The 72,089-nt window shown below is 39.6% G+C and overlaps 1 protein-coding gene across 1 annotated transcript; it reads left to right on the top strand.

Annotated features, from left to right (window-relative positions):
• Positions 1-26,753: 26,753 nt before the first annotated feature.
• LOC133128806 (leucine-rich repeat and fibronectin type-III domain-containing protein 5-like) lies at positions 26,754-68,699 on the top strand. The gene is made up of 3 exons (XM_061242612.1): positions 26,754-27,368; positions 58,459-59,866; positions 67,200-68,699. Exons 2-3 carry the CDS (start codon positions 58,473-58,475, stop codon positions 68,173-68,175), a joined length of 2,370 nt encoding a protein of 789 aa, XP_061098596.1. The 5' UTR covers positions 26,754-27,368; positions 58,459-58,472; the 3' UTR covers positions 68,176-68,699.
• Positions 68,700-72,089: the final 3,390 nt, after the last annotated feature.

The raw sequence follows: 72,089 nt of genomic DNA, 5'->3' as shown, positions 1-72,089 counted from the left end.
TTTGTATTTCTTGGCATACTCTCACAATGCAGTAGTTTCATGTATTTCAAAACATACCTTTGGCAATATCTCCAGAAATATTTATTAATCTCCTGCTGGTCATTTGAGACAAAAAGACTGTTACAGTATAACCACGGGTTTCAAGCTTAGGTGAAAGCTCAAATGACATGCTAAGCCAGAAGTAACCTCATTAACCCAAAAAGGACCACAACACTAATTGAACAGGTGGCTAAAATAGCTTTGTTCATGTGAACATGGTGATTATTTACCTTTTACATTTTCTGAGGTTCTCCTCAGATACTCATCAATGCATCAGGAATTAATCCATTTTGGTGTATGTAGCTGAACAAATGAATTGATGTGCCATGACACATGCTATTTTTGATTATTAATCTAAAACAATTGAGAAAGTAAATAACTTCCTAAAAGGAATAAAAGGAAATGTAGATGGCTTCCCAACCCAAGATCTGTTATTACAATATGTGATTATGACAACTTCTGATCCAAAGAAAACAAAGAAAATGATTTCATTGTCACAGAAAATTGAGTAAATAAAGCAAATTCATGACCTTTAAGGGCTCCCGTAGGAAACAACATTCTAGAATAAAAAATAAATGAGGAAATGGCAAGTCTACGAAGAAAGTTGTGTACATGATGGTACTGGCATTTGGCCACATCAACACACATTGGTTCCAGAGTGTAGTGCAGCTTCCTCTAGACAATGATATGTGGAGGATGACATACAAGATTACCCTCAAACCACCGAGACCAGACTGCATTTCAATATCTACAGTGTACTGCTGTCGTCTCTTCTCTAATAGAACCAGTCAGACCAGTCCACCTCTGGGTATCCACAGTACATTACTGCATTTGCTCATTTAATACAGGTCATGGGATGAGCCTTCCTGTTCAATGTCCCCTATGATAGCATTGCATTTCACGTCTCATTAAACCTTAATTAAAACTTTGCATTAAACCTGTGTATCTAGTCAAGGACCCATTCTGTAATTAAACCGATGTCCTTTTTGTGGGAGCTTATAATTTGATATGGTCCCTGTTTCATACAAATGTAAATAAAATAAGGAGGATTTTTGACAGCTTTGGATCTATAATAGGCCAGAGAATATAGATAATTCAGTTTATGACTGTTTATAAAATATGTAATATTAATGAAGAATATATCAATACAAGATAACTGTTATAATGCAGACCTTTACCAATTGTGCCTATACTTGCAGAGGGAACATTTTTTTAGTACAGTGAGAAAAGCATATGGGCAAAGCCCAGAGCTCCTTGTTAAGCATCAGCATTTTGCACATGCACCAATACACAGATAGCAGAAGCTCTAACATCTGTCTCTCGGTGTGAGGAGAGAGGGCTTCTTAACTAATTTTCTGCTCAGTTACATCAGCCCTTCACTATCACTAAACTATTTCAAAAACATTGGGGCGACTTTCTATGTAGATTTGATTTCAGTTTTAGAATGAATTGAACAAATGAAAGCTGTGACTAAACAGAAGTCTAGTGACCGGTCATATGCTCTAATTTATTTCCCCAAACCCTCCCACTCCCCATGAATTACTTAAGATCTTAATTTTGTGATTTATACTTTTAACAGTCTTAGTTTTTATATGTTTTTGTTCCAAAAAATAAAAAAGTTATGTCCAAGTGGAGGTGTTTAGGTTTAGGGCTAAAGTATCTTTCTGTGGCAGGGAAAATGGCCAGATGGATTTAACATTTACAGTTCAGCTCCATTAGATGCACTTGGCAATTCTGTTTATCCTTCAAGATAAGAGGTTTTTTTTTGTCAGAACAGACAGTCCTTTCTTTTTATCTAAGTCAATTTGGCGGTGGAAGGATTGTTGGTGGCAGACCAGGTGGTTTGAGTATCTCAGAAACTGCTGATCTCCTGGGATTTTCATATACACTAGCCTCTAGAGTTTGCAGAGAATGGTGCAAAAAAATCCAGTGAGCAGTGGTTCTGCAGACAGAAATGCCTTGTTAATGAGAGACGTCAGAGGAGAAGGGCCAGACTGGTCAAAGCTGACAGGAAGGTGACAGTAATGCAAATAACCACACATGACAACAGGGTATACAGAAGGGCATCTCTGAACACACAACGCAGCATAACTCTAAGTGGATAGGCTACAGCAGTAGAAGTCTAAAAAATAAGTCTAATAAATACCTAGTGCTCGGTGAGGGTATATTCTGAATATGCTATTTCAGATTTCAGTTCATGCAGAACAATGTATTTATGCTATTCATAGTTGCTGTTAACTTGAAATTATTTTGAGCGTGTCATACTCTTCTGTTTTGCCGTTTTCTGTTTCCTGTTCTGTGCTTGTGTTTTTTGTCCATCAGCTCATTCTGTAGTCCTCCCATTCATTCATTCCTTTCACCTGTTTGTCATTTTAGTTAATTCACCTATGTATTTATGCCCCTCTGTTTCCTGTATTCCTTTGCCAGTGTAAAACCCCACGCTAACCCAACGACGGAATTTAGCGAGGGCTGAAGGTATCAGCGTGCTCTTCCTTCTGGTGTTGCTGAAAGAATACTAATAGGGTTAAAAATTAGTGGCCCCTATGCGGAGATTCTAGATCAGCCAATAAATAAACCATGATACAAAGGCAGTAGTACCACTCTGCCTTCCGCTCTTTACTGGTCCGGGCTGACCGAGAATCTCCACAATAGGGCCAATAGATTCACCTTTGTTTATCTGACTCCATTTTAGAATAATAATTTAGATTAGTTATCCACATTAGGTGGATTTCTTATTGATAATTTTCACTTGATCGCTACAGGAATCCTGTACTGAGATTTACTCTCCGAACAGTCCTCTGCTGGTACCGCCACATGTCACATCGCGCGTTATATGCACGTCTCACGAACTGAACTAGAACTAGATCACGAACTAGATATCTATAGTCATCACAGAGGTCGCAGGAATAGCTACTCTTGGGTATATCTGTTTACAGCCTAGGAACCCAAGCAGACCAACCTAGCTACGGCTATGCTCGACATGAATGAACTACCACACGGAGGCAAGGGATTTACCATCATAGGTCTATGGGTGCTATATGCCGTGATACATTAAGCGTAAATATTCATCCTCCCTAGACTAGTTCGAGGGGGCAAACCAAGCATTCCCTGTATAACTTTGAGTGTCAGTAAGCGAAACCACACAGATCAAGTTTTAACAATTTATTTTACCAGGCAGGTTACATACGTAATTACATACTAGTTCCAAATCAAAAAACATTACAACGGAAACCAAATTACGGAGTCTTAAAAGTCATACCTGGTAATAAAAGCTACATACGGGAGTCTGGCTACAGACACCCTGTACGTAGAAATTACGTGCACTGTGTGCACGGGAGGCTGATTGCATTCTCCCAGATTGCTTAGTTTACTGTCCTTAAATCCAAAATCTGACCTTTGAAGTTAACCCTAAAAATGGGTCACCCATCTGTAATTTGGAGCCACGCCTCCCCAGGAAACGCAGGGGGGTTGAGGCACATGGCTTTCACTGGGGCAGAGCTCCACACAGTTTCTCTCTGGCTCCTGGTTGGTTATGATGTCCAGGGTTTGCTGTTGCAGAAATAAAACCATTGCACCAGTCGCACTGAAACAATCAGAATAATACCAAACATGAATATTATCTAAACTGATTTTGTCATGAAACATCCAATGCTGTACACATCATTTAGTGACTGAGTAAAGAGGGAGAGAGCAATAAAGGGGGGTTCAGGAGAAGGTCAGAGCCTAGCAGGAAGTATTTCCTCCCAACCTCTCTGTGCCGTAAAGAATGTTGCTGTCATGGTGGGAGGTTATTCCCACCGTGACCACCAGAGGGCCTGAGATCATTGGCTCCACCTGTTCCTTGTTGAGCCAGGGGAATTACCTCCCTTAAGGGTATTTAAGACCGGCACTGACTATCCTTCAGTGCTTTGGTGTTCAACCGTTCGCGATTGCACTAAGCCGGTAACGCACAGGTAGACTCTGCCACTGAGAGTCAGGTATCGTGCTAGTGTGTGGTCTCTAGTGTCTATAACTAGAGAGTAATTTAGAGAAGGTAAGGAAGGTGTTCAGCTGTTGTTCTTTCGCTGACATCTTCCTCAAGGGTTTTGTTTCTTTTGGGCTCGTGTGAGCCGGTGGTTGGAGGACGTTGTCCTCCGGTATGTATTTTGGTTTGTGTTTTGGTCCCGAGCTGCGACTCGAGGTTTTATTTTCTTGCCTAGTTTATCGCTAGGTTGTATTTTTATTTTCTCTCCTCGGTCTGTGACCGTCGGTGCATAATTGTTTGGCACTGCTTTTGGTTGGGTCATTCGCCCTTTTTTTTAAAGGGTAGTTTTATTTTCGCTTAGCCGTTTTTGGCTTCTTTTCTGTTTCCTTAAAAAATAATCAACAAGGAGAAAATCCTTCTAGTGTCTGCGTATCCCTCATTTCCTGTTACCCCGTGACGAGCACGCCCGCGTGTTCGTTTAGGAGGGTTTCACCCTCGGTCGCTTCTGGCTCTCCGCCCAGCCCCTCCGTCAGTTGCCCCGTCGTAAGGAGTTTCACGGCTGGAGGCCTGAGTCTTCCCACACAGGCTCCTGCCCGTATGGGTGCGGAGATAGTGGGGGTTAATGGTGCATGCTCCTGTGTTAAATTACTTTACAGCCACATATTCCACAATACCAGAGGAAGTCAGCAAGCTGACCAGCCCTGAGTGATAATGCCAGATTTCCGCCTTACACCAGATTGTTATGTGCTTACCTCTGACTTTCCAGTGTTTTTTCTGATTGCCTCACCCATATTCCGACCTATTTTGTGTACCCCAACTTTTGTTTTCTGGTTTCTAATTCTGTCACTGTCTTGATCTGCTGGTACGATTTCAGACTAAACATTGTGATTACGAATCCAGCATTCTGCTTTGTACTGTTGCCTGGTTGGACTGCTTTGTGGTTAACCCCCTCCTACCCAGGGGAAGACAGGCCAATTCTCGCCTATCTAGGGGTGTCTCGGTGGCGCAGCCTGTACAGCACTGACCGCATGCTCATTGCGAGCCGCGACGTCAGCGGTGATCCGAACGTCTGACATTTGTCGCATGTCTTTCCCTCTCTCGCTCCCATTCTTCCTGTCTATACTATACTGTCCAATAAAGCTGAAAAAGGCTGAAAAAAAGTTCTTTAAAAAACTATACAGGCTACAAATATGGTTCACAGCTTTTATTTAAGCTACAACATGCACCCTTCTGACAAAATTCACATAAGTCAGAATTCACATAAATCAATGTCATGCTTAATTACAGGAAATTATGTACAGAAAATGTAAAATAAATAAATGAATAAAAATCTGGAAAAATGTTATAGAATTTTTCCTTGACGGAACAGCTGGAAAATGTCATTTGGATGTTGTACAGAAATGTTTCCTCGTTAACTCACTTGCCTTATAAAACCCAGCCAATTGCCTGGAGGCTCTATCCATATAATCAAGAAACACGCTGGATGTGTACTATAAACGTAAGTCTCCTTCATGATCAGTGCCTAAAATAGAACCAAATGGATATGTCAAACACTGGCGCATGTGAATGTCAGAGCTGGACTTTCTCACAGGGGGATCGGCAGGAAGCATACACTTTTTTCTCCACTGTTTCAGGATAATTCACTGTGTTTAAGTGAGAGCGGGATACATAGTCCGTTGTAGGAGGAGTAAACCTAAAAGGGAGGAAAGTGATGTCATCTTACCAATGCTGGGCACCCCAGAATTTAAGGGTGAACATCTCAGAGGAAAGCTCTCCTTCCAAGCTTTCCATTTAATCCCAGTTTTGAGGTTGTCACTGTGTTCGCTTGAACTTTGTATGCCAGTACAACAAAAAGCCTATTTGTGTCCTCAATTTTTACTCACTTTTTGGACTTTTCAAAAATACATACAAACAATTAGACAAATTAAAGGATTGTGGATAAGTAATACTGTTGTAGTGTATTTCTCATTTTAGTCAGTGATTGTACAATACAATTACATTATTTCAAAAGCAAATGGCATTGTTTACAGCACAGAAAGGTTTACAGTTCAGCATCTAGACCAATGTGTTCTAGTAAGTATCAATGGTACTTTCTCTTAAATGAAAATACTTTCGGTTCTTGGAAAATGCTAGATCATTTATCATTGTCCACATTTAAAAGGGCATCTATTTCCCCCCCTTGTGTGTGCTATATACCAGCCAACTAATTTAAAGTTTGATGCCACTGCAGTGGTCATTTGGTGCTCTACTTTATCAGGCATCCAGTTTCACATATTACAGGATTGTGTTCTTACATTTTTCCCTTAGTCATCCAATGCAGTAGTTCATCCACCTGCTTGTTATCCATTCTGAGAGCTTTGATGGCATTTATTTTACACCAGGTTCCACCAGCAAGAAAAAGCTAAAATAAGGCCAGGGGTAAATATAAGAAAATAGAAATACATACATACTTAGCTGATTGAGACTTATGGAGACATACTCTGCACACTGTAGCCACCCTGTCAGTTCGTTCACTTAATTCATTCGTTTCACCTGTGTTTCACTTCCTGATTGTTTCCCACACCTGATTGCCATTCCCTCTTGTTACCTGTCTTATTTAAACCACTCAGTTTGTATGTCTCGTCGCTAGTGTGTCAAATCCATGCTCTCCAGTGTTACCTGATTGGCTTCTGTTACGACCTGTTTCGTCCCTGACTTCCGCGTTTAGATTCTCCCGTCTGTTTGATTTTGACCTGCAGTGTATCGACCCATTTTTGTATATCGACTTTTGTAACTCGATTCCATTTTGTCAGTTTAGCTCGCTTGTTATTCTCCCTTTGCCTGTGACCACGATTACGTTTCGGATTATCCCTGTTTGCTGGAGTTTTGACCCATTGCTTGGACTTTGTACTACGAACTGCCTTATCCCTGCTGAATCTGTTTGCTGGCTATTGACCCTCGCCTGTCTGACCTGCATTTATTATAATAAAGACTTTGTTATAATATCTCCTCTTGGGCTCGCATCTGGGTCGCTTGTTCAACAGTCCTGATACTCGTTATCTAAATGGCAGCTTCCTGCTTCCTATGATTTCCATGGCAGTTTGTTTCCATTTCTGTATTGTTTCTGGTGCTCCACTTACATTGTGTAGATGTGGATGAAGACATGACTGCTGCCTAGTACTGACTCCAGACACTGAGAAATGAGTCATTTCTTGCTGCAGGGAATGAAAAAGCCTGGTGGGGCATGAGCCATTTTAAAGGTTACGTAATGTTGCTCGAACCTGTCAGTCTGGAGTAATATACCTTATGCAGTCGTCATTTTCACTATGAAGGGAATATAATTATCCCCTTGGGGTAATGGTGGCTCATGCACCTAAAACCCAGGGTGTCTGCATAATGAGAGACTCCATGTTTTTGTTATTGCCCCGTTTGTTATTGAATTATGACCACATCAGTGGTAACTGTAGCCAGCATCCCATCAGTGCAGTGCAGAATTGCCTGTAAGAAAGAACACTGGACAGCTTACACTACCTGCACAAGCAGTGTTTTCCGTGCGCAACTGGTGGTCTGCAGAGTGAACAATTACAGGATATTCCATTAAAAACTTTGTCCTCTGGTCTGAAGTCATGTTTACTGATGCTTGTATCCTTTCTGTTTGTGTATGCAATTGTGTCTGCATGAGTGTTCACCCACGTCCATTACTTCAGTTTTTATATTTGCCTGAGGGAATTAATACAGTTATAGCGAGATGAACTGAAATTGAACTAGACTGGAATCAGGATGTTCAATCCTAGGTTTGAATCCCAAGGTTAGGCTACTAATGAATGATTTAGTGTGGTAATGAGCTCATTGAGGGCATAGTTCCATGTTACATGAAGCCATGTACTGTCAGTAACTCTGTTTAATGCCATCTCCTTAATGATTATGCTTTCCTGAATTATGTAACCTATAACATAAATACCGTAAAACAATAACAGTAAATATAAATAAAACCAAAGAGACTGTCACTACTGTAGAACTGAAGTAAACTAATAAATTTCCTAATTTTCACACTGACAGTGTCAGAGCATACTGAAAACGGTGCTGGTGTGGGGGGCAGGAGTAGGCACTGTGCATCAGCAGAATGGCTAGCTCTACCACTGGCAGCCAGGCAGTCTTCTGGCAGCATCAGGCGCTGTCCTCACAGTTTTGTCAGTTCTGGCATGGAGACGGACAGGTGGTGGTCATGCTCCTGTCAGCCAAAAGCATTTGTTAGCAAGCTCTTTTTTGGTCCACCACAGGTGGGGCTGGTGTCACTGAACTCCCCGTGGCAGCTCATCGCAAAAAATACCTGGTAACGCTTGGAGGTGTGAAATACCAGAGGACACCTACAAGATGCAGAGACACAGGACATATTTAGAGAATCTGTTGCTGTGTATTTGTTGGATGTTACTGTGCACACATTCAAGTTCACTGTGACTGGCGAAGTAGATAAGAAGAATCAGTGGAATTGCTTTAGAATTGAATATAAAATGTGAGTGAGCATGCATACTCTTGATGTTGATCATTAGAAACCATACAACTAACTACACAGGAAATAACAAATAGGAGTGAGAGTGTCACCTGTCATAATCGTTCATCATTAATGCATTTGTATTGAAATGTAGAGAAGACCATTGACTGAGTTCTGTCCCTCCTCATTCTTGCCAGACCATGCTGGTTACTGAAGTGCATTTGATGGCCTTGTGTCAATTCTAGTAGAGAAAATTACCATCTGCTTCTTTGGATTAGCGCAAACCTGATTGACGGTTATGCCAACAGTCACCGCAGGGGTGTTCTTCCATGGTGTCAGCAGGACAACTACCACAAAGGGCACATCAGAACTTCAGAAAGAGCAAAAGGGAGTGGGGTATCACCAGGGGTGATTTAGTTTAAATGGGAGGACCCAGGGGGGACCAAGAACAAGTCAGGTGGATCATGGCAAATCAGAAATAAATGCAGCGTTGAAAATTGGCTTACGGCGTTTTGTAAAGAATAACTGTTTTGCATGGATAGGACAACACATCATTTTGCTCTACTGTAAAAAAAAAAAAAAAAAAAAAAACATCACATGATGCCGGTCAAAAGTTTCAGCAAACTGCATCAGTTTTTCTGTTTGTTGGATATGTAAAAAAAAAAAAAAATTGCTTTCTTAATGTTTAATCAGCAAGACCAATAAATGCTTCACTTTCTTTGACCTCATGGATGATTATGCCAAGCCAAATCTGCCAAACACCCAAGCATTTCCTTTTGTGTTGTATTGCCTGCACATTTTGCATTGCTGCTTGCCAATTGTTCTTCACTATTGAGTTTTGCTATTTGTTTCAGTATGGCCAGATACTGAAAGTATCCCCTATGCTCGGACTCCTCTGTTTCACGATGGCTTCTTTGGGGAATGTTTTGTGTAGAAGTAAGCAGGAGAACATCTGCCACAGTCTTTATATAGTCCCGATTCTTTCACTCTATTTTGGTATTCCTTATCCATTAATTACAAAATAGATTAAATACTCTCAACCCCCACTTTGTCTTCAGTCCAACATGGCATTTACGTGGTTCCCCTATTTAGAATGCATTGCAAACTCTCCATCTTTATATCAGACTTTTCTCCAGTTAGGAAAACCAGGTGAAGTGAGGACAGTCCTGAATTCTATCCACGGATATTATACCATTTGCCATTAAATGCCCTCCTCTTGTTGCCTTGTCTTTGATGTGTTCTAGGGAACTTCAAGTTAGGCTGCATGGGACCTGTTTTTTTTTTTTCATAAGTTCATTAGCTATTGAAGTTATTCAATTATTACTTCAATTAAAAGAAAATAGACTGTTAGGGGTCACTTTCAGCTACCCTGTTAGTGGTTCAGCACTCAGAACACTGGACCCAGAATAACTGGAGGTCACTAAGTTTATTAATCTCTAATATTAACATGTAATATTATTTTGAGGGAATTCTCCCTCCACATTTGAGAATTCACTTGTCTCCGGTTAACTTATTTGGTGGATCAGCATGAGAGAGGAACCACAATCAGTTATGTTTACAAAAACATAAGCTTTAATGCGGAAAGCACAAATTAGCTAGTTTTGTTGCGGGCTACTGAGCTACACATAATGCTACACATATGAGGTTGTGTTAGCATTATATTATTATTTGTATAGTGACTGATAACATGGAAGTCTAGGTTACAATCACACGGACTAGCAACTGGTCTGACACCAGGCATGCAGAGGTACATAACTGAAAGCGGCTGAACTTTGAATTATGGTGTTGCTTACGAGGCGAGTGTAAATAAGAAAAACAGAAGAGAAGAAGGGAGTGTAAGATGCTTAAGGTCCAAAGCGGAAAAATATGCAGCTCTGTGCAGACACTGGAATTCTCCATGGAGTTAGCAGGAACACATCCCAGGCCCAGATGACAGTTTCTGAACAGAACGTAAAATCGGAGGTCCAGCAGCCTGGCAATCCAATCTATACCTGAAGGCGTTGTGGCCAGGGACTCATTCATGGTTGGCCAAAGTTTTGATAAAAATAATAAAAAAATAAAAAGCAGAAGAAGGAGCCCCTGGGTCGTCTACCTAAAATACTACCTAACCATATCAAACACAACTACTTTAGGCTCAGGCTATGGTGAGATAATGAAAATAATGACTAGCATAGTGGGCTCGCAAACCTGGGGATGCGGTGATCCTAGGGTTGGGGGTTTAAGAGGTGAGAGGGCTGGAGATCCAGAGGAGAAAAGAGATTACAGGAGTTTACTCAGAAATAAGACACTATGCACTCAGAGGGAGGACTGCAGAAAAATACAATGCACAGTATAAAGAATAGACCCAATTTAATCATTAACTCTATTCATTGTCAAATGACGTAAAATGAACCCACTAACTGTAAGGTGAAATTTGTCTACAGCATACCTTGAGGTCCAACAGGAACAGATTCAGATTCGGTGCTTTCTGTCACTGACTGATCCTTTTCTCGTTTCTCAAGGTTTGGTGAGAGCTCTCATTCCTGGGTATATCTAACATATTAGACAATTACTGTGGATAATATGCTTACCTGGGAAGTGGTATTTTGTCAACCAGGTTGCGAAAGAGAAAAACTAAAACACATGAAAGGTGGAAAAGGCTCCTGCTCTGACTTTCACCAGGTCCATGACTTGTAGTCTGACCCTGACTGGTGCCTGGTTGACTCTGACCTGTTTGACATGCTTACTTGGATAAAGAAGTCTTGACTATACTATACTTCTTTTTTTTCCCATTAAATTCTCCAATATAATACAAGCCATAAGTCTCCAATAAATACAAGCCATGAATCAATAACCATTAATATTACACAATACTATGTGTAAACATATTTGATATGGTTTAGTATGATTAAAGGCAGAATCATTACACTGTGCAGCATCTATGAATAATGGGCTTATTGCATATTTCCCCCACCACAATGAAACATAACATTTTGTTCCAATAAAAATGTTATTAGAAATTTGTAGTTGTCTACAGCTTCAACTGCCCAACATCATTAACATTCTCAAAGCCTATTCAGTGTTTACCGTTTTATTGTATTTGGGAAAACTTGTTGTGCTTTAATCTTTAAAACGCTTCATATTTTGGACAGGAAAAATATACAGCAATATTTTTCTATTTATGTGGTGCAACGCTGAATGACAAAGAAAAATCATAGCTTGAACTGTGTTCAAGACGACTCAGAGCTTGTGAAAAGCAAGTTGAGTGGTTGTTCAACTTGGAATTACATGGCAGAAATTTGTGTATCATGTCAGAGCTCCAGTTTTCCAACCATCATTATAACAAAAACATGGCATGGAATTTATTAATTATTTTCTTTTGCTACCTGTAAGACATAATTTTGCGTGTAATTATGTGATATGCGTTTGTGTTATGTTGAAACCTCCCAGTTCTGAATTGTCTTGAGCATACAGTACGTCCCATGAATACCAACGTGGTGTTACAGTGAAAATGAAGGATCAAGATTGACAGCGCTCTGATCCAATAATGTTTGGTGTTGCCCGTCAGGGGGGATAATCATATTTCAGGGGAACTGGTGCTACCCCATACCCACCCTCTGGACAATCACAACCACAAACTTGACTATATTTTGTTTGGAGAAAAAAAAAAAAAAAAACAGGAAAAGAAAGAGGCAATATCCTCTGATGTGTGAAATCGATCAAAAAGCAGCATTCTTGAGCTTGTGAGAAAATGAGTATTAAAATATATTTTTTAAAGGCAGTGATGGTAGATTTTAGAATAAATGTGATATTTAATGAATTTGTTGTTTGTGTTCAGTACTCTTCATATTTTACTGTTTTACTTTCAATATCAACTGATGTGTTTGTTTCTACTCCTCTTCAAAACAAAAATGCTGCCCCAATTGGATAGAAAACCAGGGGAGCATTGGGTCGGACACTTGAATTGTTTATTGTGTAATCCATTGTGCTACCAGGGGGTAGACGCAGACATACTGTCTAAAGACACTGGGCAGGCAGGTTTGACGCATGCCTGACCTGTTCTCTGCAGCCCTGACTGACAGATCAGGACACAGTCGTGAAACTATCTATCAGCACCGATCAAATCGGGCAAGAGGCAGAGCTGCCGTTTCCCGATTGTCGCCAGGGGCTTTTCTGCCGCATCTGTAATATAGACACCATAGCTCAGCCAATAGCTCTGCATTTTTGTGCAATGGACAGTACTCAATTTCAGTGTGGGCCATTCTGGCTCTGTTTCACTTTATTTAACAGTGACAGCATGGAAACATTGATCAAGCCAAAATCAATTTCCATACAATTATATCCAGTCTTCTCTTGTCAGGGTACACAAGTGAATCTATACACATTCCATTATCTTTGGTAATAGCAGAAAGCATTCATAATTCTCAATGCATCATTTCATAGTTTTCAAAGTGTTCTATTAACTGGAGTATTTTCTTCTCATTTTCCATAAGGCTGCTGATTTAGAGACTGCATGTTTTCTTATTCTGTGGTTTATAAGTATTTGCACCAAAAATGGGGAAGACATTTAAATGGTTGGTAAATGGTTGGCTTTTATACAGCGCCATTATCCAAAGCGCTGAACAATTGATGCTTCTCATTCACCCATTCATACACACACTCACACACCAAGGGCGATTAGCTGCCATGCAAGGCACCGACCGACCAGCTCGTCAGGAGCATTTAGGGGTTAGGTGTCTTGCAGTTAGGTGTCTTGCTCAGGGACACTTCGACACAGCCCGGGCGGGGGATCGAACCGGCAACGCTCCGACTGCCAGACGACTGCTCTTACTGCCTGAGCCATGTCACCCTAGTACGGTTGGTTGTTGTTTCTGTCGGCATGGAGTAATCTTTGGATTCTTGTCCTCTCTCTGTCTCTCTCGCTCACTCTGTCTCTGTGTCCTTCTCCCCTTTTTCACTCTCACTCCTTCCCTCTCCCTTCCTCCCTCTCTCTCTCCCCTTAAATTCATGCAGCAAAATTAGTGAGCACCTGAAACCAGCTGAACAAAACTACTTGTCATATTATAGCTGACGATTATTCTCCAGGAACACAACACTTCCAGTGTCCCATTTCTAATGCAGACATGGGGTACAAAAGCTTTTAAAATGTCATTCCTCTTGGGAAATATCCTAAAGATTTGTCGCCATATGGCTGCTTTTATTGTACTGAGCCATTTTCTTTATTTTTCCATGAATAAGAATTTGAGAATTAGAATTTGCATCACCACTGAACACATTACAGATACAGTATGGCTGAGTTCCTCATATCAAATTTGGCAAACTATACCTCACAAAAAGAAAAGGTCATTTGAATTTCAATTATGCTCTGTAGGTTTCTCTGGATAAGAGGGTCTGCCAAATGACTATAATGTAACGTAATGTTTATCCTACATGTGTTATTAATTCTGTTATTCAGCTACATAATAAAAAGAGCTAGGTCAGTCATCCCACTTATGTGTAGCATAAAGGATCATTCACTTGCACAGTGCATTACTTTTCCACCAATAATGGACTGCTATACAGTACCTCACTAATAAAGACAAAACATTTTGTTCAATAGTGTGCTCCAGAATTACTGATCGTACATATTCACAAAACAATGTAAACAGCATTGACAAGCTTTATTTTCCAACATGCATAAAGTTGTGTGCTTTATTCATGACTCAATGGAATCAAGTCTTAAATTTTTCAAATAAAAAAACATTTCCACAAAAAACAGATCCCACAATTAGTGGCTCCCCTGGTTTAATACTTGTGCAAATACCACACATTTTCTATAATTTATGATAAGTTTAGAGGACACATTTCAAGGGATTTTGACTATTCCTCCATGTAGAATTTCTCCAAATCATTGATATCCTTGGGTTTGCGCTTACGGACCACCCTCTTCAGTTCAGACCACATGTTTTTGATGGTATTTAAGTCTGGAAACTGAGATGGCCAACGCAGAGCATGGATTTTCTTGCTACTTAACTTTTTCTATGTGAATTTTGATGTATGATTAGAGTCACCGTCCTGCTGGACAATCTACCTTTTCTGCCAAACTTTCCAGGTACTTTCGAGAATTCATTGTGCCATTGATCATAGTGTCCCAGGACCACTGGAAGCAAAACATCTCTGGCCTGTAGTGTAGTGGTTAAGGTAAATGACTGAGACACACATGGTCGGTGGTTCTAATACCGGTGTAGCCACAATAAGATCCACACAGCCGTTGGGCCTTTGAGCAAGGCCCTTAACCCAGGGGAGGATTGTCTCCTGCTTAGTCTAATCAACTGTACGTTGCTCTGGATAAGAGCGTCTGCCAAATGCCAATAATGTAATGTAATCTCTAAAACATCAATGACCAATAGGACTCTCTTCCAGTCATAATTACAATGAGGTTTGTCATACCTAATAAAGTGCTCACTGAGTGTAGCTTATTATCAATGTTTTTTTTTAATTATATGCAGCCTTTATCCATTTTTATAAAGGATGCCAATAATTCTGGAGCCCATTGTGTTTGATCTATATAGTACTTGTGCAGGATAGAATTGCCCTTGGACACCATGATGCATTCCTGCTGATGTCCTTCACAAACACACCAGTGGGAAAATGAGAAATGAAACAGAGGGCAGGAATAGAACAGAGAAACATGCTGTTTTCATACAAGCCATATGCTGTGTGACGCAGAGGGCAGAAGGCTGGTCCTGTTACCTGAAAGTTCCACATTTGATTCCTCAGTGGGCCAATGTCACTTTATCCTTCAGAAAGTTACTCAGATTAAATTATTTCAGTAAATTCTCCTCTGAATACAGTGAATGCATGCTGTAGTATGATGCTTCAGTCACATTGAAAGTGCAGTGGCTTGGGAAGTAAGGCAGAAACCAAGGTAATGAGACACAATTTTCAGTCATGAAACATAATCACAAGCTTGACTCTGTCAGGGCGCGGGACAGAGGAACCAAAAGCAGGCTCAGGGATGACATGAACAAGGCAGGCTTTATTAACAAAAGGCAGATCGAAAACACAATCCAAAATGAAATCCAAAAATATGAAATCAAAAACAGAACAGATACCACACAGGTGAAGGAACGGGGAAGCAGAGGCTAGAACCGGGGACAGAATCTGGTGCAGGTTAAGACAAACTAGCAACAAGAACAGAAAAGGACAGGCTTAAATACAAAACTAATGAGCAAATGACAAGTAACAGGTGAAACAAATGACAAGAGACAGGAAGGAAATGCATATAAGGAGTGGAGGGCAGAGACAGAAAGGAATGAACAGACAGAACAGAATGGAGTGCGAAGAGAGAACAGGGACATAAGACATGCAAAAGAAATTGTCAGGAGGGGGAACAAGGAGAGGATGCACAGAAAACACGACGGAAAAAGGGAACGGATGTGATAGACTCTAACTATAAGCGATGCTTGAGTATCTCAGAAACTGCTGATCTCCTGTGATCACACAACAGTATCTAAGAGTTTGCAGAGAATGGTGGTGAAAAAAACAAACATCCAGTGAGCAGCAGTTGTTCAGGCAAAAATGCATTTTTCATGAGAGTCTGGTTGAAGCTGACAGGAAGGTGACTGTAGCACAAATAACCACGCATTGCAACAGTGGTATGCAGAAGAGCATCTCTGAACACACAACAGGTCAAACCTCTAAGTGGATAGGCTACAGCAGCAGAAGACCAATAAGTCTAATAAATACCTAATAAAGTGTTCACTGAGTGTATCTTTCCATGATATTGAAGGGCCAGTGGCTTTTAAATGTTAATGGACCCAAAATGGCAGCTGCTGACCTGGGACCTATCAATGAGTTCACAGGTGCACAGTACACAAGCCTGCTCATAATTCCCAATGTATCATTTGTGAGGGTACAGCCAGATTGACTGCAGTCAGTGATGCTTCACACAATTTCTTTTTTTTTTCTTCTTCAATAATATTACCTTGTGGACATTCCATAACCAAGTGGGGTGCCAGAATAGCAGGGTCCAATCTGCTGCAGCATAAAACACACATAAATCACACATTTATAAACTTCCTGATTTTCCTCTATAATTGCATATCTTTCACACTGAATGGTTTCAGATCTTTAGACAGAATGTGATATTAGACAAAGCAAACCTGATGAAACATTAAAAATGTTTTAATGATTGTTTCATTGATTTCATGGAAAAAGATATTAAATATCCATTAATTGATTTAATGAAAAAAGTTATCAAACATCAATGTCACCCCATAAATTTAATAACTAGTGTCACCACCTTTAGCAGCAATAATTGCAACCAAGCACTTCCTATAATTTGATATCACTCTTTCACTTCATTGTTGAAGAATTAATCCACTCTTCCTCTTTAATAGAGACAAATTGGTAGATTTTTGAGCAAAGCTCTCCAAATCCCCTGTCCCGTCCCCGTCCTTTTTCCCAGGTCCCCGTTTTAACCCTGCCCGACCGTTTTTTTCTGAAGTCCCTCCCCATCCCACCAGACCCCTAAACCCCGACATTAATTTTCTTCCATACCCGCTCTAAGGTCAGGTGAGTGCGGCAGAAATGCCAGGGCAGGGTAGCTAGTGTTTTGGCCAGTGGGGGCTTCTCAGAAACGATTGCCCCGTGATGGAGGTAATCACTGGGAGCCATCAGCCACGCACCAAGCAGCTCCACCAGAGACGTATCTCTTACTTGTAAGTATGAAAGAGGATACGATCCAGGCGTTGTTGTACTCAAGTTGCTACCATACCCTTGTGCACCAGTGCCTGGTCCCACCAGAGGCTATGGACTGAGGCTCACAGAGGTGGGGGATTCAGTGTGTGCATGGGGATGTACATTATTAACCATCCATCCATCCATCCATCCATTATCTTAACCCGCTTATCCTGAACAGGGTTGCAGGGGGGCTGGAGCCTCTCCAAGCATACAATGGGGCGAAAGGCAGGAATACCCCCTGGACAGGTCGCCAGCCCATCGCAGGGCACACACACCATTCACTCACACACTCACACACTCATACACTCATACACTCATACACTCATACACTCATACACTCATACACTCATACCCACGGGCAATTTAGACTCTCCAATCAGCCTAACCTGCATGTCTTTGGACTGTGGAAGGAAATCGGAGTACCCGGAAGAAACCCGCGAACATGCAAACTCCACACAGAGAGGCCACGGCCGACTGGAATTCGAACCAAGGACCTCCTTGCTGTGAGGCGGCATTGCTACCCACTGCACCATCCGTGCCGCCCTCATCCATCCATCCATCCATTATCTAAACCCGCTTATCCTGATCAGGGTCGCAGGGGGGCTGGAGCCTATCCCAGCATACATTGGGCGAAAGGCAGGAATACACCCTGGACAGGTCGCCAGTCCATCGCAGGGCACACACACCATCCACTCACACACTCATACCTACGGGCAATTTAGACTCTCCAATCAGCCTAACGTGCATGTCTTTGGACTGTGGGAGGAAACCGGAGTACCCGGAGGAAACCCATGCAGACACGGGGAGAACATGCAAACTCCGCACAGAGAGGCCCCGGCCGACGGGGATTCGAACCCAGGACCTCCTTGCTGTGAGGCGGCAGTGCTACCCACTGCACCATCCGTGCCGCCGCCGCCCTCATTATTACGGATTTAATTTTCAATTGCGAAACAAAAGTATAGCATGATGGCTGGGGTTTAAAGAGATGGCAAGGGTAAAGCTGGAGGAAGGTGCCTGATAAGCGGTGTGTGTTCATAGTCCTGTTGCTGCAGCCGGGGAGGAGACCATGCCTACTGGTTAAGTAGCACACACCTGGCCTACATAATGAATTCCGGTCCAGTCCAGGCTGTTAAATGTTCGCCCTTTCCTGCAGTAGGCATCTGAGACCGGGGAAGAGGACTGTTGGATCTTCCCTCTCATTAAATCTGCCATTTTCTCATGACCCCTAAGTCTGTGCTTGGTTCCTCTGTTCCCCAAACCTGACAATCCCAGTATTTATAGTTCATGTTCGTTCTCTCTCTCTCCCTTCCCTGCTGCCCTGAGACTGAATAAAACTACTGACAAGAGTATTATTCCAAAAGACTTAGGGATCATCCAGGTGCTGTTTTGCAATTGTGAGATGAACATTGATGTTTCTCTTGCTTAGCAGTGGTTTTTTGACTTTGCTACTCTCTGATGAATCCCTTCTTTGCCCAGTCGCGTTCTTACTGTAGTGTCATGAACACTGAGCTGAGCTGAGGGTAGAGAGGTCTATAGGTCTTTGGATGTTAGGCAGTACCAATTCTCTTCATTGTGTCATTGCTTCCTCAGTGTAATGTTACGCCCCTTCAGTACTGAACAAGCTGTGGTACAGCTTAGATCTGCTGATTAAATTACACGTTTGGTTTTATGATTTGCCAAATGAGTGAATAGCCCACCTTTATTGCAATAACCTAACTGTGTGGGATAAGCATGCTATTGTAAAATAATGTCAAGTGTATAACCAATAAAAACCAAATTAGCTTTCCTCAGAGCATGGATATCTCTGTCTGGAAACCAATTATTTCCTTGGTACACTATTCTTACATACAGTATTTTCCTTGTTAACAACCAAGCATGAGCATATGAAATAAGAGGCACATGGCTGCTGCAATCACCCTCATGTTTGGAAACAGCGTTTTCTAAAAAGAACCATGTTTTAATGATGCATGTTTAATAATTCCTTTGTTCACAGAACTTTGAATACTTTGAAACAAAAAAAGGTTTCAATTGCTGCCATGCTAACACCTATTCCCTTATAAACAACTTTTTATTTTAAAAAGTGTTTGTGCTCAATCCTGCAACTTCCTCTGTCAGTTCAGAGTGAAAGCCGGCAAACAGACTCTCCTCAGAAATGTGTGATGTCAGGCTTCTTATTTTCACAGCAATGGCCAGTAGCTCCTACACACATTGGATTGATTTAAATCAAAAGCACTTGTTTTCACACTTGTTCCTCTACATAACATATATCATAACATGAAAAATCTCTCCATTTTTATTTCTAAAATATTGCATAATTAATGTCTTGTGATACCCCTCAATCCACTACAATTAACTTCTTTCTTTGCTCATTTTATATTAATTATATAAAAACAGTAAAGTTTATTAAATTGGGCATATCCTGTGCAATTGGCAAGATGACTTACTCTTTAAAAAAAGCTTCCACCTTCAGTGTATCCAATGCAAATGTCAAGGCACAGCTAAGTGTGTTTGAATCTTGGAGATGGTAAATCAATTGATCTGACTTAATTATTTAAGTGAACAATATTCAATCAACAGTTTTCAATTGTTCTCACTCATTTTATAACTTTTCAGGCTGAAAACAACAAGCTTTCACTTTTCAAAATTAGTAAGTTTCTCAAAAAATTTGCTCAAGTGTAGATTCAAATACTGTATGTGGTCAGGGAATGTCCGACAAATGAAAGACCCCAGAAATGGGTTTTCTATCCTTAAACTCCTTTCTGATATCCCTATCCTTGTCTAACCCCCCCACAAAAAAAAAAAAAATTTGCACTTATGATGACGACTATGTTTAGAACAGCATTCCATGTGTGTTTTCCTAGTTCTGGATGTGATGCTTTGACTTATGGTAGAACCTATGCACTTGTAAGTCGCTTTGGATTAAAAGTGTCTGCCAAATGACAAAAATGAAAAAAATGTAAATGTAAGCTGTGGTCTTAAGGCAGCAAAGGAGCTACAATAACCATTTTAACGAGGCACACTATTTCACAAATACTTGAAATATTAAAGGCCCACTCAATAATTGTGGTTGCTAATATAATAATGGCAATGGCTATGATCTAATTGATTGGAATTATTCTCCTAATAGAAATAACAGTAAAAATCCTCACTGAAACACTGAAAAATAAGTGTCGGACCAACACTACTTCCTTGTTCATCTTCTGTCTTCTGCATTTCATTGTTCTTCATTGTTTTACACACAGGATGTTTTTTTTTTTGTCCTTGCTCAGCTTATCACTGTTGAAATGAACTCATCACACACTCAAAATATCGAAAGAATAGTTTGCCAACGTTTTGCCAAATAAACCATGCCTAATTACCTCAGATGTACATGAAATTGCCACAGAAGCCTAATGCAACAGAAACAAAGGGTCAGTGGGCTAAGCAAAGGTAACCGAGATGCCAGTGCAAGACATTAAATATTATGATCCACCAAGTACATAGTTGCTAACCGTATAATTTTCATCAAAAAGCAACCACACCGCAAAATAAACAGGTTCTCCCCTAAAAACAACTCATCTAATTAATCCTCTTCTTATAAACAGGAAGCCCCTTGGAACAATGCAATGCTGTGAAATCTGCTGTGAACTCAAAGCCTAAGAAAATGAAAAGATAATCAAACCCATGCGCATTAATTAAGATGTGCATTAAAAGATCTTCATTGTAACCAGCTGCTAATGTGTTTCCTTCTAGCTGCCTACTATCTATAATCTTTGCTGCTTTATCCTACCTTTAGAACAATCGCACTCATGCACTCAGCGTAAAATTTTGATGCCATCAAAAGGTAAAAGAAGCTATATCTTGAGGCCAAATGAGTCTTTGAGCGAGATAGACCCAGTCTGTCTGTATCCTTCCCTAATAATATTAATAATATTGTATGTATTAACAGATGCACGATAGATAATGTCCGAATGACACTTGCATTCAAAACACAAAAATCACCAGTCTCGTCGCTTTGCCGTTCTGGCACATGAAAAATGTCCTTTTCTTTTGGTAAGGAAAACATGCTATTCAAATTAATATTCAAATAAAAATCTGTTTGGTAGTTTTTATTAAAAAGATTAGTGAAGATTTTTGCATTTTTGTTTTCCGTTTTCCAACAGACTTACATTAGATTAGAACATGTCCTACTTTTAAACAGACAACTGCCTTTTTCATGAAGCAGGTTTTCATGTGCTACGGTTGTTATTAAAATGGATATTTTTGGAAATTAGACGCCATTGAAAATGAACAGTGAAAAGCTTGTCTATTGTGAGCTTGGCTATTAGCCACTGACTCTATAATTTAAGACATGATGCAACTACAAGCCATGCAACACACAGAACATTATACATTGCCAGAGCCATATGGAGCCAAAATGACAGAAGGACAAATTAGCGTAAGATCACAACAGCAAAGAACTTACTTCCGGCTCTACTGCCTACTGATGTTGAGGAATGTGAAAAGCAGGCATTTAAACAAGGTACGAACACATAAGGTCAATGTTGGAATATAAAAATAATTTGTGAAAACTTAACTAAATTGTTTTATTTATTTGAGCTATACAATATGGTCTTGCTAGCTAACATCACATTAACGTTAGCTGTCAGCACTCTCCTAACGTTGTAGCTAACATTAACTAGCAAGCTATATGGTTAACTTGGCACTAGCTAGCCATCCAATATAGCAACTCTACAAAAATGTTTTGTTGCCAGCTTGTCCCCAATTTAGTAGATACGAGACTACCTTCTCTAAATGGACTGTAGGATCTGGGTTATCCTCCCTGTTTAAGTCTCTGAATCCATAAGTTCTGTTGGGTCTATTTTGACTTTAAAGTGGGTAATTGGAAAAATCCCAATTCCTTGTGTTCTGTTCATAACGCTGTGAGTTTATGATAGATAACTAGCTAAATGTTCCTCCACAGCTCTGGTTCAGTGGATTTTGAAGTAATGTTACTTTGTTCTGCCCATTGAACTGTTATATTACAGTTCAATGGTTCCACCGCTGAGTGGCCCCTTGGAAGGGAACAAAAAGCGTAAGTACATCGGCCAAAAGGCTTATGCTAAAGTAACCCAACTTTACAGTGTACAGCAAAGGGTGCATTAAAACTCAAACCCTGGACAGAGGGAAGAATCTGACAGGGTCTCAATTCCCAGTGGAAACCTGTCCTCCAACTGTCGTGTTTGCACAACATAAAAGGCGAAGGTGAATGTGACAGACTGTCTCCACTATACTAAAGTACTGAATAGCTGTGTGTTCAGCTCCCACAAACCCCAACACCTCACATATTGCACAAATGAAAATGGAAAAATATGTGCTATGGGGAATTCAACAAACAAGCCCAGATTCAATGAGAAACGGGACTTAAATAGAAAGACACGCTGCTGATCTTCATAAGCAATCAGACCACACGTGGCAGACAATTGGAATCAGTTGTCAGCACAAAGGAATTGATTACTTAATCGCTGTTCATTGCCAAAGTAAAATGAATTACCAAATAGGCAGAAATACAATAAGGATGCCCTCTAGTAGTGCAAAAAGGTAGTGCCTGAAAATTACTTAGAATAGAGCCGAGAACCGTGACAACTTGTGTTATGTGTCTGTTCTGTCTGTTTTTGTGCTTATTATTGTTATTTATTGATTACTTATTCATTATCATTCATATCTGGTTATTGTTTCCCATTACAGTTATTGCATTCGTGATCCCCTGTTATGTGTGTGTCTGAATGTTTCTGAGCCCGAGTCACTCCCCTGTCTGCATGCTTCACTATTCGGGTGGTTTTGGTAGCTTCTGGATTTTCAAACTTTCTTCCAGCCTCGCATTCCTTACTTCTCTCGATAGTTAAATGTTGTAAAGCACTATTCTTACTCATTTAGATATTGTACAGTACTAATCCGATGAATACACTTACTGTCTGACTAACTAACAAAATAAAAGTAATTGGGTAGTTTATATTTAATCACGTAACTAACTCACTCATGGAATCACTCATCGCCTAGCTTTCCATGCTGTTCCATAACTCCGCCTTCCTATGCTATCCCTGATTACTTGTTTAGTTTCAGCGAAGTGTTCGCACCTGTCTCTTACTATCACTACGTCTTCACTCTATGCAAATGTCTACTCCCTAATCCGGAGCCGTATGTTCTACATGTGTGTTTATGTGCATCCAGTCCGCGTTTTCGTCTCCCCCTGTTATTGTACCATTACCATGTTTCCCACCTGTTGTCTATTTGTTTTGCCCACCTTTCTCCCGTCGCTTATCCTTTGCATGCAATGGCTGTCTGAAGTCTCTAAGATGATTGTCACCTTCCCTCATGTATTTAAACCTCAGTCTCAGCAGTACTCGTTGTCAGAACGTTGATCATTATTCAGTGCCAAGATTTAAGTACGCCTGTTTATTGAGATTCTTACGACACCCCTTTGTTTTGATTTCCGAGTTTGCCTTGCCCTCTTGTTTTGGTTTCCCATCTGTTTCTTTGGTTTTTGATGATTTGCTTTACCTTTTCGGCTTTGATTTTTGCCTCAGCCCCTTTGTACCTTAGTTTTTCTGATTCCCTGGATTTTGACCTTTGTTTGTTTTTTCAACTTTTCTTTTGCATTCTAATTTGAGCATTGTCTGTTGATCTCTTGGCTCTGAACCTTGGACTGAATAAACAATGTTTTTGGATTATCCCTTGGTCTGATTTTGGGTCCTCAGTACCGTACATAACAATTTGAGCAGTCTGGATGCCTCATCAGTGCACTGACAGGCGTAGCTCCGGCCCCAGAGTGCACACTCAGCTTGCAATTTAGCAGACGCTATGGTAGACAGTAAAGAGCACCGTGTCAATGCAGTGCCACTTCTGTCAACTATTCTCTTGTCATGGATTCACTCCAAGTACGTAACGATGCATTTTATAGTTAATCACAATGTACTACAAATACGATGGAGTCACTAGTCAGCTAGCAATAAAACAGAATTGTGACAGTGTACACCGCATACTCATTAACATTATGTATCATACAGTTGTCATGTTTAGTACTTTGTCGTTATCCTTTCCATGCGATGGCTGTCTGAAGTCTCTAAAATGAGAGAGATTGAGCATCTTAAGTCTATCCTTGTCTTTTTATACATGGAATCAGTTTGGTCGCCCTTCTCTGAACCTTTTTCACTGCTTCTATATCTTTCTTATAGTGCGGCCCCCACAACGGCACACCTTACTCCAAGTGTGGTCTAACAAGAGTACTGTATAAGGTCCAACTTCCTTGGACACTCAATACTCCTGGCTATGTAACCCAGCTTCCTATTGGCCTTTTCTACTGTTACTACACATTTACTAGAACCTTAAAGGCTTTGGTCAACTATTATCTCATAAGGCTTTTTCAACTTGAGCACTATCCAATTTTGTAACCCCTATAAAGTATTCCAGCCGTTTCTGCCCAATTCAGGATTCAGTTTAAGTCTTCCTGGATTACTTTAGTTTCATACTGTTAGCTAAACCTCCTAGTTTTGTATCATCTGCAAATTGAAGTAAATTACTTTCAATGCCTATGTCAAGGTCATTTATGTAAATGAGGAAGAGCAGTGGCCCCTGCACTGATCCCTGTGGGACTCCACTTCCCACAATACCCTGCTCGGATAAGGCCCCTCCTACTACTACTCTTTGTGTTCTATCCCTTAGCCAATTCTGAACCCACTTTGAAATGGCTCCTGTAATTCCTACCATCCTCATTTTGATAATACATTTGTCATGTGGTACCTTATTGAATTATTTTTGGAAATCTAGTTATACAATATTATAAGCCCTGCTATCATCAAAACGCTTTGTAGCTTCCTCAAAGTTTTGTCAGGCATGACCTTCCCTTACGAAAACCATGCTGGCTATCCCTTTGAATGTTATTATTTTCAATAAATAATTCCAGTTTGTCCCTAATGATAGATTTCAGTATTTTACATGTGATACAAGTTAGACTGACAGACCTGTAGTTTCCTAGATCGGTACGGTCCCCTTTCTTATATATTGGTATTATATTGCTTTGTTTCGTAATCCTCCGTATTCCTCCAGTTTGTAAAAATACTTGCCAGCAGTTTAAAAATTCTCACTTAACTCTTAGTGTACCCTTGGGAATATGCTACCTTATTTGTCTTTAGCTTGTGCAATTCATACAGTATTTCTTTATTCCCTATCTCAATAGTGGCTCAGACGTAGTATTGAGTAAGTTCCGACCTACTAGTAACCTTCTCCTTGGTAAAACTCTCAACACAGTAGCCATTAAAGGCATATTTAAAGCATTAAAAGCAATATTTTTATTTTTATACAGCAGTTCTCCTTGGTTATTCTTAATGCACTTAATTTTCCTTTTCCTGTTACAGTATTGAAAGAAGCGTTTGGGATTGTATTTCGCATAATCTGAGATTTGCCTTTCAAACAGCCTTTTGGCAAACCTTAGTTATTTTTACTAAATCACATGTACTCACACATGTTAATAAGTATTCAAACACTTATTATATACACTCAGTGAACACTTTATTAGGTATTTATTAGATTTATTTTTAAAACGGATTGGTCTTCTGCTGCTGTAGCCAATCCATTTAAGAGGGTTGACACGTTGTGTGTTCGGAGATGTTCATTTGCATACCACTGTTATAATTTCTCGTAATGTGTAATTTAAAGGTAAACCACCTAGTCATCACATCAGCCTACTCAATACTGACTTTTCACTGTACCATAAGTGAATCACGTACCTACTAGCACTGTCTTGTTATTATTAGATGATCCTAACTGTCTGGAACACTGACGTTATTAGCTTATACCAAACCAGTAGCCTAACTGGGCTCTGACAGTAAAAGCGGGTTATCCCTTCTCAGATTAAGCAAACACGTATCTGCCAATCATCAAAGTGCATCTCTAAACTGACAACAGGCTACCTTTAGCAGTAGCAAGAGCAATGGGCAGTATTAGCCTATGACTTTTGGCTGTTTATCGCATAACCATGGGAATAGGGCAAATAGGCTGTCAGCTACTGCAAAAGGCTTAAACCCTTAATTCAAATCCTGTTTCTCCTTTCCAGAATATTTCCCCGGTTTCCAGGAACCTATTTGTAACTGGTCAACGCCATGTCCATTTATGCCTGTATTAGGATCCCATAATTTTAGAATAGCATTTTTGTTTCTGAAAATGCAAAACCGCAATATTTTTTCTATTTGTAAAAAATTAAAACTGTTCGTTCTGAACTAGATTATTTTTTTGTGAGTTGACGGCATAACACCGTGGAGAAAATACATTCTACCGTCCATTTCTTTCCCTATCTTCCGACTGAAAGTAGAAAATCGATTTCTGTAAAGGATTTCACACTTTACTGGTATATTTCGATAAAATCCTGTCATAGCACTAGCTGAACAGGATAATTAATTCCGATGGACATTTGTAATATTATGGGTTTGTGCTGACGTAGTTCACGGATATTATCCGTTATTTTTTTACGCCCAGTTACTTCATCTCGTAGAACTAGACGAGTGTTCGCTTCTGGTTGGGATTTGAGTAGGTGGATACACAGGGAGGACTAGAGACCAGACCTTTCTCCGCGACTTGGTTGGAGGGCATGCGAATGTGGCACTCAGTGGATTAATTTGATGTGAATCGGGGGCGTGTGGTAGGTGCATCATTGCAGAGACCTATCTACGTGCTTTAATGTGATCTGTATTCACATCTGAGGGACTTGGTCACTGTCAGCACAGATACGTTTTATCTGCTAAGCAGAGCCGTTTGCATTTAACGCAGAGGAAAGCTGCCGTAATACTTAAGAGAGATTGCTAGGCAGCGGTTGGAGGATTTTCGTCTGCTACGCTTCCAACGGAAAAGCTAGTACCGGCTTTCAGTGAAGAGATTCTGGAGACGCGCTTTTGGAATTTGATGTTCTTTTCGTACTGGTGGACCTGGATTTTATAACGGGCATTTGTGGATAGAAAAGGCATCGCCAAATTTAAACCTATGGCATATCATCAGAGTGCTGCGGGGGAGATCTGCACAGTGGGGTTGTGCGGAAAGAAAACCAGCGCACCGTGTATTGACACGATTTAGTCGAAATCCGATGGAAAGAAACAACAGTGAAATGGGAAAATATGAGGAGTGAGAAGACTGGATTCCCCAGAGGCTCAGTACTCTGAGTAGGGCTGATGTTCCTTCTACAAGGTAAACTTTCATCATTTCACACTCACACTCACAGACACGCTTCGCAAATATTATTTTGTGGTCAGTAACCTATAAGCGTAATATAGAAAGTACCGCGATAGCTTGCCGTTTTCTACACACAACATAGCTATTTGAAAGAAAGGTTCCTCCATGAATCAAGAAAATTACTTCACAAAGCCTGGCGTTGAAGGAAATAATCTGGCATTCAGGTATACCGCAAGGTCAAATTGTGCTTCCTAGACATGGATGATAAGGCGAAGGATCTTGCTGCAATTTGGTTATCCTTTTCTTGGGTGCTATGTATATTCACTTTTCCCACGGCGCAATTGAACAACCTTTGTGATTTCCAAACACAGTATTGGATACATCACCGTATATAGAACAATGGATCTTTAAAATTAAAAGGAGGAAATCTATATTTCTTTGTCGGTCTGATTAGAATGGACTGCTGGTTTCTCTTGTTGTGAAGGATAGTCTGGAATAGGACCAATTTACCTATTGGCTATGGTCAGGGTTTAAGGTAAAGGAAATTTGTAGGCTGTATCAAATCCCTCTGATGTAGGCTAGGCTATGTTCTTCGAATGTAAACGAAGACTATACATTTTCAAAAGGACAACACTGTCAGTGATTCAAATTAATACGAAACAGTGGTTCAAGCCCATTGATGTTTGTTTATTCTTAAAACAATTAAAAGGTGGCAATTTAAAACTGTGGCAAAGGACATATTAATATATAACCGGCAATCGTCTACAAAATTAAATGTCTTATGTCAGAAGGCAATTATTGTTGGGTATCATTCTCCTGTGGTCCTAATTGATATAATCTTTCTATATTATTATCTTTATATTTTCTTCCTTATAACAGCGCCTTAGCGTTTATATCCTCATAGTTATTAAAATCTATGAATGTTTACTTATAAACAATATATAAATAATCTCTGGACTGAACTATTTGTTAACATCAAAACGGAAAGGGTCGAATGTTCTTTAGTGGTAAGGGATACAATGTAAGAGAAGCGAATATATATTATATTTAGTGGTTTTAAAAGCGGTGTAAGAAACATAGCCTGCACATCCGAGTGTTTTACATGTTTTTTTCGTAAAATGTGTGCAAAGGATGAGATTATCTTTGACCAACCACATCATTCATTGGTCATTGTTATACAGTCAAAATGGATACAGCCATGCTCAAAGTAAATGTCATTCGAAACTATGTGGTCGTTTTGTATTATTTTTGGTATCTTGGTGCGAAGAACATAATTATTAATTCTTGTTAGAGAGTCATTTACAAGGTATTTTGAGATCCCCCCTCACGATACACACACACACACACACACACACACACATACACAGAGTTCTATATGTCCTTACACAGATTTTACATAACATTTCGGGCTCTGTCTTGCCGGCTGCTGTCAGGCAAAATAAACTGCAGCACGACTAGCTACTGGTTTTATATTTCACTGTATGCCTCATCCTGCGGCTCTAGTGGTTGGGCAGGGCTTTTCGCTGTTTGCAGATATATTTTAAAACCTGCAGACAACCCATTTATAGCAATGATGTGCAGAGGTGAGTTTTTTATTGTCAGTGTTCAATTTACATACCCAAGAATAGTCCTCGCCTACAACAATGTGCGTGCATTAATGGTGCGTTAATTGCGTTTAGAGAGGTGGACTCTTCAGTTCTCTGTTGCCCCATAGCTACATCAATGCCGAAATTGGGCCCATTATCTTTCTTGTATTACTGTTCAGAGAGGCGCTGGCCCTTTATGGGATCTAACCAGTTGGCTATGGAAACTGCTGGGTCCTTGCAGCGAGCGCACTTCCTTTATTGCCTTTGCAAAGCTTACCTGTCTGGTGTATGGAGTCGCTGAATATTCACTTGAGGCATCTTGAGATTCCGTACCCATAGCGGCTGTGATTAATAGCCCCATGGTATCAAACAGTGTTATTCGTAATTTCAGAGATTATCATTTGGCCTACTTAATGAATAGGATTTACGTAAAAGAGGAATAGGCCCTATTGTAGCCTATTCGTGCAAGTAGCAGGACAGATTGCCTCATTCTTTCTTATGCCATTTGGTGTGGGCGGATGCTATATTATATGTAAATGCAGTAACGCTGCTTACCTATATGTATCCATATATAAGCTGGGTATGTGCCTAGACATTGTTTAAATAGAGGGCTGCACAGTACTTGAAGGATGAGTAAATGTATCGATATTGTTTCAGCACCACAGACAGCAATTATTTCGACATTTAGGGCTATTTTCTTCAAACTGGCTTAGGCCTTTGCATCATAATATAAAACAAATATAGCGAACATATTTTCTAGTTTTTCTAGTCTTGACGTGTTCGTTCCTTAAACACTCTTTTCTTAATTCTTTGTAGTTTCGTGTCAACAGATATATACATAACAATGTAGAACAGTGTTATTAACGGAACAGCAATAGAAAGGGTCCGCAAATTATAATGTGTATCCTATACAAATGCACACACACTGGATACATGTATTGTAAGAGTATTGTGTTTGTTATGGTGCCACAGTAAAATCTGTAGCCTATGCGCAGATAATGAAGTAATACACTATAAAACGGTTGAGCTTTCTTTCCAATTATGCAGGTGACATTACGTCACTTGCTTACTTGTGGTAGCTTTCATTTGTGTTTTTGAAAGCTTCAAAAAGGTATAATTTCCCCCTTCCTTTGCCATCTACAGATTGGCCCATCAGTCAGACTGATAGGCCTTACTGCATTATTTAGTTGCCTGAAACATAGTGGCAATTTCTTTGGGTATCCATACCCTGCTCTTTGCATTACGATTTTAGTTGCAGTAAATAAAAAACAAACTTTTTTAGGCCAGCAAGCAAACAAGTTCCCAGAACCAAATAAACCTAGTTTTGAAGTGAAGGAAAATGGATAACTTCACTGAGCAATTATACATTAATAAAGTGCATTAATACATTAATGCAAATGTAAATAATTTTGAAACAGTGAAATATGCAAAATGAGAACCTGGGAGAGGGAAACAAGCAGCCTCTTGTTCTACATGGAGTTTGGAATTTCCACATGGAATATTTTAGAGCTGTGTCATTGATCAGACCTTTCATAGCAAAACTGCTCAAACACTATAGGAACAACTGCTAGCTGAGTGAGGGGACTGAAAAGGGTTCTTTATTGTTGAAGACTGAGCCTCACCCCACATGTATTTTCTGTCTCCCAAATGTGTGATCATGTCTTTCTTGAAAGACACGGTGAGGCTATTTTTTATTTGATTTTATCAGAATGTAATGAAACTAAAAATAGCCTTTTCTAGAGTATAAGACCCTAGCATACATTCACAAAGTAGTCGATGTATACTCCTAAGGATTTAAGGATCCTCTTTTAATCCCTCAATGTTAATGCTTACATTATTTCAAATGAATGAAGTCACAGTTTATGGAAAGACCATGTGCAAGGATTTGCTGCACAAATGGTCTCGCTGGTTTTTCCCAACGCAAGCTAATGCCTCTGTGACCGAGACACAAGGTCGCCATTGTGGCCCCCCCACCCCCCACCCAGATGGCGCCCCTCGCCTCAGGATCAGAATGAAGAGCATTTAGTGTTGTGAAGGCTGCCACACTTTCCTGTAAAAGCTCCCTTGGAAGGAGCCAGATCAAAGTGTGGAAGTAGGTCAGGCAACGCCCTGATTAAGGGTAGGTCAGACTGATCCTGTTAGCCCCTGGCCAGCTGGTGTCAGCAGCCACAGGTGCTCTTGCACATCAGGAGGCACGTGTCCAACCCACCCTTGCAGTGGAATGCCACCCAACAATGCTTCTGTTCCTATGGCTTGGGGGAGTGATGGGGATGAGAGTGGGCCAATTTAAAGGCTGTAATTACATTATGCTCTTGCTTCTTGACCACTTGGAGGCTTGGTTAGTACTTAGTTGGGAAACCTCCTGGGAAAACAAAGTTGCTGCTGGAAGTGGCGTGGCAGTAGGGGGGGGGCGGTCTTTCCACCATATCAAAATCCAATTCCCCAGCGCTGTGATCGGAAAGGCCACATTTTGGAGCGATTAAACAGAGCTTTGGGTTCACTATTAGGTTTGTTGCTAATAGTAAGGTAGTAGGAAGTTTCCCCTGTGCCCTGGAAAAATCACATACATGGCTCCCATTCAGTCCCCTGTTATTATAATTCCCTCTCTCTTCACCCCAGGAGGATAATCAGTACAGAATAGGTGCCGTGCTTCAGCCAGGTGGCTACCTTTCACAGTATAAAGATATGTTATAACAAGATGAGCAAATTAACATATCATTTCTAGCTTGTAACAGCAAATTTTAATAGGACATCTGAAATATGATGTTGTGCCAATGGTATAAGAATGTTTACCATTTTAGGCTTTATAAGCTTGTCAAAGTGCTTGTGCAAACTTATTACAAGGAGTTGGGATATACCCAAAGCAAAGGGATTATAATGGTTTCATATGTTAGAAAATATGACAATATCATGCTTTAAAAAAAGATTTGTATTTTCATTAAAGCATAACTGGAAATTGTATAGGTTTGTTTGGTGTCTTGTAAAAGGAAATAATTAAAAGTGCTTGACCCATGGTAAACCCGTGTATAAACATATTGGAGCTAGTGTAAAACAAAGCATGATCTAATCTTGATCATGAATTTTAACCCTATCAACTATTGCCCCCTTTGGGTCATCAAAGTCCCAAATGATTGCTGCATTCATATTTATATAATACAAAAAACTGTGATATAATAAAATTGCAAAACAACGATTCCAGATTGTTGAAAGGACTCAAGCAAAAACATTAGTTTATATGCTTATCAGCCTCTTATTTGCGAAGCAGGGCAATAAATCACCAGCATCCACCTCGCCATGCTTTTTTTCCTTAATTCACCTTTATTGCAAGTCCGGCCAAAATATTTCCGATTTGGTAAAAATATACGTTTATTTAGCTCATTATTCGATACATCAAACTATGACTGGTTTCTGACTAACGTTATTATTTTGTAATCTGTTCAGGCATTTTTGTGAAAACTCTATATTTTCCAGGACTATACTGCAGTGTCTTGAACTTCTTGTTATTGTTGCGTAAATGCATTGCTAGGTCATTTCAGAACCAAACTAATGTAAAACATGGTCAGCTTCTTGTACAGGGTTTACTACCCTTTCCAAAAAAGGTATAATGTATGTATATATTCAGGTGATGGACAATATTGCTGCTTACACTTAGCAGAATAAAAATACAGACATGCGTAACCATCCTAGGAGCTTTTGCATTGCAGGCAAATCTTTGTCCGACATAAATCTGGTTTTACCACAGGGATCGGCTATATCACTGTAAAACTATGTTTTGTAGCTTATCCTGGGGGTATTTATCTGGCTGTGCCTGCATTACTCTAGGATACATCAATATCAGAGGACAGTTTTGTTTTAGCGTGTGTGTGGGTTGAAGTTTGGTGGTACAGCAGACATAGTGCTTTCGGTCTGTGTATATTCCGATATTGTAATTTTGTAAATAGTTCTATGTTCGTTTGCCTCTTAAAATTCAACCCCACATTCACGTCGTATAAGGTGGTAACAGACAATTACAGGATTTTGACTTGTACTTGTACTGGCTAACAAGACATTTTGAAATAGTTCCAATTTAAATGTGATGCAAAGCATTAGGGTGAGTAATCCTTTTTTGAGAACTTTAAGTAGTATATCAATAGTATTCCCAGGGCGGGAATCGAACCAGCAACCCTCCGACTGCCAGATGACTGCTCTTACCGCATGAGCTAATGTCAAGATATTAACCCTATTATAGAACTACTATAAGATAGGTGGAAATTGCCCTCTAGGGGGGCAAATTGGAAAGGCTTAACCATGATTCATCTTTTTCCTGTGGGGTTTAATGAGGGGAGCATGTTGATAAGGGGTTCAAAAACACACCTTGCAACCAGGTAGCTAGTAGGTTGTAAATACACCCACAGCACAGCTTGAATTTATAACCAGACTATAGGATTTTAGGATGTCTGTTTAAAAGAAGTCTCCCTAAACATTCCCCACAGTTTGAGCTACCACAGCTTTGATCAATTCCCCAGCTCTGGGAACTAATTTTAGGCTTGCACCAACACAAGATAGTGACATTTCATTCCAAGTGGTGTCACCTGGTCTCTTCTGGTGTCCAGAACATAGCTACACTTGCTTGTGTGACCATTTTGCCTAGGGGCTTACTTATCTAGGCCAGTGGCTTTGAAAAACTGCTGGCCCTTAGGCCCGAGGCCTTTTCAACTCATTGTTGAAGTGAGCTGAATATTATTCAGCCATCTTCTATGAGTCGTAGCGCTCCAGTAATTCAGCATTCAAGTCACTACATATTATATGAAATCCTTTTGAGCACTGCTGTAGTGGGGCTTTTTCTTTAAACCAGATATAATGGCATTTATCCATTCAAAAAGGAAAAGCTCACTTCACATATAGTATAGTGGAGCAGTGAAGCCAGTGAGCTTACTTTATATATAAAACTAACTTGTATATTGTGTGTCCTTGTTTCCTTGTTAATATTTTGGAGGCATGGCATTTCTCACATTAATAAAAATAATAGAAGAATAAAAAATAAATGAAGAAAATATACTATAAAGACACATTTGAATAGCAATGGAAATGGTAAACCTGTAAACCTGCACACTCTGAAATGTAAAATATATTCTCCTGATGTGATTTGATTGTCTTCTCTAAAGCCCAGATATCACTCATTATTTTTAATATATTATTTTTAAAAGATGATACCTAATGGAAACACACGTTGCAGTTGTTAAAATTCTTTAATGAAAAAAAATCATAACATATCTAAAACCATAAACTGATATGAATATAGCCTTGGCGATACAGTATGGTGAATAGGAGTCCATGGGGAAGGGGGAAAAATGGGAAATTTTTTTGAATGGGCCCGCGGACGATGTAAAAGCCTCTCGTTGTTCTGAACGCGGCTCAAGTGGGTTCATGTTCCCTTTTGAGGCCCGAATGCGGACTGGACCATATGGCTCACATCGCATTCCCCACGGTCCAGCCCCTGTGGCTGCAGGATGGAGGAAGGTGGTTGCCCCTGTGTGACTGCGCTGGGGCCCCCTTCCCATAATGCCAAGTTTGGGATGACCCACTTGCTCACTGGCCACAGACTGGAGCGCATGGAGCTAGTTTTGAAAGGTGATTTAAGAGGAAAAAGACTAAGAGATTGCATTTTAAGCACTGTAAACAACTTAAAGCAAGCTACTGTAATATCAGGGTTTCCCACAGAAAAGTTGTTAGGGCATCTTTTGATGCTTGCCATGTGGGCCAGCGACAGACTGATGGCAGCCTTAAGGTAGGGCCCTACAGCTTCTGTGTTAACAGAATCACCGGAATTGAGAATTTAAAAGCTATAACACCGATTCCATGGGGCCCTACATTAAGTCAGGGCTAAAAGCTGACTGGAAATTTGAAAATATGCCTACATAATGTGAATGTTGTTATGAATTATTCAACACACATTTAAAGAAATCAACAACTATTTACAGCATAGACAAGGACTCTGACAACAATGTACATTCTTGGAATGCTGGGTTTTCTACAACAACAAAATAAATTAAAATAAATTAAAATATAAATTAAATCAAAGTTTTGGCACTACAAAAACTCAACCTAGAGATCCAAACTGGTCACTTTAAGGCTCCGGGTGCATACTGATCACACTTGGTGCATTCCATTTGCTTATAATTGTGTCCTCTCCTTCATGAGCACTGGAATCAAAAAAAGACTAGGTAGGTGAAAGCAAGCAAAGTAGTTGCATTAAACTATCCAATCTCTTTTTAGATCAGTGCTCAGGAAGGAGAGGGCATCCTTTTCCTCATTGCAACCACCTCCATTATTTGGCCATCTGAAAAAACTGGCTAAGGTTTTTTGGCTTTTAGTCTACCTTTCCTCCTTGACATTATCCCTAAATGTCACAAAGGATGTGTTACAGACTGTTTGGCTAGCTAGCTAAGTTAGCGAAATGACCACGTTGTTGTGCACATCAATGTCATCAAGCTAATTAATAAACAAGTTAACTTGTTATTTGTTTATAAGTCATGTAACGTAACAATGTATCAAAGGTTACATTTCCTATTGTAAAGAGTTTTGTGGTAATATGGTCATAAAATGGCCCTATATAAAACGCAGATTGGTTAGTTGGTCAATCGTTGGTCACTCCCTCGCAGTAGTTTCTAATCTCCCAGGCCAGGGTTCTTGCTTAAGATCCACACTGGCAGTGGCTGGAGGTGGCCATGCTGTGGTCACAGCGGAGATGGTGAAGTGCATCGATGGCAAGAGACTCAGACCGTTTGACAGACAAGAGTTATTGACAGCTGCATCAACAATATTTCCTGTTCATGTCCGCAGTGCAGCTTCTATGGAGTTGATCTGGTAAACCGAAAGGTTTTATGTTTGATTCCCTGTTACACCCCCTGTAATAATGTATAGCTGCTGTGGAATTAAAATTAAAGAGTATCTATGAAATGTCAGGAAGGCCATGTGGGATAGGGGTTGAGCAGATGTGGACATGGGCCAATTCTATAACAGGCCACAATAAATCTGCAGACTACAGTACCCTCCGTAATGTCTTGGACAAAGACCCATCATTTATTATTTGCCTCTATTTGAGATTTGTAATAAAATAAATGTTTTTTATTTTATTTCATTTTTTAAAATAATTTATTTCAGATTCTTCCCATTTTGCTAATTGTACCCTATCTATTCCAATGACCTATGTTAGCTAGGATACACTGTCTACAACCCATCCCTCGGCAACCCAAGGAGATCTATTGATCCGGAGAGCAACACGCCTTCTCCAAGCATTGCCTCATCTCACGACCGTGCGCTCATGCCGCTCCTACGTGAGCCAGCCAAATTCAGCTCTGGCAGGCCCGGGAATCGAACCCCGGTCCTCTGTGTGCAACTGCATCGGACTGATGCCTGCATCAAGGTTTCACCATGTAGAAATTACAGCAGTGTTTATACATAGTCCAGTTCAGGGCACCATAATGTTTGGGACACAGCAATAAAAGTAGTTATGTCTAGTATTTTGTTGCATACACTTTGACTTCCTGATGTCTGTGACTTATCAACATCATCTTATTTTCAGGTTGTTCTACAAGCAATACTAGAACTCTTTGCATTTGAATGGATCTCTGTGGGAATTTGGGGTTGGGACTAAATTCAGCTGTAAATTGTGCTGATACAGTATGGAACAGATTTAATGGCTAAATGGCTTTAAATCATCAAGGGTCCAAGGTATCAAATGAGCCCCAAACCACCATGCTGCAGCCAGATATGCAGTAGATATGAAAATAATTGTTTCTCCTGACAAATTTTCCAGTTGAACTCAACTGAACAAATATTCAAGAGAAACAATTCTACGTGTTATTGTTATTTTTTAAATTACAAATCTCAAATTGTGGAGTACAGAGGCAAATAAATAAATGATGATTCTTTGTCCCAAACATTAGGGAGGGCATTGTAAAAGCTTGGCCTTCATCTGTCATTGTATGATATTGTCAGATGAAGCTCATCATTGGGCTGCATCAATAATTAAGATATAAATTAAATAAACACACCAGACCTCCATATCTGCCCCTATGTAACCCCCTCCAGCAAAATAGCTGTAGTTGGAAATATTCTGTCAAAATTGACAATATACTGTATACACAGTGGTTCCTTTATTAGGGAGACCTGTACACCAGCTTGTTAATAAAAAAATATCTAATCAGCCAATCATGTGGCAGCAATTCAAAGCATAAAAAATATGCAGACATGGTCAGAATGGGGAATAAATGTGATGAAAGTGACTTTGACTGTGGAATAATGGTTGGTGCCAGACAGGGTGGTTTGGGTATCTCAGAAGCTGCTGATCTCCTGGAATTTTCATGCACAACAATGGTGTGAAAATTAAAAAAAAATCCAGTGAGCTGCATCCGGGCGAAAACGCCTTGTTAATGAGAGAGGCCAGAGGAGAACAGCCAGACTGGTTCAATCAGACAGGAAGGCAACATGTTACCAGAGCATCTCTGAAAATGCAACACCTCAACCTTGAAGTGGATGGGCTACAGCAGCAGTAAGGCCAATAAGTAAGAAATAAGTTATATAAATACCTAATGAAGCGGTCACTGAGTGTATATTATGTATGTTGCATGACTCCAAGCAAGGGGCCAGCTCTCAGAAATAAAGAATGTTTTGAATTAATTCTGTGGTAAGCCAGGAAGGCAAACAAAGGGCAGGAAAAATGGATAACAGATGCTGTGTTAACGACTCTTTTATTTGCATTGATTTCCTTTCCATGTTTCAATCTGGTAAACATTGGTTGCTATTGTATTCTTTTCTCCTACAGTGCTCTTTTTAGATAATGTTCATGTGACCTTTCAGTTGTGCCTGTATTGTATTGTAGGAAACTAAAAAAGAAATAGAAGCATTGTTTTCACATCAAACTAAAATGGAAGAACATTGTGTATGTTGGTCATAGCTCATAATCAGACAATGTGATTTTAGTTGTTTTTATTTAAAGGTACAATAGGTAAGATTTGTGTTAAAACATTGTTACAAGACCATTGTAAATCCCTTCCTATCATTGAAAAGGGCTCACTGAGGATTAACTCACCCTCTGCCTGTGTTTATAGTCCTTAACTTATCAAAATATGCAGTTGATGGGCCGGCACTCTGTACCAAAACATCATATAGCTGTACAATAATTCAAGATCATTGGTTGAAATTTGGTTCTAATTGCTACAGCCAAACGGCGTTTCAACGTCAGCACATTCACAGAGAAGGGTTGGGATAAACAGTGTTTTGGTTTGAGCGTGTTTGTTGCTGCAATTCCTCTCTTGACCGCTTGAAGTCCAAGATTACCTATTGTACCTATTAACCATTTCTGTGTGGATTTTGATCTATGCTAGGAGTCATGGTCCTGCTGGACAATCTACTTATGACCAAGACTTTTTAGCCGAGGGAACCAGATTCTGCCAAGATTTCGTAGTACTTTGTTTAACTTAACCTTTTTTGTTGCCCTTACAGAGCTAAGTGGTATGTTTAATGTTTATGTCTTTTTTGGTACCCATTACCTGAATTGATGGTGAATTACCATCTGTGTCTTCTGAATTGACAGTTCTTTGGCTTTTCCCATGCTGATGCTTGACAAAGGGATTTTGCATGCTATCTTATTATATATAATCTAGTGAACCAGGAAGTGATGGAATGACGTAATATAGTTCATTGAGAGGTTATCTAAATTAAAGTAAAATTGTATTGCCAATTTCACTTTGTTGGATTTTATCTACAATAATTGTTAGGGGTCCAATAATTTTGGCATCTGTAGTTTTTGGAAAAAAATTAGGTTATTAAATAAACATTGAAACATGAGAGTAAATGTATTGAAATATAAGTATATCGTTTTCCCTTATGTTTGAACATACAATATAGATCATTATCCATGTTATTTATTATGCAGCCTTTTTTCTCCATTTTAAGGGTCCCGATAATTCTGGAGCCCACTGTATCATTTTGGGGGTGTCAGCGGGCAGGGTAGAGAATGGGGGCATAGACATTTTCTTTCAGTAAACAAGGCCTAAAAATCCTGCATCGTCTGCCTTTTAAGTATTACTTTTTCTTCTTCTTAAGTATTACTGCCTGTGGTGGAGCTATTATATATTATAGATTCTATATTTAAAACCAGAGAAGATGTCTTCAGCTATAGAGTTCACTGTACCTCCTATTTATGCCGACAAAAAGCAAGCCTTGTTGTTGGAAAACCCCCAGTAGTTCTACCTGCTACATTGGCTCTGTGAGTAGGACACTGCAAGTCCATCCCTATTTGTCAGCTGAAGCTGCTGTTAAAACGTATGCTACTGTATGTCATGGCTAGAAAGAGTTGGTGAATCTGCTACAGTATGTGATGTCAACAAATACAGGCTTTTGTTTTGGCAGTTTCAGTAATTATATCTCATATTGTATCAAGAGTTAAATCTTCATTACACTTATCTCACTAACACATAAACGCAATGCACAGTGCTGTGGTTGTATAGAACAAATGTTTTTTGGTTGCTTTTTTCTGTAGTATGCTGCATTAAGCATGTTAACTACTGTATGTGTACTGGCCCAGGACTTTATGTGCTGAGTACATTTTCAGTACATTTTCAGTAATGAGTATGGCAGACTCACCTTGATGAAATCCCAGTAAAGCACAAGCAATAGCAACAGAAATTTATTTTTACATTTGCAGGACCCACAAAGTGTGTGTTTGAGTGTGTGAGAGAGAGATAGAGATACAAGTTCCTTTTTTATTGAAAGACTCAAGACCTAAGGATGGTACAAGCTCAATAACACACTGAGCTTGATTTCTATATGGAGCAATTTCATCCGACATGTATGACAGTGGGTGTTATTATTTTCCCCAACAAACACAGTGTAATATATACCTTATGGGAGTCTCGAATTGGCTTTTCTTCTGCAGTATATAAGAGCAATGGTGTGGAACAATGCAGGGCCCTCACGCACTGACAATAGGTGATCTGTCATGACTGGAAATATTATGAGAGCTATTACAGTTGTTCATAAATATTCCTAAAAATCACTGACACAGAAGAACATTCCAGACCATAGACTCTTGAAGATAGGTACCAAATTAATGACAACTCCTTTCCCTGATATACACTCAGTGAGCACTTTATTAGACTTATTTTTGAGACTTATTAAGTCTGCTGCTGTTGTAGCCTATCCACTTAGAGGTTTGTCGCGCTGTGTGTTCAGAGATGCTCTTCTGCATTCCACTGTTGTAATGCGTGGTTATTACTGTCACCTTCCTCTCAGCTTTGACTGGTCTGGCCCTTCTCCTCTGACCTCTCTCATTAACAGTGTGTTTCTGCCCAGGGAACTGCTGCTCACTGGATGTTTTTTGTTTTTCGCACCATTGTCTGCGACAGTCAGAGACTGTTGTGCGTGAAAATCTCAGGAGATCAGCAGTTACAGAAATAACCAGCCTGTCTGGCACAAACAATTATGCCACAATTTAAATCACTGAGATCACATTTTTTCCTCATTCTGATGGTTCATGTGAACATAAACTGAAGCTCCTGACCCGCATCTGCATGAATTTATGCATTTCACTGCGGTCACACGATTGACTGATTAGATAATCGCATGAATAAGTAGGTGTAAGTGCTCGGTGAGTGTAGTTCTCCCTTTACAGCTACCATAGTTACCACCACTCTTGATGTGCTCATATTTTCATATTTTTTGAAATTTTGGTTTTCACTGAAAATCACATGACCCACATGCCAGCTTGAATTCAAAGGCCCTCTTCAGTTAAGTCTAACAAATGAAAATATTCTGTGATAATTTTGTGCCTACTTATTTAGCGTCAAGGCAAACATGCCCTTCTCAACATTATTGATTTGTATCATCTGCCAGAATCTGTACTGTAGCTGTCTCCAAGCCCTGCTGGTTTCAGGGGCTGGTTGCCTTAAGTTTTCTCTGCAGCATTTGCAGCGCATGTTTATTTGGACAGACTCTCAACTCTCTTGTCTTAGGAAACTGGAAGTTCCGGGGTCCATTCCAGAAAGCAGGATGAGCTAGTTATCCAGATCTATTTAGTCAAAATGAACTTGAACTTGAGCTAAACCCGTTTGGTCACTTAGCAGGTGAACAGTATCTGATCATGGGCTTTAAAAAATATCCAATTAAAAAACGGTGAAAAGACCAACAGCAATGCTGTCAGTGAAAAACTATGAAATCCTGTTATTTTATTGGACAGACATTACATAATGAGTTAGACCTGTCATTGTGCATGACTTTGACAGTGTTTTGTGAAAAAAACTGTGAAAGCATCTATGTTTTTCAAAATATTTCACCATAAAAAGGCCTGCACAATTATAAAAGATAATCAACAGCTGGATTTGCTTGCTATGTGGTTCAATATTGGAGTCACTGTGAATGGAGCTAATTGACCTGTACTGTTGTCCTGTACTGAGTCAAAGGTGACCTTAATGGTGAACAGGGACTAATGGACAGGTGCATTAACGGACTACGAACGGTGGAAATGTTCATTTAAGTTGCTAAACCCATTTCAACCTGAAGGGCAGTGGACAGCAGCAGCAAAAGCAATGTGTTCAATCTGACCTCTATGTGCAGCAGAACTTGTGTACTGAATTATCTGGCCTCGGTTTTCGTTTAATTAAATGCATGTGCGTTGTATGACCCTCAGCATGTTTTTCTTCCATATTTTTCTTGCCACGTGGAATGTCTGTCAGTATGCTAATCGTTTTTAAAACGTATTTTAGCCTCCCACCTAGCTGCAGCAGCTACTGCAGATCACTTGCTTGTGAACGAGGACTCCCAGCTAAAGCCCTCCTTTTCCCATGCTGGATGCGTACTGCTCTCCAGGCAGTATAAGGATTATAATCAAATTGTGTTGGGCAGCCTCTGGGTAGTGCCAGGCAGTTAGATACACCTCATTAAGATGCTGACTTACAAAAGACTATGGTTTTGTACAAAATAAAAAATAGCCGCGATAAAGACGCACCCAGAGCACTGATCAAAGCCGGAAAGTTATTCTGATCAGAGAGTGGTTCATTAGAACCTGTCATCAGGGCCGTGGCGAAATTTCGCTGATGGAAACTGCAGCCTGTTTTCATTATTTCAGACACAGCCTTCAGCTGCTTTGTTGCAATTCAAGTTGGCGACCTGAGATATGAGCCGTGCATACGAAGGGCGTCACGTCCTGTTCCTGTGCCGAAATCTTTAAAACCATTAATGATTAATTAGTAGTTTCCTGAGTAGAGTGAAAACAAGTGTGGATGCAAATGTACCGCATTATCTTGGGGTCTTCAAAGGATGCATACTGATTCCTATTCCATCTGAGAGAAATGTCCTAATCTTGAATTTCCTATATTCTACTGTACTGTGGGCGGCCTGTAGCATAGTGGTTAAGGTAAATGACTGGGACACGCAAGGTCAGTGGTTCTAATCTCGGTGTAGCCACAATAAGATCCGCACAGCCATTGGGCCCTTTAACAAGGCCCTTAACCCTGCATTGCTCCAGGGGAGGATTGTCTCCTGCTTAGTCTAATCAACTGTACGTCGCTCTGGATAAGAGCATCTGCCAAATGCCAATAATGTAATGTAATGTACTGTACCCTGCTGACTTGTGAGCAGCAAAAAGGGGAGAAGGAACCTTTTGGATTGGACATAATTTTGCTTTCAGTTTTAAATAACAGTTTTCATCAGCAGAATCTTGATCAAAACAATCAACTCATCTCATAATATGAATATTTCACTTTCTAATTTTACCGTTCAATGCTAAAGGAACATTTCTAAAACACTATGATAACATGCGGCAGTAGTAGCAGCATGTGGTATATGAAGCAGTCATGTGATTACATTCAGAAAATAAGTGAATGGAAATATGCCCACGTTTATTTTTCCACAGAAACCTGACCAACAGTACAGGAAGAACCCCTGCCATGATGCATATTGGTGGGTGCTGGGGAGGCGGTCATAGGGGTGCTAATAGCTAGCTAATCAGAGAATGCCAATGGTTATAATTGGTTCTGATCAACCATCTGATGTGAGAATGTACTGGCTGCTCAGCGTGTTAGATATTCTGAGAAATTGTCCAAATGGTCCTTCTGCCTGATTTTCTTTCAACAATTTCCCTCTGTCCACTCTTTCCTTGCTCTACCTAGTTTTGGAATCACCAGTTATGCAACGCAAAATATGTATTTTCCATGCCATGCTTGAACCAGCTTATTACTTGCATAATATTATGTGGCATGTACATAATAAGCATGGTGACAACAGTAAGATAGTACAACCAAATTTCTGTATACCATGGCAACAATTATGAAAGGACTTCATTCTTTTGAAGGTCACATGAATGCTAAAAGTCCCTCTTCAGATAAAGTGCTAGTTAAAATAGTGGTTTTGACAATCAAACAGTTGTCATTCCAATATGCTATTTGTATTTCCATGCTAATTATAGTTTAAGCATGCTAATAAATAGTGAGGCTCAACACGAAGGAAAGGTTTTCAAACATCCACTATTACAAGTCAAAGATGAGATCTTAGAGGAAGAAGCTATGAAAGAGATGCAGAGTGTGCATAATGGGGCTCTCAGCCTGAGTGCTTCTCGGCTTTTTGCTTTTAAATGGCCCTTTTCATCTTTGCCATCAAAACATTGTTCTTCCATCAGTCTTAAATTGGCTCAGATTCCAAGCTGTTGCAATGGTCTTTGGCCTCAAGATTTCAGTCACTCGTTTGATGGTTTCAATGCTCACAATATTTACTCACTAATTTTAATAATGATACCTAAATATAAAAAAACACACAAGGATCTTTAGTAATGCACAAACATTCCATGGACAAAACACTGTTAGCATGCATTGGTAAGGAGATCTCTGACACGGAGCTGGCATGTTTTGATATGTGTCACCTTTTAATCAGGATAATCATTTTAAAGGCATGAGTTGAAGGCCAGATTAGGCTGCCATTATAGAATCCCCCCAACCCCCACCACCCTACGTGCAGGCTGTCCATACCAACTGTGGCACGTCTGAATACCGGCAAAGAATCCAGATTCCATATTAATTACAAGCTGTCTCTCAACCATCTGTTGTATCCTGGTCGATTTTGCCACAGATCACCCAGGACAGATGGGGCATCATAAAAGTGTATATTTATCAGGGCTAATGCACATCCCAAAGTTAAATGCATTACTGTGGCTATAATTTCTGATAGATGACATGGGGGAAGGGAAAGAGAAAACAGAAAAAGCATGCATACATGGTCAAGAGGTTCAGCTGTTTTTCAGACCAAATGTCAGAATAGGAAATAAATGTGATCTAAGTGACTTTGACCATGGAATGATTGTTGGTGCCAGACTGATGTTTTTGTCATCAACTGCTGTTGTTTTCCTTGGTCGCCCTATTCGATGTCTGTTGCTCTGTACACCAGCAGTTTTTTTTCTTTTTCTAGACATTCCAAGTTGTTGCAAAATCTATACCCAATGCTTTCCCCTCTTTTCTATGCTTCAAAATGGCTTGCTTTCCTCCCAAAGACAGCTCTCTGACTTCATGCTGGTTTATCCTTTCTAACATAACCAAGAGTAGACATTGAGAGCTATTTAATGTTTAACCAATTAATCTAACAGGACAAATCTGGGAATCAAGAAACACCTGTCAGTCACATGTTCCAATACTTTTGCTCACCTAAAAATTGGGTAGTCTGATGCAAAATGTGATATGTTCTAAGTTGTTCACCAAATCTAGATAGAAATACCGGGAAATAATAGTTGTAATTTGTCATTGTTAATTCCTACACATATCACTCGATATGGATGTAGCCTCAAATTAAAAGTGACAGTCTGCATTTTCAAATCCAAAACAACATAAATTGTACCACTGTACAAATACCTACGGACTGCACTGTATGACTACATTTTGTGCTCATTTAAAGAATTGTAACTTTGTTCATTTCTGATGGAAACTTTCCTCCTTGGGGGTTGAGCCTGGAGAGATTATGCATTAATGCAAACTGAAAGTGAACCATCCACCTTGATTCCAGTAACGTTCTGTGTAGTTTTCAGCAGTAGTTAATTAATGCACAGTGAGAATTCACACACTCTCTCCAAGGAACAAACTTTGAACATTTATTTTTAAGCTGCAGTGGTGCCGTGTTCTGTCTGCCAAGCTGTTTATTCTCTCTGCAAACCACTGACCTTCTATACAATTTAAGTCAATCATTCACATTCATGTTGTCAGCAGTCACTGAGCCCAGGAAAAGCTTGTGTGCTATCCCCAGTCTGCACAGCTAATTTATTAAAATTATGTGCATTACCTATGAGTACTAATCAGTATGGATACCTCCTTAACCTCCATTATCTGTTTCAACAGAATCAATGGTGCTTCCAGTTTCCCTTGAGTTATGGCACATGAAAGTATATGAAAACCCCCTGATTTAGTTGAGAAAGGTTGGTCCCATTGGTCTTCATGTGGGGGTGAAAAGAAAGCATCTATATAATGGTCTGCAGGCAAAGAAAGAAGTCTTCAAAACTGTTTGGAAATGATGCTTGAGTTTAAAAGACAATCACAGTTTTGAACATTTTACTTGGATTATTTTGATGACTCCAAGCTGCAATTTCCTGCAGGCAATCAGTCAAAATAAAAAAGGAAACATCTGGGACACCAAATATACACTCACTGAGCACTTTATTAGGTAGACCTGTACACCAGCTTGTTAATGCAAATATGTAATCAGCCAATCATGTGGCAGCAACTAAATGCATAAAAGCATGCATACATGGTCAAGAGGTTCAGCTGGTTTTCAAACCAAATGTCAGAATAGGAAATAAATGTGTGACTAAGTGACTTTGACCATGGAATGATTGTTGGTGCCAGACAGGGTTGTTTGAGTATCTCAGTAATCAATGCCTGGGATTTTCACAGACAACAGTCTCTAGAGTTTGCAGAGAATGGTGTGAAAAACAAAAAAACATCCAGTGCCGGTTCGATCATGCCCTGGGTGTGTCCATGTGTCCCTGAGCAAGACACCTAATCCCTAATTGCCCCTGACCAGATGCAATTGGGGATTAGTGCTGGTTGGTTGCTCCATGGCAGCCAATCGCCATTGGTGTGCGAGAGTGTGCGTGAATGAGAAGCATCAGTTGTGCAGTGCTTTTGATAAAGGCGCTATATAAATGCAGACCATTTAAAACAGTGGTATGCAGAAGAGAATCTCTGAACACATCAAACCTCTTAGTGGATAGGCCGCAGCAGAAGACTTGCTATAAAAAATTATTTTAATAAAGTGCTCTCTGGTTCAGCCATTATTTAAGCAAATGACACCACGGTATCTAATGTCATACTGAATTATCAGGGAACTCTGAGGGAAATAACTCATCAGCAAAGGGCAACAATGGGCTGGAGTGCATACTAAACACTGGTGATCAGCAGTGTCACACCTCGTGCATGCAGAATACCTAGGGCAGAATACTGAGGTGAGTGGCAGCGACTAGATGGCCAAATAAGGGAGCAAGGAGACAGTGCTTTCTTTCATAGACAACTTGCCCAGTTTGATTCTGTTCCAAATGGCACGCAGCTACCCCAAGGTAGCGATGCCACCTGAAACTTAAAACGTGGGTGGCTGGCCCTGGCTCAGACAATAGGAGACTATTAAACCTTCCCCCTTGCAACTCTGCACCAGTCATAAAATGATAGACCCACATTAGTAATAGCCATCTACCCTCTTTCAGCAGAATTCCCCTATAACTTCCACCCTCTACCTCAGTCCATATCCCCAGTCACAGGGTTAGAATGTTCAATATAGCAAACTAAATCAATATTGGTTCACACAAAACACATGTAATAAATAAATGTTGTGACTGGCACTTCTGTAAAGAATATGCTATATTGCACATTAACCTTTTTCTAAAGAAAAGGAATTTTCTTTAAAAATGTAAAACAATTATCTACCACATAGCTAAAATTTGATTTTAATAAGTAAATGATAGTAATATAGAAGTAATTATAATAAATGCAAAAATGAATTGATTCCAGTTTCTTTCTGTATAGTTCTGAGCAGTAATGGATGAATGTGTCGATCAGTGTCTGACTAGAGAAATAGTAACATGGATAAGAAATTTGACTGTTAAACTACGGAAGAAAGGGCTAAACTAAAAAAGTAGACTACATGGCAATCCCTAGGCTATAAACATTGAGTTAATAAAACATAATTGAACACAAATGAGCTTTGTCAACTGATCCACCTTTGTTTGTGTGCTACGTAGCTCAGGCATAAGTAGCCAGTCATCTGCCGAAATGTCACCTCATTATTTACTGGTGCTGGAAATCTGTATCTACATTAGTTATATTGGAATCCCCAAGCCCCTGGTGTTGTCATTTTCTGTGTTGAGCTCTCAGTATCAGCTCTGAACAAATTGAATGTCTAGGCTTTAATGTCCACTGTCGGAGTGATGGAAATATAGGAAAGATAATGTGTTTAGATGTAATGAAAAAGGTCATCTGATTGCAGAGTTGAATTGATAAAAAGAACATCTAAATTGCAATTGATGGTATGTGTGTATGTGTGTGCATGTGCATGTCTGTGTGAGTGTGATCAGCAATGCTCCTCATTGAACGGTAAAAGAATGCATATTGGCTAAGTGCACAGTTGTCACTATACTCAATAAAACTCTGTTTTGGCAGCTGAAAGTTAAACCGGGATTTGAATATAAGATTGTTTAGCCCCCTGAGACTTGGACTCTCGGAATATCAGGACCAAGCAAGTTTTCCTTTCTTTAATTTTGCAATGATGGCAGAAATTGATGAAGATGGACCCAGCAAGTAAGATGCCAGCAACTGTGTAACTGCTGCAGATCTAGGCTTCTTGAATAATTTGAGGTGCCTACACCAGCATTTCACACTATTCCTGTTTGGCTGGCAATCTGTTGATAGGCTCTTCACACAGATGTAATGCTGTGATGAACACTATGTGGGCAGACCTCTCCATGAAAACTTGCCAGGGGTAGAGATCCACACCTCCTCTTGGTGAGTGGTCAGATTGGGGTTAGGTCTCTTGGTGGTGACAGTGAGAACCGCAGGTGATAAGCCAGAACTAGCCATTCCCACAACGACTGGGTCTGCTGCGTTTTTAAAAGTGAATTTTAATGGTCATTTCACTGCTGCTGGAGAGACTGTTGTCTCAGGAGCTTTCAGGAGCTCTCTGTTGGCAGTGTGCAATTTGGCACAGCACTGCATCTAAAGGTAGAAACAATTTCCTTTGTTCTGTGACTAATATAACATGCCAGCAGCTGTTCTTATGGTCAAGTTCAGTGCATGTTTTCAGAGGTCATCTTTTCACCTCTATTTGTGTGCCTTCCCAAGGGCATATGTCCTATTTTCAAGGCTAAACTATTCTTTGTGGTCACACAGTTCCATCCCTGTACCATATTCAACTCATTTGTAGAATGAACCTTTGCATCTTTTTTTTTAATAAGGGAAAAAAAGTGAAACAGTACTATGGTGAGAAGACTGCTTCCCCAGTTGTGTCCCACCCTGTGTGAAAAATAATTTTATTGATCGAGCCGCAATTTTGATCATAGAATGTGCAGCAAATCTATACCTGACACACATCACAGGGATCACCATCTATGCTGGGGCTGGAACATTTGGGGGAAGAATCAGGTCCTCTTTCTTTTTCACTTCCCTTTTCTCTTTTCTGCTGGAACACACAGCTGCCCGAAACCTTAAGTCTTACGAATATACTGTGTCTTAGTCCTGTTTTTATTCCATGAGATTCAATTATGCTTAAAATTGTGTTTTCTACAAAAAGTGAGGTGCATCTACAAATAACATTTTTGGATTAATAACTCACATTTCTTGGAAATTCTGATGGCTCCAAATCAAGTCCTCAAAACGGATTACAAAAAAAACTGAAATGAAAGATGAAACAAAATCTTCCCTACTGTGCTTTTGTTAAGACCAACACTTGGGAGAATTTCTGCAAGATAAAAACATGAACTCAAAATGGATGACTGCTATTGGTATTCAGCAGTGCAGTTTTAATGGTCATTGATTTGGATTAATGTATTCACATTCAACCAAAAGCCTTCGTTTCAAAGCAATTGACCTTTAAAACCATACCCCAGGACACCAAAACAGTCATCCAGATTCAGCAATGTCATTATTTAATTATGTTTTGAAAGGCCTCAGCCTTTAAGTGCATTTCACCAAAAAGGTTAGCCATATTAAAATGTGAGATATTTTCTTAATTTACCATTCTCTGCATTTTGAGTTCACCAAAAATGGAGGTTCCCTATCAGAAATCAGATGTTAATGTGTATTCCAGAGCACTGTTAGAAAGTAAAATGATCACACCCATAATTTTAAATTGCAAATTGTCTGCACCACTGGCACCCATGCATAGAGCACCGTGCCAGAGAGAGAGAAATCCTTTCATTACCCTTTCACACTGAAGCAATGACTTGGGTAATGTTTTTTTTTTGGCAATGGTTTTCAGTTTGTGTGAAAGGGTCAACCTGTGTTATTCAACCCGGGTCTGTGACCCGGCTCAACATGGACATCAAACTGTTATCCTTCATGGAGTGCTTAGATATGTCTTAGTGATGTAGCTTAAACCCTCTAGGCATGAAAAGCATCAAATTAAGAAAAATATTTTTCAAAGAAAGATTAATGTGATACCATGTTGTAAATAAAAGTTTCAGTGCAGAAAAATTGAGGAACAGCTTGTGATGATGGTACAATTAAACCTCAAAAATGATGCTCGTTATGCAATCACCATTTCCAAGTTTAATATGTTGTTATTTATTGCCCACAGCATCACCAGGCAAAATCAGCACTAACATGAGCTAGTATAATCGTACGTACATGATAATTACATATTGTAATTTAATAGCCTACTTATCAGTCAGGGTCATAACACAAGGGTTGGGTATGGCAAATATATGTATTTTGCCCTGGCAAAATCAATCGCATCAACCCCAATACTCGTAGCCTACCGAGTTTCATACAGCACTGGATGGTTATTTCTAGTGATCCATTTATTGAGAGATGATCGGTAGCTGGTAAGATGGCAACCAAAAAAGATATATCGCTAACTAGCGAAAGCAAATAATAATTATCAGTCTCATTGCACAACCACAGGAACTTGAACAATAATTTATATATCGTAAATGTTATATTGTGTATTGCTGTTCTTCACTTCAACAGAAAATTTGTAGCTGCACGAGATCACGAGGAAACAACAGGAAGCTCTTGCCCCTGCCTCAGCCTAGCCAACCAAGTCACCCATAGTATGAACACGGGGTTAGTTTTCTTATGAATGGAAAACATTTATTGATACTACTATTATTTAAAGTAAAAAGGAAAAACAAATGACAAATAATAAATCAATACATTTATATTCACAACATGCACAGACTCCTAGTTGACAGACTACCTTGAGTAACAAATTGAATTCGGCTCACCTTAATTCAACAGTGATGTGCATTATCGTTAGAATTGCACCTTGACTCTGAAAATATGGATCTTACAGTGAACACTTGAAATTTAGCCTTTCACATATGATTTCAAATATTTACATTTTAAATATGTAAAATTGTGAACTGAACATTTTGACATGATTGGCTTTTACACATTTGATAAGAAAATAGATTACATTGAAATAGGTCACATTAAAGTATGAACAACAGTTTTTACACACGTGACTTTAAATCCTTTGATCTTGTTCCACTCACTTCCTCTAAATGGGATTATTTTTTATAGCTCATGTGATGAGTACCCTTCACATGTTGGGTGTTTACATGTAGATTTTGAACTGTGTTGTTTTCGTAAGGGCATTGTTGTGGTGAAATGCCAGTTAAACGCTGTCTTAACATTCTGTTGAAAACCAACAATGTTTAGTTGAAGTGAGGCTTATTTCACCTGAGCTATATTAGGGTTAATGTAGTCTGTTTGTAAAAGGTATTTCAGCCTTGATTTACACCACTCTAGATGTTCTTGTTTTACTCACTGGAAAAGGTGAATTATTCGGGTTACTTCCCCATTCTGGTAACCTCAATCAGTGAAGAAAAAGAAGAAGAAAAAGTGCTGGTATCAGGAATATATAGTGTGTTAACACATAATGCAGATTATGCTGAATAAGATTAAAGTTTGCAATAATGTAATCTGACTAGCAATAAAAATGTGCACTGGACTTTGGTGTTTCAGCCTATCAGGACACGGAAATACACTCTAATCTGGGGTCGGGGGAGGGGGTGTGGGGTCTTAAATATAGTCCATTGATGTTGAGGAAGCTGGCTTTGCTGGCCCCAGTTCAACTGAAAAAAAAAACATTAACAATAGTCCACTGTTCAAATGACTGACAATGATGATGCCAGGACTAAAGACTACCTTTTAGAAAGTGCCATTTCAACATTTCTTTTTCTACAGCTTTGACCTACAAATTTATCAAAACAGGCAAAACAGCATGTTTATTCTTCATATTCTGAAAATGAATTTTATATTTAAATGCTAATAAACACTAACAAATAGCTAAACTTCAGTGTATTACAAGACTATCTATTTTGACCCAGTTAAGATTGTTATTTGCGGCTTCCTTTTGTGAACTGTATAAATGATGAATTTTGAACTAAAATGAAAATTTTACTTTGAAAATGCTTATTAGTGTCCATTCTTTTCTTCACAATTAGGTGGGGCTAACAATTAGAATATAGATTGAATGCAGGTATATCTATGACATCCATATAGCTTGAATGTACACGCACTCATGAGTTCTGAAAGTTTTTTTTAAATATAACCTTTTTGATCTTATTGGCCTATGTTTTGTAAGTCCTGGATTCTGAAACTGCAGTTTTCTTGGGTCTGACTGGACCAGTTTTTGTTGGCATTACATACTTATTCGGTCTGATTGTACTGGGTTTTATTGGTGCTGCACTCTGCTAGTGTCAGGCTGGGCCAATATTGTTGGTTCTGCACTCTTTTTGGATCTTATTGGACAAAGCTGTGTTGTTCTTGGGTTTGATTGAACAATATTGTTTTTGTCCTACATGCTTCTTTGGTGATTGGCTCAAGTTTTTTTTTGCTACTACACATCTTGGGACTGACTGGAAGGTTTTGTTGATACAGAATGTGTTCTGGCCTGACATTGTGAGACACACACACACTTTGCCTCCTGTGATTTGTTACTTGTTGCCCACTGCCCAATTTATAGTATTATCCTCTGTTGCCTGACCTGGTGTAAAGTATGGGTAGAATGAATGTAACATAAATGTAATAAGGGATCTATCACAGCAAATAAAATGGGTTGACCGGGTTCCAGTTGAGGTAATAAACTAGCAGTAAAAGTCCAAATGAAGGGAAGTATAGTGTGCAGAGTAGGCGATGCATCTGGAACTCCAGGCTGCATCTAGGCACGGGCAGGAACATGGCGAGAAACAGGGCTCTGCAATCCATACAGAGAGAACATGATCCGTTTCAAGTCCAATAGCCAGGCACTTGTTTAAGTGTGGCCAAAATGACAGTAATTGTGAAATCGCTCATGTTCAAATCCCAGTTTTGATATTAATTAAATGAATATTGCAGCCAGTTCATGCCTTCTATTCCAGTATGCCCGTTCTAGCACAGTGGCACACAAGTAGTATGAAGTTGGAACAGGAAGAAATATATTAAAAATGATATGAACTGAGTCAGCTGAGTCATTTGAGCTGCCCTTCTTATGTTATAATCAGGCGTTCCATTGGGTCATGCCAGCTTCATAAACTCCCAGTGAGTACCACAAGTCTGATGCCTTTTGTTTGGGAAGGAAGTGCTGCAGCTTGAACCACCATACAATGTCCTCTATGAATGGAGAGAAAACAAAGGAGAAAATGCAGTCTACGAGCAGGGAAACGGTAGAAAAAAGAACCTCAAGTGGCCTGTTCTGCAATTACCCAAAAATGTGTTATGCTATTGAACACTCGCTCTCTTCTGCTTACCTCAATGACAACATCAGGCTCTCCAGTAATATGATGTCCAGGTAACATCATGGTTCTTAACTCTTATGCAATTAGTCCAAAAAATCCCCAAAAGGTATCTCAGTTGTTTTGATTCAACTGACCGTATCACTGATAAGTTAGAAAGATACAAATCTGGTGCATCAGGCTTGCCTGGCAACAGGCTAAGCAAATATCTTAGCATTATCCAGTCCATCTCAAACTTCAGTTCATCATCCTCGGGGTGCATTGGTAAATCCTAAATCCCTGTTGTGTGAGCAGGTGTGCTCCCTTCCTCATCCTCCTGACTGATAAAACTTCTGTTTAGGCAGTGCAATAAATACGAAATAAGCCTCCATTTTACCAATTAACAGCTTGAAGAAAACTGGGTAATCTATCTATGATTGTATCTGTTCTGTAAACACAAAGCAGCCATTCCTTGGCTGGAAAGAATCTTCATAACGCTCAGCCGAGGGTAGCCCACGGTGGATTAGTCGGGAGGGGGGTGTATTTATATTGATATTTGCATTTTCATATCGATGTAGGCATTACGTAACTCTTCTGAACATATTGAGGCACAGCCAAATCCATTAGGTTCTGGTTCTTAGGGAGTAATGATGCATAGCTGTGTCAGCCCACTTTAGAGATGAATAATACCATGAGTCTTGTGCTAGATATTATCATAAGAGTACGTTTCTATAAATTCTCCCACTTGTGATATCAGCTGTGTACCCCCCTCCTCCCCCTCATGGGTCTGAAATAATTTCCATGTGTTTTCCATGTCAGCATTCTGTGAACTGTGAAACACAAGCAGCCAGCTTAGACCACATAGATTCAGTGTGTTTGAGAGAGAGAGAGAGAGAGAGAGAGAGAGAGAGAGAGAGAGAGAGAGAGAGAGAGAGAGAGAGAGAGAGAGAGAGAGAGAGAGAGAGAGAGAGAGAGAGAGAGAGAGAGAGAGAGAGAGAGAGAGAGAGAGAGAGAGAGAGAGAGAGAGAGTTATGATTCATATTATACTGAAAAACATTTTGGATAAATGCAAGTGTGGTATAATAATAATAATCATAATAACTAAATACATTATTTTATTTATTAGTTATAGTAAGGCATATTAAAACTGCCTTACCATACAAATAGTCTTAACACCATAACAAAATATATAGTTTTAGTTTAAATATAACCTAAAAACAATGTATTCAGCATGTTTATTAAACATTTTTCACTTGGACCTTACTGGCAGACTGCACGTTCAGATAGATTCTGGGTCATCTCAATCAATAGTTACTTTACCTTAAGAATACTCAAACCTGTCCCACTTGCATAGGTCTACAACAACCCACTATTATTGTTGCAGTATTTACTTTAATCATAACTGTAGCTTACAAATAATAAAAGCCATGGATTAACCTCCATAATAGATGTTGTACATACATCCCTGCACATTTTATTGGAACAAAAACAAATTGAGTCCAATCATCATAATGCTGTAATGTTTTTTATTTCCATGAAGATCACGTGTGCTCTCCACTACCATCTCTATCACTGCCTCCATTATATTCTACTTATACACTGCAGTGTACAGTGCAGGGGGGGAATCAATTTCAGCAATGTCTGGTAATGAACATAATATTTCCGTCTGCACTTAAGAAAACAGATTACTGTTTGCCTGATCCTTTAAAATGACCTTCCAGTTTCTTACAGACTTGTTTTGATAAGCAATTGTGTGAGCCTCTGATTACATGATGTCTGTCAGAAATATCTTCAGCTCTCCCTTATGGCTCCATGGTGGTGGAAAGACCTCCCTGTAGAGGTCAGAACAGCAGAGACTCTGACCACCTTCAAGTGCAGACTGAAGACACACCTCTTCAAACTGCACCTCTCCCCAACCCTCCCTACCTCCCTGTAATCTCTATTTGATTGGTAGTTGTTATTTTCCAGTTCTCATTAGCGTGTCATTACTTGGAATAACTTGTGTTCGCTAGGATGGTATTTTTGCTACTTTCGTTTGGCTGTGTAAGCTGTTTATTGTTCCTACGTAAGTGTAAATCATTCTATCACGTTGTGCTGTATTATTTAGATATAATCCCTTGTCAGATTAATCAAATAGGCCCAAATCCTTATCTTTGTTGTCGTTTTAGCACTTCAAATTGTACTTCCATCTAGGTACTTCCCTTTCAGTGCAGCTGTCCGTAATTATAAGTACGCACTTAGCACTTAGTTGTACGTCACTCTGGGTAAGAGCGTCTGCCAAATGCCAATAATATAATGTAATGTAATAAACCACATGGCGTAATATCCCTATCAGGTGTTTCACCAGCCATGTTACGGTCAGTGTTTCATCTCCTGTATAAAGACAAGTAGAGATTGCGATTAAAGCAATAATACTGCTGGTAATATATACAGTGGGCTCCAGAATTATTGACATCCTTCATAAATATGTGAAGAAATACTGTGAATTAATAAATAATACCGTTACTGACATACGTAAGCTTTATTTTCCAACATGTGCTAAGTAGTGTAGCCTACTTTATTAATGATTCAATGGAATCAACGGAATCAATGGAATTCAATTATTGGCACCCTCACCATCATCATCTTTCTCACCATCCGTGGAGACAACGTACATTTGCGTCCTCTTCCTGGCAAGTTTGCCACCATTCCTTACAGTGTTAAGTGGTATGTTTAATCATTAATGTCTTTTTTGTACCTATTACCAAACTTGTGAGGGTCAATTACCATCTGTCTCTGTTTGGAATGACAGTTCTCTGGGTTTTCACATTCTGATGGGATAACAATGGAATTTTTCATGCTTATTACCTCATTTTTATTCTGTACTGAAACAGGAAGTGATGGGATGACACAATGTAGTTCCTTTAGGCTGAGAATGAGTAACTCAAATAAATATGAATAAATACATTTAAACTTGAGTAAATGTATTGAAATAGTATAAAGTATATTGTTTCCCCATCTGTTTGAACATAACATTTATTATAGATTATTATCAGTGTTGTTTTTTTATATGCAGCCTTTTTTAAATTTTTATCAAGGGTGCCAATAATTCTGGAGTGACTGTATGTTAGCTTGTCTGCTTACCAATTAGTAGCATAATCATCATAGCAGATCAATGACTTATTTCATGCAAATGGTGAGAATGTTAAGTGCAAACATGTATGGGTGGATCAAGTAGTACATTGCTTGCATGTATGGGCAGAACAAAGGACCCTACCATCGCTAGCAGGTTCACAACACAATGGTCACCTCAACTGACCTTTTTTGCTCAGAGGAGAAGCAATCCCTATTGTAAATACAGAGAGGGTCTGCAATATGATTTCCAAAGATATATTATAGTGTCATGTGGAATTTAATCCCTTGGTTAAATGTTTGCTAAATTCAGTTCAATAAACATTTCATTAGCATTGACCTAAATTTTAGTCTGCTGCCATTTTCTGTAATTGTGCAGAAGTGTGGACAATTGAATAACCTCTATAGGTATAATGTATTGTCACTTTATGGGTGATTCAATCCCTTTATTTTCAAATATATATTCTGGAGAGCTTATGTAATGAACAATGTACGCAGTACAATTTCTGTTTTTCTCTATTTTTATTTGATCCAGAAGAGAAGCTTTTACAAACTGCCAAAACGTTCAAATATGACTAGGTAATAATACATGTTAAAGTACTAATTACCTAATTTAAAAGTAATAATTGACTGCTGATGTTTTCGTATAAACATAAATTTAATATTAGCTCTGATAAAGTGTTATATCTTGAAATGGCATTTTGTTGTTCTACAAACCTTTTTGAGAAAAAAGGGAGTTGTCATTCAAAATTGTTATTTCATTCAAAAAACTAATTAAAGATTTATTTACCTTTCAACCTGTTTGGCTTATCAGTTGCTCTCAGAAAATTAAATATAGATTCTGTGAACTATGAACATGTAATGGCAATTTGTCATCTATGTAGCATTCCGTCATGTCTAAAAGCTCATAGCTTTCTCTGCATTCATGGTACATTTTATACAATAGTCACACTTTGAGGACACCCTGTCAAATTTTACAAACTACCAGTAACATTCCCTCCCCCAGTCAATCTAGAATCTACTGAATTTCCCCAAGCAACTTGGCCTGACAGATTATGTTCCCAGAGGACTTTATTTTCAGGGTTTTTGTTGAATCACACATGGGTTGAAAATCTAAATTTAAATTTCTATTTTTGCATCTGACTAAAGGGTGTAAGTGTGTAATCCTTGCCACATCTAGCACACCTCAAATCCAATCCAGTTTTTTAGAGTAGTGTGGCTGGTAGTGTGAAAAATAGCTTGTGCCTTTGGTTGATTATTTTTTTCCAGTTACCTTATAATCCTCTCTTGTATATGTTTATATTTCTCGGGGATGGGGTCAAACCCAAAGACATGTTGTGTGTTCAGAGATGCTCTTCTGCATACCCTTGTTATAATGTGTGGTTTGAGTTACTGTTGCCTTCCTGTCAGCTTGAACCAGAAATTATTCTCTCACATCTCTCATTAACAACCTGTTTTCACCCAGAGAACTGTTGCTCACTGGATATTTTTGCTTTTCACACAAACAAAAAAAACATGCTTTGTAAACTCTGGAGACTGTTGTGCATGAGAATCCCAGGAGATCAGCAGTTTCTGAGTTACTCAAACCCCCCCCTGTCTGGCACCACCAATAATACATAAAAGTCTGAACACCTAAACTTCTTCATGTCATCTGCATGCTTGTATGCTTTGAGTTACTGCTATATGATTGGCTGATTAGATATTTGCATTAACAAGCAGGTGTACAGGTCTACCTAATAAAGTGATCACTGTGTTAATCCCTCAGTCCCAACTCCTTTGATTCTGCAGCAACCCCCTTGTAATTTGAAGCTTGCTCACTTCCTTGGAACTGTGTCTTAATTCTCACACTTCCTTAACTGCAGTAGTTGACAGAGCAGACTAACAGTAAGTTGTGTTTAAACGAGGTTGGACAAGCTGTTTCTGGCTTAGAACATGTATCATACATGAAACCTTTTTGCATCATTTGGGGTTAGCTTTCGGCTATCTTCAAGTAACTCTTACACGTACAGTTTTCTTCTTTTGTAAGAAAATTATCCTGACATCATGTTTTGAGAAACACGTGAAGAGCTGTCTGGAAATTGTGTGTGAAGTATGTTGTGCATTTTCAAGACACATTGCTATTGGCAACCCCTGGCTGGCTAATTATATGAACTATCAATATATGACTTCTAAAAGAAATCAGGCTCACTTGAGAGATACTTATTGGAAATATTCCTTTAAGTAATAGTATCATTATGTAATGCTTACGTAAGCGTGACATTAATTCTTTATACATGTAGATCATTTGGTGACAGCTGTTCCCAAATTCAACATGGTACATCAGGCTAATGTCACTGCATTTCTCAATAAAACATAACACTTGTGACACTTTGAAAACACATAGTTTAAAAAAGAAAGAAAAAAAAGGGGATTTACTAAATAAATGAGTAATCTGTTCTTGGCTTGTTTTGTAAGAAAATGGATTTACAATCATTGACTTTTGTTTTTACAGGTGTGTGAACCTGCATGACAATGGAAAACCTGCTGGTCTACCTGCTGGTTATTAGCATGGCAGTGAAGGCCCAAAACTGTCCGAAACGTTGTATCTGTCAGGTACTGTCCCCCAACCTTGCAACTCTCTGTGCCAAAAAGGGGCTGCTATTTGTCCCCCCCAACATCGATAGGCACACTGTCGAGCTGCGGCTGGGTGACAACTTTGTCACAACCATAAAGAGGAAAGACTTTGCCAACATGACAAAGCTGGTGGATCTCACCCTCTCGAGAAACACCATCAGCTTCATCACCCCCCATGCTTTCACCGACCTGGAGAACCTGCGCGCCCTGCACCTGAACAGCAACCGGCTGACGCGGATATCAAATGACACCTTCAGCGGTATGTCCAAGCTACACCACTTAATCCTCAACAACAACCAGCTCACTTTCATCTATATCGGGGCTTTCAACGACCTCTTGGCTCTTGAGGAGCTGGACTTGTCCTATAATAACCTGGAAAGTATTCCCTGGGAAGCTATCCAGAGAATGATCAGTCTGCACACACTGAGCCTAGATCACAACATGATTGACTACATCCCTGAGGGGACCTTCTCTCTCCTGCAGAAGCTTAACCGTCTGGACGTCACCTCCAACAAGCTCCAGAAGCTTCCGCCAGACCCCCTTTTCCAGAGGGCCCAGGTCCTAGCCACGTCGGGCATCATGAGCTCGACGTCCTTCGCGCTGAGCTTCGGCGGAAACCCGCTGCACTGCAACTGCGAGCTCCTCTGGCTGAGGCGGCTGTACCGCGAGGACGACCTGGAGACCTGTGCCACGCCCGCGCACCTGTCGGGCCGCTACTTCTGGTCAGTTCCCGAGGAGGAGTTCCTCTGCGAGCCACCTCTCATTACGCGGTACACCCAGGAAATGAGGGTGCTGGAGGGGCAGAGGGTCACCCTCCGGTGCAAGGCCAGGGGGGACCCCGAGCCTGCCATCCACTGGATCTCCCCGGACGGCAAGCTGGTGTCCAACTCATCACGGGCACTGGTCTACAGCAATGGCACGCTGGACATTCTGATCAGCACAGTGAAGGACACCGGTGCCTTCACCTGTATCTCATCCAATCCAGCAGGGGAGGCCCACCAGACTGTGGAGCTCCTCATTATCAAGCTGCCGCATTTCACCAACAGCACAAACACCATGCAGGAACCTGATCCGGGCTCCTCTGACATCTCCACCTCCACCAAGTTCGGCGCCAACAGCACCAACCACACTGGCGATACCAAGGCCAGCCCCGACAAGCGGGTGGCAGTGGCCGAGGTGACCTCCTCCAGTGCCCTTGTCAAGTTCAACTTCCAGAGAAACATCCCTGGAATCCGCATGTTCCAGATCCAGTACAATGGTACCTATGACGACTCCCTCGTTTACAGGTGAGGCTTCCATGTTTCACCATTCAGTCAGAGCACTGCTTCCTATAAGCTGTTGTTAGGGGGTGGCACCAGTCTGGTGAGAGATAAAACTGTGACCATTTGTGACCATTTAATCCTGTCTGATTCTCTAAGGCCGATAAATGCAACCAAATTAGATGAAATTTGGAATTTACATCTTTAAGCCTATACTGTGAACTGTAGACCAAGCTCTCTCTCCTACAATGCTCATTAAATTATGCAGACAAAAAATTAACTCTACTTTCCGCATAATGCTCTTTTAGTTGGCATAACATGAAATCACCTGTATATAGATGTATTGTGTATATAATAATAAATAAATATCAATTGTGTATATAATAATAATGATCACCATTATCATCATAATTCTAATAACAATTGTCAACATCAATGGGGTGTAATTCACATAAAGAGGGATTTTGTGTGTACATACAATCATTTATCCTCTAATAGAGTCAATATCAGAGAAGATGACAAATATGTTTGTCAGTGGAAATGGTTCCAAATTGCTTCCACCTCAAATAAATGTATTCTTTGATTAGCTGTTGATCACAAGAAGTTCAATTAATTCCCTCATTTATCATTCTGCTGCTGTTTATGATCAGTGGCATATCATATCAGAATTCTGCGGGGTCTCTCCACAAGGTCGATTGACTTACAATTAAACACTTAGCCCGAATAATAATAACATGCTGCAATAACTAACTTTAGATGGAATATTAGAGAAGTGGAATATAGCTGGAGAATGGCAAACGTCTAGGGGGCATGCTCCCAGAAATATATATTTTTTGAACAGCAGGGAAATTTCATTTCTGTTTAATTTTAAGGGGGAAATATGACTGATTACTGATCATTAATGCTCGGTGTTATATAACAGAAAATACTTGCTGAATACTTGACGTGAATGTTGATCCCAGAGCGTTCCAAAATCTGTATTGTCACAATTAGACATTGTCTCCAAGAATTTGCCAATTGCGTATTGTTAAAATGGGTAGGCCTATATTCTGGAATCCAGATAGGCTAAACATATGTAGCTGCTTATTATTAATTAGCAAGAATTAAAGCTATTCTTGGATCTCGTTATTTAAATCTAGATTGTGTGCATGCTGGCTCTCATTACACAAGTCACAAGCAATGTTAAAAACAATTTTTGTGCTGCAGAAACATCGGGGACACAGCAGCATTTAATTTATGTGAATTGTTTGAATTGTAGGTCTTTCTGAACTACATTCTGGCTGGGAACTCAGCTGATAACTCCAAATATTACTGAAAGAAGTGCAAACACAGTGAAAGTGGATGTATTTTTCTCACTGAAAATATTTCCTGTTTTTGACTGGATACAGATTATTGTAGGTGTGGCTTGACCTTGTGAGGTCCATTGATTGACGTCTTTGTCAAATATCCAACCCCCATCAACAAGTCAAACACAACAGGCTAGCTCCTTATTCATAAGCATACTGAATAATAATTAACTATTTTGAGAATGTATTTAGATGCTTATCGATATAAAATGGGGTCACATCACTGAAAATGCATTCTATTGTATTGTCAACGGTGTTTCCACCATCTTCCTGAGAAATATTAACTTGAGAGATAATATTAAGATGAGCAATTCCTTGGAACTCCTCCAAAGGAAATCATATATTTAAATGTAGGCATCATCGTAAAATGTCAACTTATTTTGGCATAAAATCTCAAGAACTGTTTTTGCTGAAGTGCAACAGACTCTGCATGCGTATTGAAAATGCTACAGTTTTGTTATATAGGTGAAACAAATGCTGTCTTTTATGCAAGCCTAACAAATTATACACAATTGGAAACGTAATGTCATTAGCTAATAATTTTTAGTCGTCACTTAAATGACATGCCAATAGTTGGTTCTTTGAGTTCAAGTTATGTATAAAACGGACTGTAATTCCTAACACTGTTGTAAATACCCTCAAATTAAAGTCTTTGAGCTCATATTCATTACTTTCTTCCAACTCCAATATCCAGGTAAAATAACAATAACTTTGTCAATGTCCAAATATTTATAGACCTGACTATAAATATCATGTATGTGAACTGATCTAATTGACAGTATATAGTGTTTCCATTGATTTGCTTTACATGTTTTCTATTATATCAGGAGGAACTAGGCAACAATAAACTATCACTCTGTCATTATTCAGCTGCTGTCTTTATGAATCAGTAAATACTGCTGGTATGGATTTTTTACAAGACACAGAACTGTTCTGTCAGTATTTAAGAATGACTCTCTTGTGAGATTGAGATTGAATTATGTAAACATTTATGCATTTTCAACTTTACATAACCTTTACATATATCATTCATAAGAACTGTGGGAATTCAGTTTGATTGTTCATATGCCAAGTGACATCACGTGTTGTACCACATTTAACAGCAGCATTTTAAATAACATGTTATGTAAATAACATACTTCATAATGCATTCCATTTGTGTGGGAATGCTTTTTTTTTTAAGTTATGAGAAGATGACAAAGGCATCATGAAGGCTTTGTGACAATGTAGGTCTTGTAACGTTTGGCCCCTTTTTTCTTACCTGAGGGAATTGCTAACATGCAAAAGATTATATTAAAGCCATTTAAAAGCTGGCTTAATGAAGATGGAGCAGAAATATGTTTATTTTCTCCTCATTATTTTCCACACAACCTTTAGAATTTTAAATTATTCTGAACTTGAATAAAAAATAAAAGTTGAAAACCAATTTCTTATTGGTTATTTTTATAATAGTCATGGCATGTCACACTGACATGTACATTGTAATTGCATCCCCTGCAAAATTTTACTGTATAAGGAAGTACATGCTCAAGAATACATTTCAGGTAATGGCAAATTAACATTGTTACACAATTATCATTAAGCGGCTTCCAATTACACTGAGCCTATAAAGTAATGTGCCATGAAATGTTTGTAAATACACATCATATAATTCACAGCCCTATTAGTTACAAATAGTTAAAGTAATATCGGACTTATTTCCTTTTCCTACAATGCTCAGGAATATACACTCACTGAGCACTTTATTAGGAACACCTTTACACTTACTAATACTAACTATGTAATCAGCCAATCTTGTAGCAGCAGTGCAATGCCTAAAATCAGGCAGATACGGATCAGGTGCTTCAGTTAATGTTCACATGAAGCATCAGAGTAGGGAAAAATGTGATCTCAGTGATTCTAACCATGGTGTGAAATTATGCGGGCAGGAACGTGTTAGGTCAGAGGAGATGGGCCAAACTAGTAGAAGCTGACAGGAAGTTAACGGTAATGCAAATAACCACAATGCAGAAGAGCATCTCTGAACACACAACATGTCAAACCTATAAGTGGATAGGCAACAGCAGCAGAAGAATTAATAAGTAAAAAAAACAAGTAATAAAAACCTCAAAGTGCTCACTGAGTATTTATAATTTTAATATCAGAGTCATGGTGGTGGTGGTTCTATATGTACTTTGATGTCCAGTACAATTTACTACTGGTTTGCTTAAATGTATGGGCACAAAATTATTTTAGTTCAATGACCTAATTACAAATGCATGTAATTTGATATTTTCATTGCTGTTAAAGGTGCCGATTTATTCATATATTCCGATTACATTTTCTAAGCTGCCATCAGAGTGATATTTACTAAAACACTGTACAGACTCGATAGCCATTGGGATGAACAAGATAATTATTTGTATTCAAAAATTATTTATTGGGTATTTCAAAACTCAATATTAGTTATGATTTGTAAAGAAATCTGGACATCCACAGAATACAATCAGCTTTCTAAATTATTCTATTATTATTATGGAGGTTTAACTTTATCCCCAGTCCTTTGATCTTCTGTGCAATTATATGCTTTGATATGCTGTGCAAATAATTGGGTATAAATGAGAAGGTTTGCACAAGTCTGCACAAACTGAATATAAACTACAGGGTTATTGCGTGTTGTCGAAAACCTGTGCTTATACCTTGATGGAGAGCAGAAAGGAAGTCCTCTATTTAGACGTAGGCATCGCAAAATAAATTTTTTGTTGTAAAACCTCTACCTTTTTTCGCATAAAATATCAAGAACTGTTTCTGCCAAAGCACAACAGACGTACATACCGTAAATCCTCAAATTGTGGCCGGGGTCTTTTATTTACTTAGGCTGCACAAAGCACAGGCCTTTATTTGGGGCAGGCTTGTATTCGAGGCAGGCCTTTATTTCATATTAGGCTTCTGTTGTAGAATTTTATTCTTAGAAATAAAGTAAAAGGCTACACTTAAAGTGGGCCAACACTGTTCAACACTTCCTGTAACCTTTCAGAAACGCAACTTGACTAGCTAAACCTTAAATGAAAGCCAAAACAGATGCGTCTTCATAAAATACCAACTTGCCAGACACACCTTCATGAACAATAACAAATTAGCGTAGATAACAGCAAGTTAAGGATCTTTTTTTCCTAAAGTGCGTTTTATTGTGAGACATGCATTTTGTTTGGAGCTGCATACCGGTAGGCTATCAAAAGATTTTCGCTTTGGTTTGGGATTTAATTTACATTTGGACTGTTTGATTCAATTGCTAAATGTTGAGACTGATGGGCACTGAAATCTGGGGGGTATTTGATGGTTCACTGTTAAGTTTTCTGTAGCTGAAAGAGTGTCAGGATTTCCACCCGTCTGTTTATTGCGAGTCAAGGCAGCTGCTTTCATTCATTCATTGAACGTGCGCTGTGCTGTAAATACATGGAAACCTTATTGCGTAGCCAAGTAGCCTAAATTGAGTTAATTTTTAATTTTGCCTGATTTACTTTATTAAATTCGTAGGCTGGAATGCCTCGCGGCAACAATTGTGTTTAAATGTATACTGCTTCAGCTTTTGGCAAGCTACTCAGAAGGGGGCGGCAAGCGACTGGTAGCTTGAGAGCAACGTGTTGGAGACCAATGTTGTGTAGGACAATGATTTTTTCATTTTAATGACTTAATATAAAATATTAAGAAGAGCTCTTTTATTTCATTGAGTTAAATCGAAGGGTTAGTAGGGATCGCCGCATACAGTGCCCCGGAGCGCCTCGGAGAAACGGTCTAATTGAGACGAGACAGCTTGGAGAAGGCGTGTCGCTCTCAGGGTCGCAAGATCCTAATTGGATTAGATAGGGTATAATTGGCTACCAAATTGGGAGAAAAAGGGAATAATTTACAGTAATAACAGTTTTGTTTTATGTTTTATGCTTATACTGAATTTTCTTACACACGGATGGGGGTAACGCATTTTCTCTACAACTAAATTACAAATACTGATCAGAGAGAACTCACTGACGAGATTAATAAACTCGGTTTATATACACTGACCAAGCCGGTCTCATTTTGGCCGCCCTTTGTTTCCTGTGTCCTATATGCTTTCACAAATTTAGTGCTTGCTTTCCATTTTGGACAGAGAGTGAGACTGGCGGCTGTTACCCTGTCCATGTCATCCAGCAACGACCTGCATGCGATAACGATGCTGAACATAATGGCCTCATGTTAACATAACGTTTATAACTTTTTTTCATTAATATAGAACGTTCAATTAGCCACATTCAAGTTAGCATTGTGTTTTGTCATGTTCAAAATCTATGGACAATTCATTGTCGAAATGTAGAATTCTGAGGTCTAATTCAAATATAATAAAATGTAGTAGATTCTAAATGTATTAGATGTATTATATTTATTTGATTTTAATCTAAATCTTTGTGTAAAAGAGTCTTAATGTTTTATGCTAATTTTGTAAGGGTATCTATAACAGAAAAGTGCCTAAATCAGTAATTGCCAAGCTCTTTTCACAGGTCTACTACAATGGCAATGGCATTGGGATTGGTTTTGAAACGGGTGAGATATTGAGGTTCAAAATGTGCCTTTTTAAACGGAAGTGTCAAACAATGCTCCTATGCTCACTATAATTTATGTGGGTTAATTACATATAATTAAGACCCTTAACTAAGAGAGAATGGAGCAAAAGGCTGTCATAATGATGGGCTTTCCAGGAAATTAGTTTGTTTCTCCTGGTCAAACAAAAAGATATTTAGCAGGGACTGCCCTGATCCTGGTCTAATGAGACTAAGATGAATATGAGTAAGAGAAGAATAAAGTATGAGTATGAGACGAAAGTGAGATCTCACTCAAAACCAAACCAAACCAAATATTTACTTGTATTTTACTGGCATGCTTTCTACATTACAGTGTTCAAAGTAATGCAATTGGCTAACTGTTTTTGCCATGTGCACATCAACATATTGCATATTTACCATTTACAGTTTCAACAACCTCATTGCTCTGTCAGAAGTGAATAGACTTCTTATGTTGTCTGAATACAGTTGATAAAAAAAGAAAGAAAAAAAGATCAGCTTCAAAGCTTGTCGAAAAGGGTATTTGTCTGTGGATAGGAGTGGAAGTTGCTGAAGAAGTTTTGTGTTTTGGATGCAACTTGGTGAAATTATTACCTTCAGGACACAAGAGAAATCATTATTCTTTCCCGGTTGTTGTGACAAGCTTTTAAACTGGCTGAATCATGCACACTGTGCCACTTGTTTTTCCACAGCATTTATCTGCACTGTAATGTGACAACTTGGTATCAATCTCACAAGGGGAAATGTGCCGACAGGACATGGAGCTAAAAACGTTTAATGTTTATTTTTATAGGAATGCTTACCACAATCCTAAAACTTGCATTCTGCAAAATACATCGAGGCTTGCCAAACTGAATTGTGGATATACATCCACTTGTGATGGTATTGGAGAACATGTCAAAAGTTTGGAATTTGCTTACATGACACATAGCTTAAAGCCCGCTATACACTCACTGAGCACTTTATTAGGTATTATTTTTTTACTTATTGGTCTTCTGCTACTGTAGTCTGTCCACTTAAGAGGTTTGACGCGTTGTGCGTTCAGACATGATCTTCTGCATAAAACTGTTGTAATGTGTGATTATTTGCATAACTGTCACCTTCCTGTCATCTTTCACCAGTCTGGCTTTTCTCCTCTGATCTCTCTCATTAACAACAGTTAATGTTTTTGCCCGCAGAACTGCTGCTCACTGGATGTTTTTAATTTTTTGCACCATTCTTTGCAAACGATTGTGCATGAATATCATTCATTCACTTTGACACAATTAAAAACATATGGTAGTTTTGTTTTTTAAACATTGTTCGACAAGTTTTGCTCATTGTCTCAAAAAATATACAAAATATTTGAAGAGACACCGGATATTTGAAAATGCCACCAGACGGTGTAAAATGTAATTGATTGATTAGCTAGAGCTTACTGTGAGTCATTTGTCTTTGCAGAATGATCCCGCCTACCAGCAAGAACTTCCTGGTGAACAACCTGGCAGCAGGGATGCCCTATGACCTGTGTGTCCTGGCCATTTACGACGACGGCATCACCTCTCTGACGGCCACCAGAGTAGTGGGCTGCATCCAGTTCACCACGGATTCCCAGTATCTCAGCTGCCACTTCATGCAATCCCAGTTCCTCGGCGGCACCATGATCATCATCATCGGGGGCATCATCGTGGCGTCTGTGCTGGTCTTCATCATCATCCTCATGATCCGCTACAAGGTGTGCAACGCTGGCGAAGGCGGCAAGGGGGCGCAGTTCAGCGACGTCCACTCCCAGACTAACGGGGCCCAGTCGCAGGGCTGCTCGGTCACGCCCTCCGTCTCCAAGCAGGCCCTGGGGCAGGACGTCAGCTTGTACCGCAAGGCGTCCGCCGCCACCGCCGTGCCGACAATCGCGGTGCCCCTCGACACGCTGACCCACTCCTCAGAAACCTCCCTCCCGGACTGCTCCACCACCTCCACGTCCGTACTCAGTCCCGGCTGGACCCCCGTGTCCTCCGGCTCCCTGAAGTCCAAACGTCGACCAGCGCCCAGACCCTCCGCAGAGACTCCAGCCGAGGTGCCGCCGGCCTCCGCCGACACGCAGAACACCAACCGGAACAACTCCACCTCCCCACGCTCCCCTGGCCCCTTGCCCCCCGGGCGTATCAAGGACACGCCCATCCTCAGGAGGGCCCACCCGAAGGCCCCCCACCGGTATCTGACTCTGCCGGCCGAGGGCAAGGCGCAGAGGGCCAAACGCCGCTACTCGCTCAACGAGGACCTTTCCAAGCACCACTGCTACATTGGCTCCCAGAGGCGGGGCAACATGTGGTCCAAGCGGAGCATGTCCATGAGCGGGATGCTGCTGCAGCAGGAGGAGTCGGACGGGGAAGGGGGGAGGGACGTTAGCGCCGAGTGGATACTGGAAAGCACCGTATGATTGGGTTTCCATGTGTCCGCATCGTTTTCTAACGCTGGCGTGTTTCGTTCGTTCGGTCTCGGAAAAGCAAAAGGGGCGTGCAGATCCGGACTTGTTAGGATTCTGATTTCCTCTTTGCTCTAACTATTGACCCCCTTCGACTTGCGCTGCGCTGCGCTGTCCCAGACTGCTGTCGGGCCCAGCGAGACCATTTCAGCACAAGGAAACAAATGACCCCACGTAACGGAAATGTGAAAATGCTTATCCCCAAAGGGGGCTATGGGGTCGTACGCAGATTTCACAAAAAAGCCTTTTTACAAAGGAAATGACCTTTCCTGTATAGTACAGTAACAAAATAACAAGAGCACAGTTGTTATGGGACCTCACATTATTTTGATATTTTTCAAAAATAAATTCATGTTTTCTTTTCAGTGACATTTATACTGCCTTGGATTGAGGCACACAAAAAAATCTCTGTACAGTAATACAACATCTGTTGTGTTGTTATGTTGTGTACAATAAACTAGAAAACACCTATACTGAAATGTTCTCATGGTGGTAAATGTAAACACAAAACTGTGACTCAGCAGTCAATCATTTTTAGTAAAGGTTATGATTACAGTCTGACTGTCTGTCCCTGAAAATTCATTAATTAATTCAATCAGTTTGGAAAAAAATCACTTGAAGAGAAAAGCTGCAGACAAGAAAAAACAAAATGTTTAAAAGTTTGAAAACAACTTAAATAGAATGTCTAATGGAGGGAAGAAAATTGGAAGATGAATGACTCATTTCCAAATACATTTGTGCTGTTCTGTATAATCTGAAATTATTTCAGTGGAAAGAGAACATAATGCTTTAAATTTGAGAATCTTGCCAACCACTAGTAAAACCAGGGAGTTTCGTTGGATTCATGTTGGGTCAACTTGAATTTTTGGACAAAATTAGTTATCCTTCCACCTTCAGACAGCCAGATGAGAAAAAAAATTAAACTGCTGTCTCCTCTCCATGATGTGTGTTTCTGCCATCAGAGAGAATGTGAAAAGAGAACACGTTAAGCCATGATTTACATGTTGTTTACATAGATGGCTAATATGTAGGGAATGCTCTCATGTAGGGGAAACAAACAGGACTAATTTAACATCTATCCCTCCAGTTTGCCATTAATTTAATAAAGATAATGAGAACGAAGAAAGAAGAATGGAAAAATCTTCTTTGGCTCAGAAAAGACTGCACGGCCAAGCATCATGATTTCAATGCATGTAAACAGCTTGGATGACCTTCCTTTGGCATTCTTGAGCGCTAAACTCCCTTGATTATAAGGAGCTTTGAATGGATCAGTCTTGTTAGGCCATATGTCTCTTCGTGATGTGGAACACGCGTGTGTGATTCTCACTATCCTGTCACAGGGAGCAAAGATTTGACGGCACTGCCGTCAGAAATGAGCCTCCACCAAAGCATGGCAGTTGATGGCAATGAGATATTAGGAAGTCCAGGCTATCATTATTTAAGTATCATTGTTGGTACAAACGTGGAAAGCCCAACAGAGGAAATAAACAACATACTGTACATAACATGAAAGATTATAGCCATTGCTTTATTGGAGCATCATGCAGTGGTAAGCACTGACACATTCTTATTTTTGTTCCTCTACTGCAAGTTTCTTCACAAATAGCCTGCCAGAGAGAATATTCGTGACTTTTAAGCTATGTTGATCAGCTGTGTTAAGAGCAGTCTATGCACAAGGCTTTTGTGGACAAGGGGAATTTTTTCTTCATGTCAAACAGCACTCACATTGGCAATGTGCGGCAGAGACTCAGACCCCTCTTAAGTGGGATTACCATGACAACACTAGAGGCCAAACAACTTTGGAGCTTAAAATACAAGCTCTTAAGCAAGGCCAAGTTGTGACTTGCACAGATGTACCTTTAATTGCTTTACAGAAACAAGTAGCACATTTCCCAAGACGTCCTGTTCTAATAATGCAGTTATCCATTGTTTAAACATTAGAAGCAGAGCTCAATATATGGAACACTGTGAATCAGTCATGCTGCAGTTTGCAGTTAGTCTAAGTACAATGTATTATTATTATTATTATTATTACTATTCTTTTTTTGTTGTTGTTGCTAACTTGCTAACAATCATAATAATGATACAGTATGTCATAAGTCAAATACACAACAAATTTTTAACACTGTCATTCTCCTGATAAAAAGGAGACTTTATTTTTAATTTGAAATCCCTATTTCTAAATTGAAATCCTGGTTTCTCAAAAGGAATCCTAGGTTCCAAAAATGTATCTTTATTTCTAAATCACAATACTCATTACGGCGGCACGGATGGTGCAGTGGGTAGCACTGCCGCCTCACAGCAAGGAGGTCCTGGGTTCGAATCCCGGTCGGCTGGGGCCTCTCTGTGTGGAGTTTGCATGTTCTCCCCGTGTTCGCGTGGGTTTCCTCCGGGTACTCTGGTTTCCTCCCACAGTCCAAAAACATGCAGGTTAGGCTGATTGGAGAGTCTAAATTGCCCATAGGTATGTGTATGTGTGTGTGAATGGTGTGTGTGCCCTGCGATGGACTGGCGACCTGTCCAGGGTGTATTCCTGCCTTTCGCCCAATGTATGCTGGGATAGGCTCCAGCCGCCCTGCGACCCTGTTCAGGATAAGTGGGTTAGGATAATGGATGGATGGATGGAATACTCATTACTAAAAAGGAATCTATATTTCCAAATTGAAATCCTTATTTCTAAAAAGCAATTCTAAAAACATCCTTATTTCTAAATTGAAATCCATGTTTCTAAAAACAAATCCCTGTTTCTGAAAAGCAATCCATATTTCTATATTGAAATCCTTGTTTCTTCAAAAGAAATCCGCTTTTCATAAAATCATGGCTTGGAGGTGCAATCCACATTTCTAAAAAGCTTGTCTCTATTACCAAAAGCAGAATGCTAAATGCTACCATTGCCCCATGTGCAAAACATACTGGGAAATTGGCTCCAGTGTCTGAAACTACAGTCAGAGAGCAGCAAACTCAATCAAAGCTATTTGCTACAGTCTGTAGTATGAAAGTGTTTGTAGCAAGGTTAGGTGAGCGAGAAGCGAGTGGATATGGATATACAATCAGTGAGCACTTTATTAGGTATTTATTAGACTTCTACTGCTGTAGCCTATATACTTAGTTATTATGTGTTGTGTGTTCAGAGATTCAAGGTGTTTCTGTCTGCAGAACTGCTGCTCACTGGGTTTTTTTTTTTTTTACTTTTTTGAACCTTTCTTTGCAAACTAATGTGAAAATCCCAGAAGATAGGCAGTTTCTAAGATACTCAAACCACCCTGTCTGCTACCAACAATAATTCCATGGTCAAAGTCACTTAGATCACATTTTTTCCCCATTCTGATGGTTGATGGGAACATTAACTGAAGCTCTTGACCCGTATCTACATGATTGTATGCATTGCACTGCTGCCACACAATTTGCTGTAGTTTTGCTGGTGGTTGTGTTTGAGTGAGAAAATATTTTTTTTTATTTTGAAAGATGTTGTCATTCAATGCATTTTGTATGAAAGAAATGAAACATGATCCACAGTTTAGTCCACAAGTATGCTCTTTTGAAAAAGCATACTCAGTATTGGGACATGGGTAACCAATTGTAAAAAACTAATTCAGCGTACAGAAGCATCTGTAACATGTCTGCTCAAGTTCATGCCTCCAAATTTATTGGACGGAACTTCATCCTACAACAAGACAATAATCCCAAACACTGCAAAATCAACACAAGAGTTTTTCAAAGCCAAAACTGATTGACTGGCTAAGTCAGTCACCGGATCTGATTCCAACTTCACTTCAGGCATCTATCCCTTTGTCAGACTTAAAACTTCAAGGAGCCATTAGCCATCAGCAAAGGATACTGAAACAAAGTATAAACATTAAAACAAACTT

The sequence above is a fragment of the Conger conger genome, chromosome 5 (assembly GCF_963514075.1).
Source record: "Conger conger chromosome 5, fConCon1.1, whole genome shotgun sequence".
In the NCBI taxonomy this organism is placed as follows: domain Eukaryota; kingdom Metazoa; phylum Chordata; class Actinopteri; order Anguilliformes; family Congridae; genus Conger; species Conger conger.
This window is presented reverse-complemented; position numbering and strand designations above follow the sequence as displayed.

Coding starts and splice junctions, on each gene's coding strand:
- LOC133128806 (XM_061242612.1), top strand. CDS start 58,473: ATGACAATGGAAAACCTGCTGGTCTACCTGCTGGTTATTAGCATGGCA. Junction 59,867..67,199: donor GACGACTCCCTCGTTTACAG/GTGAGGCTTCCA, acceptor TTGTCTTTGCAG/AATGATCCCGCCTACCAGCA.